Source organism: Chroicocephalus ridibundus, chromosome 2 (genome assembly GCF_963924245.1).
Source record: "Chroicocephalus ridibundus chromosome 2, bChrRid1.1, whole genome shotgun sequence".
NCBI classification, from domain to species: domain Eukaryota; kingdom Metazoa; phylum Chordata; class Aves; order Charadriiformes; family Laridae; genus Chroicocephalus; species Chroicocephalus ridibundus.
In genome coordinates, this window is record NC_086285.1 from 126,461,439 (window position 1) to 126,533,206 (window position 71,768).

The window sequence follows — 71,768 nt, forward strand, 5'->3', positions numbered from 1 at the left end:
ACGGTCTCAATTTCTGTAAGATATTAATGAAATATTAAGAACTGATTTAAGAAAGTTTAATAAACATTCCCATTAATTTTAATTTTTAAAATTCAATAGCTGTTAAGTATAGATGTATTTTAAAGACACAGTTTATTTAGAAACCTAATTTATGATTGAGATACCACATACCACACATACACATCATGCCATATGTGTGTTATAGTATGATGGGCCAGATTCTCAGCTTCATTTGAACTACATATGTGACTGGTAGAGTATGTTCCTGGTGGAATAGGGGAATATGCTCTATCAGTAGTAGGTAAAAAGCTTAACTTTTTATTTTACTTTGATTTCTGTGCAGTAACCAAATCTCATGGCAGAAAGAAGGAAATACCTTTCATGCTTACTAGTGCTTAGTCTTAAATATTCCCTTATGTAAGTAAGTAAGGGAATGTCCATTATGTTTAGTGAAGTGTAAAGCGAGGGAGTAATTCAGGTTTTAGGAAGTGCAAAATTTTTATTAAGATAGTAGCTGTAGTTTTAGTAAGGTCTATAATGCTTGTGCATCAGTGAGATGTTGAAAAAATATAAGCCACAAGTTTTAAAATGTTTGCCTTTTTTCAGAAAAAAGTCCGCTATAACCATCATTAGTACCAGTCAAGTCAGTGCAATCATCATAACGTGACATGGTTTTGTCTACATAGTTTGACTCAGATGGCATTATTTGAGGAGGGCAGTTTTGTGTTAACACGGGAATGTTCACCAGATGACACCAAGCATCTCAATTTCACATACCAAAGAAATAGAAAGAAATTTTTCATGTAGGTGTTTTTTTTTATATGCTGTTTATTGTCCATTAGATTTTTTTTTAAAAATCCTTTGCACTTTTCTTTGCATTTTTTATCTTAAAATGAATAAATGACTAACTTATATCTCAGAGACGTTTTAATAGAATTTCAGGTATAGAGTATTGAGTATTTGTCATATAGTTATAATTTGATCACTGTCTAAATCCATAGATCCCTTTACAGAAAGGAAGATTGCAGTGCTTTTCCCATGATCCATAGGTATGAGAGCCCATCCCAGTGCTGATGCTTGTAAATAAAAATATAGGATGCAGATGATGAAATCAGCTACATAGATGCATAGTAAAACCAGTGCACGTAGAGTTAAAGTAAGACCTAGAAAATTGAGGTCCCACTTGTTCTAAACTGATAGTGAAGATCCTCTGGTGTTTTATCAGAATTAGTTCAATGGGACCTACCATACATTCCTAGTTCATCACTTTCATGAATGGGGTTTTTACTAATTTGTCTACTGGTCCCACAGTAGTTTATCAGATTTCAATGATTTTTTTTTAGATTTTAAAGGTAATTTGCCTTTAATTTTCTGGAATCCTGTTGGCTGAATTTCTTAGAATGAATAAAGTACAGAAAAATAGTTACTTAGCTGGGTATATCCTAGTTTTGCAATTGCCTTCGTATAGAAATGAAGACCCTAATTTAATAACAGGTGTCTTCACATGCATTGCTGCTTTACTTAAAACTCTTTCCTGAGTTGGATCTGTACATGTAACCCTTCCATCTGTACAAATCTAACTGTACTATTAGAATCATGTACATGCCGATAAGATCAGATCATTCAGCTTGGTCCAAGTTAATTTTACTAATAAAAGGGAAAAAAACAACAACCCTCTATCTTTCTCACATGAAAACTTTATCAGGAAGTTCTTTCACGCATTATTACTGGTATCATTATTTCTCCATCAGATTACTCAGTTCCCCATTCTGAAGTGCCAATTTGAATGTTAATTTTTCTGAAGGTTTCGTTACAAAGTGGGAAGTGTTTATAACTAGTTGTATATTGGATATAAGAAAATATTTTCAGGAAATAATTTTTCCATACAAAAATTACATGTGTTTCTATTTGTTTTCTGGAAAGCTTCTAAATTTGAAAGTAGACTGGAAAACCATTCATAAAGTCACATCCGTGGCTGCTTCCAACTCACCAGGTAACACAAGACATTTGTACAATTTTTTCCCTAGTTATAATCTTTTAAAATGTGTAATATAAAAGGATCCTCAGACTACAGTGTTAATGTCACTTTGAAATGGAGAAGTAGTTCATGAACATAAGACCTCCTATGTTTTTGTTTCTGTACTTGTACTTTAAACATGTAAGTGATGCTAGTTAGTTTAATGACAGTATGTCTATCTGTCTGAAAAGATAATCTCAGAAATGGATGGATATTTAGTATGCTCATAGATTTATAGGTTTCCTGTCATAGGGACCTCACAAGTTGGTCTGTTGGCCAGCTTCATGCAGACGTGTCTGTAATGCTCACATGTGCAAGACTGGTGATAATGAAATAGCTTAGCTCTTTGATGAAGCATGATAACTGCCAAGTCTGCTCGGATGAGTGAGAAACTATGGCTATCACTTTCTATCTTCACTGTCAAAATGAAAGACAGAGCTTATCTCATGGGAAGCCATGAGCATTTCTCAGGAGACAAGTTAGACCTAGACTTTATGACATCAGTAAAGCAGTTTGGCTTCATTTTGTTTTGGTTTTTTTTTTCAGTCTGTAGACTTATAATGTTTCTTTTTTTAAATGAAGACTTAAAGAGAACTTTTTCACTGATCTGTGAAATTTTTCCCTCTTGAATTTCTGTCAGTGTTCTTTGCAGTGTTATGTATACATAAGCCCAAACTGTAGTTCTATAGATCTTTCTTGTCTTACTATTTGATCATACGCATGATATTCTGTAAGACCAAGTACATATATGACTGACATCCATACTACAATGTATGTCAAAATCAAAACCATATTTACAAGGTCTATAGAGGAATACTTGTGTAGCATAAAAGAGAAGTGGTACTTATCATCTGAATAATTAATCTACATTGATCAGAGTACAAAAACATGAAGTAATTAAGGGGGACAAGTTTCCTTTTGTTCCTTCTGTGGAGTCCCCATTTTAATATATGAATTGTATTTGTGACTACCTCCCTTTCTTCTGCTTATTTATGTCTTTAGTTCTTTCTGAAGGTGGTACGTTTGTTCATTTGAATGTACTGAAGCTTATATTCGTGTTACCAGTTTGGAAACTGGTAACACAGCATTTAGCCACTGCTTACCTGGAAGCTTAGTTAGACTTAGCAGCTGATGTTGAACTTTGTGTTATCGGGCTGTACTGATACCTGGCGTAGACTGTTTTAAAATGACTCTTGTCTGTCAACACAAGTTAGAGTTACATCTTGGATTGTGGCACAGATACATGTTGTGACTGCCTTTATCCCTGTATAACATTTACATACAATATTTTCTAAATATCAGTGCATTTTTAGCTATTGGTCTAAATATTTAGCTAGAAATAAAGGGGAATCAGATCCATTAGAGCTGAAATCTCCATATGGTATACTAGAGCCTTTCAGCAGGGTACACAAACTCAGTTTTTGCAGCACTGGATAAATAGATTTTGGGGGGAAAGGAAGGGGGAGAAAAGGATTAGGAGGAATAGGTGAAGGATCAGCTGATACTTCAGAGAATGAGGATGAAGCACTGTGTGGGAAAGTGGGTTTCAGAGGGCCATGGAAGCTCTGGGGAGACTACAGACAGGTGTAGGACTCTCCTGATCTCACCCTGCTGAGATACAGAATCTTTACCTTTTCCAGCACTTCCTGTCCTTGCCTTACAGCCTTGTATTGACCCTTACTTCCTAGGCTACTGGGAAGGAAGGAAGAGAATTAATTCCTACGGTGAGGAAAAAGGAGATTTGGTAACACCAGAGGCAGAAGGATGGGATAAGTGGAATGCCTGAGTATTACTCACCTCTAAAGTCAAGTCAGGAAGGGAAGTGTTCAGACTCATTACATTACTATTTTCAGTCAGTTATGAATTGAAAGATTTTAAGAGGAAATTTCAGTAATGATTTTTTTAAAGTTTTGGTTCATTTTTATTTTTTTTAGTATAATAATAAACAAAAGAATTGTTATACAGTTCTTGGAAGATTTCATAATTATATACAATTTAGGCTGGCAATTTCGTGGATGATGTGATGTTTGTTAGTGAGGTCTCCTGCTTTGGTGTTACCTCCCATACCCAGGTCAAGGACAAGTGCAAAAGACAATCTTCATGTGGCTGATGAAGTCACTTTCAGATGGTTCCTGCTGCTTAAGCAGTGTCTGTAGCACTAAGTTATTATTATAAACACATCACTATAAATTAAGATAAGAAAGAATGAGGGAATAAAAGGAAGAGGAAATGACTGAGACCTCGTATTTCTGAAGAGGCTCCAATAAAACAATTCTCTATGAATGACGATGGAATACTTGAAACCACTTTAAAATCCCTACTCCAAATTTATCTCTAGTGAAAATTTGAAGTCAGTATTGTCACGTTATATGTGAATTTGACCACTAGCTTTAAACAAAACCATTCCATACCTCCACCCTTTCCTCTTAAATGTCCCTTCTTAAAATAAATTTCTTGCAAAAGGCCCATAATGTCTATTTGCCATGAAGAGTTTGTTTGCCAGTTTAATAGTTGATCCCCTAAATGCAGTACATGATAAGTTTAAAAATAAACCAACATATCACTTAGACATTGACTATAATATTTAGTGATTTCTGATCAACTTCCCAGTAAACATAAGTTGATTTTATGCCTTTCTTCTTTGCCTGTGCATATAAATAAACTGTATTTTGCAAAATTATTCATAGATGAACACTTAGATGATAAATTTCTGGGGTCATTAGTCTTGTTTTCATACAGTACAGCTTTATGAAGCACTAAGTTGAAATTAATATTAATTGAAAATATTTGAAAGAATGGTAAAAAAACTGTTTAAAAACTGTACGATAATTTTGTCTACAAATACTGCGTTTTTTTCTCAGAAGTTCTGGAATTTTTATTTGTTAAAGCTTCCGAGCTTTTTGCATAACGTCCCAGGTGGAAGTGAAGGAGCAGCTTGAAATCATAGGCATCTCTAGAGATTCAGCTAAATGTGATACATTTGGTTATAACTGTCCTGTGCCCATGCAAAAGACAGAATAGAGGTCCTTTAGTGAAGGAACAGAGAATTGTTTTATCTGTCCAATGCCGTCCAGACAATATTAAAGCAAGGGTAGCTGGGTTATATGTATGGGGTTATATTACTGAAAATAACTGGGAATTATTCATGTTAAGGGTAGATATATAATTTGGGATATTTGAAGGTCTGTGAGAAGTTGTGGATGCCCCATCCCTGGAAGTGTTCAAGGTCAGGTTGGATGGGACTTTGAGCAACCTGGTCTAGTGAAAGCTGTCCCTGCCCATGGCAGGGGAGTTGGACTAGATGGCGTTTAAAGGTACCTTCCAACCCAAACCACTCTATGATTCTATGATATACATGGACTTCCTAGTATTTCCTAAATATGACTCCAAGCTGTTAGATCCATGGTCTAGGTGTTTGACAAACATGCTGTTTAGCCACATACTAAATGAAAATCAATCTCTTTTACTCTTTCTGAATGTATTCTGTCATTTTAAAAATAACCTTCCAATTGTAATTGTTAAGCGTCGATTTTTAATTATTAAAGCTAGATCTTGTCTATCTAGGTCTATAAACCTGTAGAAGCTCAAGATACTAGCAGTTATGATTACCAGTTGATAGAGTTGTCTACATATTATAGCGATTGCAATTTTTAAAGTGATTGTTTTAGATACTCTTTGTTTTGTGACTGAAAGCATGTAACAAACAATTGCAGAAAGTCAAAAGATAACTCAAAACATGACTGCATATTTGGATAGAAAAACATGTATTTGGGACTATGATGTACCTCAGTCAGAGGTGGAGAAGTGCTACATTGCAAATCTGTGTTTTCGTTGGATGATGAACATAGAATTTTGGTCCAAATTGATACAGAGATAATGCAATTACACTGGATATGCTCTTTGTATCTCCTGGCTCCCAGATATAATCAGAACTTGAAATGGAGAGCAGATGAGAGAGGAAGGGAAAGGGACTTCAGAGCTGAGGCTTCTAGGGCTCTCTTTGACATACGAAACAGAACATCTGAAATATTTTATTCCATTTCTGTGTGAAAATATCTAAAAAGAGGGATATGTGTTATATTAGAGAGATATAACATATATATTCTCCTAGATGCTACCACCTTCCACCTTTGTAAAATTTGTCAGAACTTGTATACCTATTTGGATACCTATTAAGTAATTGGTATCATAGACTTTGGTTTTTTTTAAATCAAGAAAATAATCAGACGTTCAAAAGAATGAGTGTAAAACAGAGCAATCTGGTAGAATTAAATGTATTAATTTTTTTAAAAAGATCTAGATGGAAATATAACATTTACATAGTAATGGGCAATGTCTCTTATTTCATACACAATACTATGGACACTTAAAATCTGGAGGGAGAACAATATTTTAATAAAGTTTTGCTATTAATAGTAAGTTTATCTCTTCTTACATTTCAGCTTTAAATAAGAATGTAGTAATAGGAAGTAATGAAAAATCTAACCAGCCTCTTTGAAGAACTTGTAGAATTGAGGTGATGATGAGGCTCAGACAGATAAGAGAATTCAGCACAAGAACGAGACAGAGGTGGACATATGCCAAGATAAAGAAACCAGTAGCATTATACAGAGATAATATATCTCTTTTTTTTTTTCATAGATCTACACGTTCACCTTGGGATACTCCCAGTTATTTTTAGGGACCTTACTCATTTCCTAGATGACAGATTAGAGACGTTACATTGTCAAATCCCTGTGATTAATGAAAGAAAGTTATGGGAAACCCCTGTGTCCTTCTGCTTTCTTTAATCTCCTAGAATGTAACTGTGATGTCTCCAGACTTCTAGTCTGAGGCCAGAAAATTGTCCAGCACCTTTACCTTTCATGTTGTCTTTTCAGCTAGATTAAAAAATGCAATTTCACTTTGTAATCAGATTACATAATCTGCACCTCAGTTTCTTCGCTGGAGCTAAATCAAGTTTAACAAAGGAGTTGAGATTTCTTTGTTTGTATTTGGAAAGTAGATTTCTGTAAAATATGAATAAGAATCCAAAATTAAGTATCTTATCTTTTTGAATAGAGATTCAGTTTGATTCTGGAAGGAGAGTAGTGCTAATTAAGGAACGTCTACTGAAAACATCAGTACATATTCAAAACAAAAGCTCAATCTGAATATGAAGTTTGCAGTGTAGGCCTTTTATATGGAAACTCAGATGTCTGCAGCATTGAACTGTCTGGCATATTTTCAGTAGCATTCATGCAAGCAACTCAATCAGCTTTTCAGTAGGATTTCTCTCAGTATCTCAAAGCAGCCTTCAGCACACCTATCCTGCACAGAACAGATGCTGTTATTCTACGTGGTTTGTAAAGTGACAGGCATTTTGAAGAAACATAGAGAGCTGTCAGTCTCACTCACTTTACATGTCACAAAAAAGAATGCAGGAAACAGAAGATGTTACAAGGAAGGAAAGACAGAGGATATGATTATGAAATGTAGTAATGCAGGAAAGCTTGTTCTTGGCACTGAAGTAATCAAAATGCAAATAACTCATATCTTCATGAAGATAAACTTATTTTTACATTAAAAATCATCTTAAGATTCAGATGATGTCACAGTGAGTCTTCTTTTTTTTAAAAAAAGAAAAATCCTCATTTTGACTTTTTAAGTGATTACTCGCCTGTATGCAAAATGCAGTTTAAAAAAAAATAAAAATCAAAAAGCTGCTTGACAAATGGAAGTTATGTGTGTTCTTTGTGAAATAAGAGTCTGTTAAGGGGTGTGAGGAACAGAAACATGTAATAGAAGCAAGGAAAAGGAGCTACCTCTAGTTCACTTTCCCAGTAGCCTGCTGTAATTTATCGCATACGAAGCAGATCTTACGGGCTCTTTCTGCTCAGGAGTCACATTGCCATTGTGAGGGTTATTTTCAATTCCTCGTGGAGTTTCTAGTAAAGGCTCTTCCCCAAGGAAGGCTTTGGTTTTCTCCCGTGAAGGGATAGTTGAAACAGAAGTTTGCCCACTCACCATTCAAACCCCCAAAAATTTTACCTCCATAAAAAATGATGCAGATATTAACATTTTATTTTCTTCATGTTTATAGGTGGCCTTTTTTTCATATAAGACAGTGAAAACTGCCAAATTAATTTGTATTCTTCTGTCCCACATTCCTTTCAAGATATTGCATACTGTCAGAATGCTGCAGACGCTTCAGGGGAATGAGGTTTTTCCACTTGTTCAGAAATAGTTTCTCTTGGGTTTGTGAAAAATCACTTTTACATGTGTGTTTTAGACTAGACTTATGGCCTGTAAAAGGTTAAGAAAAATACAGTTCCTAAAAGGATTATTTTTGCCTTTTATGGATGAGCACCAGGCTTTAAGACATCAGTGTAAATAGAGTTTCCTGTTCCAGGGAAGTTTGGCTACTGCAGGAGCCCAAAGGTCCTTTGGGAAAAGCTTGATAGGAACTATGAGTTGAATGTGACCTGAGGCTCCAGGAACCAAAGAGCCAGAACTGAGGGAAACACATTTCACAGCCCTTTTGTGCAATCTTAAGTCCCATAAGCACTTCTGGGAAAGTAAACCCTTCATCATACACACAGTATTTATTGCTAATGCTAATGGCTTTCAGAAATCATTTTGTTATCTCTAAATCTGTGACTTCTTTCCTTGAAGTTTGCTGTAACTTCAAAAAAATCTGCAGATTTGCAGAAGTGCTGAGCAGGAATAGGAATGCTAAACAATTCTCCATGACTGGTAGGCATCTTGCAGGATCCAGCCCAAAATGCAGTTCTGCGTTCAACATATTTAGGAGTTTTATGGAGAAAGTATACTTGAATAACTGCATGAATCTGTTCCATTACCAATGTTAATTTGTCAGAATTGTGTGTTTATTTTTTCAGAAATCAGTGATGATTCTTTTCTCCTCCTTTTCTCACCCTCTCCTATTCACAGCTGGGCAAAATTTGTTCATGTGAAGAAGGAGGAAAGCAAGCTGGGTGGTGAGATGACTTACTGTGATGCAGAGCAGCCACCACATATTTATGTTAATGAGGGAGCTTGTGTGAATATCACTTGACTGCTTTTTTTTCTTCATCTGACCAAGTTTTAATTGGACCTCTGCCACAGATTTTCCAATGTGACATGAAGTGAATCATCTAACCTCTTACTCTATTCTATACCATTTTAAAAGGAGTAATAATACTTCGTGTATCTTTTTTTTTTTTTTTACTGCATGTGTTTTGGTAAAGAAAGGTGTTATACTCTGTCTATGAAAGTACTGCTGTAATGCAAATAATTGAATAACAACAATCGTTTATTTAATGTTTTCATTTGCTTTCATTTTTCCATTTGCTTTTCACTTAGCACTATCAAAAATAACATTTTTAAAAAATTAATTAACAGAGTTGAAAAACTCAAAGGAAATATATTTTGAAAAAATAAAGCAGATAAATCACATTAATTGTAGGTATTGGAAAGAAATAATGCATTCCTTCATAACTATTCTTGCTTTGTGTTGCAAGAAGTTATCCTTTGGCAGTCTGGAGAATAGCTTTCATTACATCAATTTGATAATGCTGAAATTAAACAAGTATCCTTTTTAATGACTTAAACTTTAAAAAGTAACGTTCTCTCTCATTGTCCAAATTTCGGGTATGCTAGGCAGTTTTTCTATATGGGTTATTCATGTGAAGCAAAACATTGGGCGTGGGCTTTCTAAAGAACTCTGTAAATCAACAAAGCTATACATAGCACAGTCTGATGTAGTTACCAGCTGATATTTCTGCAAAGACACTCCAAATGAGAGAGGAAATTCCAAACTTCCTTATTATTCCAACATGCTGAGCTTGCTAGTCAATAAAAGTTTTCCAAGTTTTATTTAGTATATTGGTGGCATTTGGCTGGTTCCAGTGGCAGGTATCCTTTGTTTCCTACTTTTCGTTAGCTATGAACATTTCATTAGTGTTGCATTTCTGCAACACTCCATTTTTATTATGAGGAATAGCAATCAAGCTATTTCCATTTAAGCATCCCAAGCACATCCCCATTTGACTAGCCAGTAGTAAAAAGCAGTATTACAGTGAATATTTTCACAGAGAGTGTGCTGGTTTTGTGTATGGAATTTGGAGAGCTCTACTTTCAGGACCTTACTTTATAAAAGAATATTGCATGTAGAAGGGAGAATCGAGCCTAAATATTGCACAGCTTTGGATTTCTCTTTTCAAGCTTTGGCACCATTCATGTCATCATAAGGCAGTCAGCTTCTCCAAACCCAGGCAATCCAAGCTGAAGAATAATGAAAAAAAAATTTTTTTTAAAAAAGGGAAACAAACCAGGTTGATAGGAAAGAGATGTGGTTAGTGAATAAACATACTTTACACTATAGTGGAAAAACTGTGCTGTTGGAATAACAGTGAATAAAACAAAAGCAAAATCAGAATAGTCATGTTAGTGACTAGAATGGGAATATGTTTAAATATATACCCATTGGCTAGAATGAGCATATATTTAAACAAAATCAGAAATGTATCATCCTATTTTTAATATACAAGAAGAATAGAATTACGGGAAAATGCTGGATAGTCCACGTAGACCTGATTTGAATGTCATAGGAAAGCACCAGCCAAAGAGTGATTAATAGGTAGTGGAACACACACCCAAAGAGACACATCTAGTGAAAAGCTGTCTCTTATCTGAAGATGCTTGTCCTAATTTTGGTATTCAACTCCCATGTCTGTTCTCTGGGGTGCAATTTTCAGCTTTGTGCTGGAGCAGGTTATCAGACCGTTGCCAGCTATATAACTAACAGCCAAGCAGATGTAACTTTTTTTATTGTTTTTTTTTTTCTGCTTAGTAAATGTAGCTTCATTTTAAAAGGCACCTTCCTTTATTTAGTGCATAAAGGTGTTAACACCACTTTGAAGTCAAATTAAGAAATCGAGATGACAGGGTTACAATATATGAGAAGATGTCGAATGGTATTGACAGATTTTTCCTTTCAAAAGTGCAGAGACAGTTAATTTTCAGACATGAAAACATCCTAGAATTGTTGTGGTGGTAAAAATTAAAGGTTCTGTAAGTTAGCTGTTAGATTCTTTTTGTTAACTTATCATGAGGATCTACATATGACAGTTCATCTTCATTTCCTTTTATTTTATTCCTTCTCAGATTTACAAGCAAAACATTCCTTTTTCAGCTTTGTAAGGCAGATGAGCAGTTCATACCTTTGTGGTAGGTTTTGCTGTTATTGATATAGGTGCTCCAAAACAAACAGCTAATTTCTGGAGTTGGAAGTTTTTCAGGATTCTTTGTATGCATTGCAGTCCTGGATAGAGCCGTGTTTGGATAAATCTGCTTATCTTTTACACAGATAATCTGGTTGGAATTGCTATACAGCATTGTTGCCAGGTATTTCTCAAACAAGAATCTACATATATTGTTCATAAACTCTTTGGATTAAAATTCAGTGATCTCTTTCCTAAAGAGCCTTGGAAGAAATTTTTTTATCAGAAAATCATACCAAACAATAAATCTTGTTAGAGTTCAAGGAGGCAGCTTTTGAACATGGGGGTCCGATCTAAAAGCTGGTTTTTTATAACAATGTATGTCGTAGAGTATAATATTTATTGAAGTTGGACTGAAAGACTTTTGTAAAGGGTCTTGACTTGTCAGGTTTCATGCTACTTGCAGAAAATATATACTATTTGCATAACTGTACAATTTCTACTGCTTAAAAGGAATTTTCAAAGAACTTCTCTTTTATTAATACCCATAAGAAAATACATCCTGTGGATTTTTGCTGTTTCATTTTCACGCTGTTTTTTATAAGTCTGTTACCAAACGTTCTACATTGTCCTTGGTCATAGACACAGCTCCTCCAGGGAACGGGTATTTGAGCATGACAGGTTATAGAATAAAACTCTCTATCTGTACCCTACTCCAGGCCACCACAGTACTGCAAGTCCTACAACTTAAGAGAAATTAGCCATGCCCTTTAAGAACTGCCACTGTCTATTATTCTTCTATATTTCATCATCTGGGATACTGAGCTCCCTTCACTCCGTTAAAGATGTAGTATGTGTTTCCTTATTCCCATTCTGGTATAAAATAAACAAAATTCCAGAAATTGACTGTTTCAATGTCAATCCCATGTCTATCTGTTTCAATAATAACTGTTGTGTATTTTACATATTCTTCCCAGTTAAATTCATCACTACCTTGATTCCAAACACCTGAGGGCAGTAGGCTGAAATAGAATTACAAACATAAAGCCATAGGATTCTGCTGAATCCCACCTGGTTTTATGTGGGATTTGGCATTAGTCTCTTTAACAAGTGGAAAAAGCAGTGAATGTACATGTCTAAGTATAGCAGTGAGTTATTAAAACTGTGCCTGTTACCAGAACTTTTTTTAAAAATTACCGTATTCACTAGTTCTTGGCATAATTCTTGGTGTGCTCCCAGTGAAAAAAAAAAAAATCCGCAAGTAGCTTTTTTGTTTTAAGAGAACTGAAAATTCTCACTAGAAATTTCCTTACAGTAAATCAAGTTGGTACACTTTCTAAATATTCAACAACATCCTGAATGGCAATATATTCTAATATTGTATTATTTCTATGCATCCATCTTCTGAAAAATATATGACTTTTGCTAATTTACAGTTACATCTTCGTAGGCCACTTTTTTTCTTTGACTCTTCTAATTATGGTAAGCATGAGAAAGCCGACCTTCCCTTTCCTCACCCTCTTCATTGTACATCAGAAGCCAGTATTCTTGTCTGCTGGAGTTCAGACAATGTCAAAGTGGAGGGGAAAAAAAAAAATAAGAAAAACAATAACTGGGGCTGTCTGCCCATCCTTCCACTGTGTGAACAGGGAGGGTTTGAGACTTAGCATTTTTCATGGGATAGGATTGTACCAAGACTTAACAAATTAAAAAATAATGTTTAGAAACTTCAGTAAAGGGAGTGATTTTGGGGGGAGACTTTTAGAAACACATCTCAGTTATGGATTACTGTACACAGAGCTGGTACCAATTAGATAAATCATTTTGTTTAGCATACAGATATGAATGCACACCGGGCTTCAGCTACTAATACTTAGATTCACAAGCACAGTTTTAGATTTCAGCTTTAAAAGGTTGGCAGATAAATCTGGGCATATTCTTTAGTGCTGTGAATTTCTCATGAATAGAGTTTCTGCAATGTAATTTACTTTGTTAGATAAAGTTCTATATTTAATGTCTGTTGCCGTTCTTCTTGGAAAGAGGTATGCACTACTTGAGTAGAAAAGTGGTATTTATTTCCCAAAATTCTTAATAAAATAAAAAATAGTTTTACTGTTATTCTGACATTTGATGATAATTATTTTTTGGGGGGGACGTGTTTGCGACTCAGTGTGATTGCATCTTTTCATTACTTAGCAGGGAAATTTTTTAAAATGTTTTAAAATGAGTGTCTAAAATGGTAGTTATACATTAAGGTATAAGGTAACTTCAAAGATAGCGTTGAGAAAGAAATACAGGTTTAAATTTTCTTTATCTTTGTCACAGAGTTTATTTGTTGATTCTGAAGGAATTAAATTGATAAATGCAGTGCTCAGGTAGCACCCTGTGACATTTTAACCTGGGTTCAAAGCTTCTCTTGTAGTTCAGCTCCCTCAGAGAACCTTTGATGTTCTTACATTCATTCACCCCTCATTTGCTATTGTCTTAAGTATTTACCTTCTGGAGTTTATTTAGGAAAGGTATTCTAGGATGTAGCAGAATATCTTAAAACAGAACCATGGTAGGCTAAAGGTGCTTACAGAGATGTTAGTCACCTGTGATCTGTCATGTACTTAGATATAAGTTGCAAGGTCAATACTAAACGTATGTGATTCTAATTATGAAGAAGTGAGGAAGAAACTGTATGCTTCCTTGAAAGATATATCTGACATTTTCTTTTTGTGGTGGTTTTCGAACTTGAGTATTGATTTTAGTTTTTTTTTAACTCAAACATTTTAGTTGAGTTGGAACAAAAATTCCTTGAAACTCACTTCAAAAATAGGCTTTTCAACGTATAGTTATTTTTTGTATCCCTTATAATTTTCAATATTAGATTTTCACAGCTTTGTGTGAGCAATTAGTAATATGTATATGCAGAACATTTGTTCACTGGAAATATTAAATAGCTCATAAGGCATTTGATATCTAAAATGGCTGTAACGCCTTCTCTTCATCACAAGGTTGACAGTGGGACTAATGTACTTTATGCGTGAGGTTGAAAATTAAACTGTGAAGAATTATCATAATCTGAATGCACAATGTGAAATGAGAATTGCATAGTTATAACCTTTTCTTGAGGGGAACACTGCTGAGAGATTACTTGTTTGCATACCTCCTGGGCATAAGTTTTATTTATTAAATTTTATTTTAGAAATGCTTTTTTTTTTTTGATGCAAGAAACGTTAAGGTCAGGTCAATGAATTCACTATTTTGTTTTAGAGATCTACAGAGGGGGATTATTATATATTTTTGAGAGCTGAGTGTAACACAGGACATGATTTTTCTTCTCTGCAGTTTCTAAATAGCAATTCCTGAATGAACAAAGCTGTGCTATGAAACCGAAATGGTAAAACAAATATTTACGTATGGAATGATGAAAATTCAGCAAGTTAATTTTAACATCAAAGCTAAATATTAGCATAATTTTTCATTGAAGTTTAGAAAACTAAGGATAGAAGTAACTTTGGGGCTGACTAGTCTGCCCCCTCACAGATTGCCCAGGGAAGTTGTGGAGTCTCTGTCCATGGAGATATTCAAAAGCCATTTGGATATGGTCCTGGGCAACTGGCTCTAGGTGGTTCTGCTTGAGCAGGAGGGTTGCATCAGATGCCCTCCAGAGGTCTCATCTAGCCTCAACTGTTCTGTGATTCTGTGACCTGATGCAAGATCAGCTGTAGGTGTGCTATTCTTAACAGGTGTTTGTCAGTCTGTTTTTAAAACATATTTGTTCCTTAATTATAAATACTGGAGGGTTTTATGTTCTCTGTAGGCTACATATTCTAACACTTCACTGTTTTCGCCTTCTTTAGACTATTTTTCATATTGTTAAAGCTAAATTTTCCTTAATGCAGTTTAAGTATGTAATGATTTTCTGTCCTATCCTCTGTGGATACTAATCTATAGCGCATCAACTGTCTGGGAACGTGAAGACCGTTATTTTGTTTGCTCTTCCCTGAGGAGAAAGGAGACGTTGCTTCACAGGCCGCAGAGAACATATGTATCTACATAGTGCAATGTTATGGGTTTTTTCTCTTTTCCTCTCAGCAAGCATGATATTGTTGACTGTCATCTACAATTTCCTCCCCAAATCTTTTTCTTCAGTAGTGCTTCTTGCTTTTAAATTCCTCATCTTTAACGTAGATTATGCCTACCTCACTAAAATACCTTGCATTTGTTCATGTTGAATTTTATCCTATTATATTTAGGCCATTTGTGTAATTTTCAAGATAATTTTAATGACAGTCTTGCTCTTGAAACTCTTTGATGCCCCTCCTCACTTGCTGGAAGTTTGTGAGTTTAATAAATATATGCCCTCTTATATCAGTCAGCTTGGTTAAAATTTTGGTTTTCCTGTTGGTTGATGCACAAAAAAATCCAGTCTATTTTTCCTTCCATTTTGACAGTGAACCATTGATAAGCATTCTCTGATTTTCATTTTACAAAGAAAATACTTATGAAAAAACTACTGTGGAAATTATTCTCTGTGTAAGTTTTACTACAAGAAAAAAAAAGGTATCTGAGAAACCTAGTGCAAGCAACATATGTATCTCCAATGACTATACATATTTACAGAGAATTTTATCTTGAAGGATTCAAAATTTCTATGCAAATTATATATAAGGAAATCCTTTTCACAAAAATGTACTTATTGCTTGGAGAGGGTATAGCTGTAGTTTAATAATTCACAAGTGGCACTACCCAGTGTTTAAAAATGCAAAATGAAAAAAGACACCATTTTTTTCTGGGGGATTGTTCCTACTTATCTTTAATAAACTATCTCAAATCCCTAAGCTAAAAGTCTGAAATTAGGGAGTATGAAATCATTGTGTAAACAAAACTACAGAGAGTCAAAAAAAAAGATCCAAATTGGAATTTGACCTATACTTAATTAGTAATATCAATACCTTTATTTTTATAAAAAGGCAAAAATATTTTCTTATCAGATGGCAAATATTTTTGGTATTGTCAAAATTTGAGGGTTTAGATGTATAAATTAATTTTTCAATATTTTTTACTTTGTTTTTCCTAATAGTTTTGTATTTTGTATATTTTGGCATCAAATAGAATTTATAAAAGGAATAATTGTATCTGATTCATTCACTGATTTAATAGTAGAGTAATTATAAAAGTCACTTGACTATTCATTATTTACCAGTTTGCTTTTCTTGTAGTCAGAGATTTTGGTGCTCATTTAAAATCAAATTTAGCTTGCCGTTGCACTTTTTGTAGTGAAAATAATGAACAAAATCAACTACGCTAGTACTGGTTATGAAGTCATGTGTACTATAAAATACGTGCTGATTTATATACAAATATAGCCATTTTTGTTCTATCTGTATGACTTGACACTTTATAGTTTTTTAGGATTAATATGGAAAAAAAATAATTAAGCTTAGAAGAAATGAGAGTTATGCTGCAATTCCAGAATAGCTCATGGAATGCACAGTAGAAGTGAAGTTTTGAATTTGGTTTGGGTTCCTCACTACTAGTTTTCTTTCAGACCACTGATTTACCCATTTCCCAACTGACTGTAATCAGTCTGTTATTGCTAATCCCAGACTGGTCATCCTACCAAAGGCGAATCTGCCAAAGAGTCCTAATGGTGCTCTGATTTCACCAGAGTTTTATCAGGAACGTGGCAGAAAGGGAGTCTGAGAACAGTATCTGTATGTTCAGCATGGAACTGCACTTAAAACTGGAGGGGGGAAAGGAAGAGGCACATGATCCATGGCCTTTTTCTACTCTGCTACAACTTTAGACAGGTCAGTTAGAACATCTGTTTGTCCTGAGCTTCCAAAGGTCCAGAACAGTGTTAGTAATATTAACATATTTTTGTAAAGCATTTATTGGATGAAAAATAGCATATAAATGCCCTTTGTAGTGATATGGTATACAAAAACTGGGTTTGAAAAAAGTATGAATTCTTTTTTTCAGAATGTCCTCAATTACAAGGTAAGAGTAGTAGGGAGTGGCCTGATAAACACGTCTTTTAGTTGATCATCTGGTGTTGCAGTCACATAGAAACTCTCAAGGAGTGCCATATCCCCTTACTCTCTTGCTGTAGTTCTTGATACACAACAGCTATTCAAAATAATGTCCAGTTTAGCTCGTGACAAAGGGGTGAAGCTGCAGTTACTTCTGTGATCTTGATTGACTGTCTCAGTTTTCATCTTCAAAGTAGTTCTCTGCTTCTTCCTTCCTGGGCCGCTTTTCGGTTTAGACATGCAGTTATTCCATGGAACTTGGGTCTGGTCAGAGCTCCTCCTCTTAAACTTAGCGAAAAAGGTGGTTAAACACTTTGGATTGAGAACTTTGTTTTTTAATAATTTGTTGAACTTATACAATTGATTTTGAATTGTTTACTTTCTGGAAAATTGTCTTAGTACTATTACCCTTGCATCCAATCCTTCTTCTAAGGTTCAAGATGGTTAGCCATTTTTAAAATATTTTTAACAGAGCAGTGGATAATAATTGGTTCTTGAAAGAAAACTTTCCCTAGTGAATGTATCATGCTGTAAAGTAACTAGGATAGATTTATTGATTCTGGCTAGAAATTTGAAACATAACCTTGAACGCTTTGTGATCTTCCCACTGATACGTCCAAATTACTTCTGGTGCCAAGTATTGTATTTAATTCACATTTTTAAAATTTTTTTTCTGTAAAAATATATTCAACTGAGTTATTTACTAAGATATATCATTAAAATTTACAGAGATAAAAAAGGAATTTATTCACAGTATTTGCTATCAGATTCTGTCATACAGATGTGTTGTTCTACTCACCTCTTATTTCAGTATTGCAGGATAAATTTTGATATACACCTGTATAAATAATGACTACATGGTTATTCTTGCTGAATATTCTCTATTCATCTACATCTACATGTGGATGAAATCATATTAAATGTATGTGAACCTATAAACTCTTCTTATGTGGGTAAAGATGAATAATAATCCATGCTTTGTAAAAGCAGCCAATAATAAGCAGTGTGTGTCCATAATCTTTATAATTATGGGGGGGTCTAATCCTGATTAAGTATACACCTTAGGAAACTATATACTTCAGTATTACACATTATTTAAAGTTTTTGTAAGCAGTGCCATTGCAGCTGTCTAATCAGTCACTGCTGCGACACTATTAGTTTTTAATTGTAGTACTGCAAGAAGAAATAAGTGTGATATACCTCTTCTCATCACTATGGTTTTAATCCTATAAACTCAACATGTGCAAGTACACACGCAGCAAGCTGAGAAAGTATTTCTGCAAGGGCTGTTCAAGTAATCTGCTTCTTTTTGGGGCGGCATCTGAATGCATATCACAATCTACTAGTTTTCAAATACAAATCTCTATTTTATTGAAAATACCTAGCAAAGGAAAACATACCTTTACATATTTTTTTTCATCGAATAAGTCGATAATGCATGTTTACATATCATTTGTAGGTAACTATAAGCAGCAGTGGCTGCTTTTATTTAAGAAAACTTTGAAATGTGAAATTTGAAACTTCAGGCTGAGCCAATGACATAAATGTCTGTGGTTTATAAACACATGCATAAAAGAAGAAGCATTCTATCAAATGTTCTGCAACTTAAAGGTTTAGTGGAAATAATACCTATTGAATATTTCACCATTTTTGTGTGCTTAACAGTAAGAACTCTCTTGAGCCATAAGCATAAACCCTGTCTGCATCTGTCAAAGGGATTCCCCAGATTCCATACTCATGCCTGTATGTAATTTAGTAACTGAATAACTTTATCTTATCTTCTTGTTTCAATTTCAGATTAATTTGGTGCTCCTGTAAAGCAAAGTTCTTACAGGCTAGTGTGTAGCCAGTGCTGTGTTAAGAGTCAGTATCTACTTAGGGAAAGTTGATGGACCAGTGAGTCCCCATTAATATGGAGCCCTTCCAAAGACAGGTGATATATCCAACCTTACTTCTGTAATCACATATTTGAATAAAAGTTAGTTGACTGTATTTCAGAATGTTTCTGAAGCTACAGGCTGCAAAAAATATCCTAATAATTAGTTTAAAATCATTTGTGTAACTGCTAATTATCAACTTATACACAACGATTTCTTACCCAGATCAGATCTTTGTTGCTTGCGTTTTACTATTGAATTAGTCTGACAAGTGGCAAAAAACATGTGGCTGCACTGTTGCAAACCTGAAAGGGAGATTTAAAAATCCCCATCCAAGAAAAAAAAAATGATTGCACCAATAGATTTGCTTTTTATGGAAAGGAAATAATCAGTGCGGCCTGATTTTTACTTATCAGTAGCTCGGGTCTGTGCTGTGGCATCTACTGGCTGCTGGCTAGGAGCATCTGCAAAAAGAGAAACGCTGAGGAAAGGTATTAATCAGTAATTAATAAACAAGCTTGTGAAGAATTAAGAAGACACTAAAAGCAAAAGTAGTAACAATAGTATTTCTTGATATTGAAGGAAGAAAAGGACAGATACCAGGAGGTATGCAACTGTACGTGATCTTTTAGTGCCAGAAACTCATGCTTGCTAATGTAACTACATCTCCATTAGCAAGGTTTTCCTGTTTAGATAGGCAGCAGCGTAGTTTTACTGCTAAATGGATCTTGTGTTTAGCTGGCATAAGATTAAAAAAAAAAGTAAAAAAAAACAAACCAAAAAACAACTTTTGCAGCTTTGTCAGGTTCTGAAAGCTGCCAAGAAACCTCTACATTATGCCCTGCTCCAAACATTGAGTGTGCATACACAGTCTGGCCCTGGAAGGAGCTGGAAGTGTTTCCTGACCAGGACATGTTCTAGTGTTAGCTATGAGCTCAGACTTTTCCATTCTTAGTTGCAATGCAAGTTAGATTACTAAAGTTTTTCTGTTGGACTTTAAAGAATATACAAGAATTACTAATACTTTAGAAGGCTGGTTCTTCCCTTTGAGGAAAAATAAAGTGAGAAATGTCTTTGGAAAGTTTTAATTTTCTATTGAAAAAGTAATACTTTTCTTGGAAGAACTTAGCTTAAAATATTCAATGGCAATATATCACAAATATAGCCTAACAAACAGAAATGAGAAGGCTACCTAGGACAATATAAAATGTTTCTATCTGTCAGTGACATGCTGCAGATATATGGCTGATTTCTTTCAGAAACGTTCCATTTGAAAGGCAGATGTAGCATCGTCTTCACTGAAGCACCTTTTGTGCTGCAGAAACTATGAATCAAGCAGGTACAGAATCCTTTACAGCTCTGTACTTTCCAGTTCTCGATATGTCTGTATGGCCCCCTTAACTGGCAACTGCTCCTCCCAGAAGCTGTAGTTTTTAGAGGGGTAGTTCTGAGGCCCCAGCAGGTAGTAGGTTTGCTGCACTACAGAGGTTGGCGTTTGGGGAAAATGGGCTCCCTCTGGTGAGTGGTTGAGTGGTTGTCAAACGAACTACCTAGGGGTTTTGGCCAGTCTTAGTTCAGATTTTATTTTAAAATGGACTATCACGGTACTCGAGCACCCACATCCACTGGCATATAAAGTGTTGATGGCAACTGTCAACACTCGTTGTCTTTATTTCCTGAAGTGGCATAGGTCTTGCAGTAGTAAATCGTGCAATTTTTCACTAACTGGGAGGGGAAGGTAGGAGACTGACTGCTGGAAACAGATCCCTACGGCAAGTCAGGTATTACAGCTGTGTAGGATAATTTTGTCGTGCTTCAGTTCTAACTCTGGCCTTAGTAAATCACCAGTGTAGTTGGTTAATATTTCTTAGGCATTTTTCAGTTCATCCTGTGCTGAGAAACTTATTACCTTTACTTTTTGCAGGATGCTGGTCTGAACCAAAAAAAGCATGAATATGCTTTCTTTTGTAGCAAATTTATTTATACGCATGTAAACCCAGAAACTAAAGCTCTGTAGTCACCCACCTTGCTTCATTAATTCAAGCACCTCCAGGCTTTAATGGTAGAGGGCTGTCAACACAGTACATCTAGGTACTACATAAACTGTCTCCTAAAGAAGATTTGACTGAATTTTTAAAAGCTGAAAAGGTCGTTAAATTTATCATTGAAGCAAGGTTTCTAAATTAAATGTTTCTGCAACATTTACATCTAGAGCCCAGTTAAACAGGCATCCTATCTTAATGGAACTGGTAAACTGGAGATACCTAGGTAGAAATCATCTTAGATCTTGCAGGTTGTTTGCAGTAGGAGTGAGGATCTCTACTTCTTGATCTAGCTACAGAGTAGGTTTATTGAAATTCCTGGGTCTTTTTTTTTTTAAAAAAAAGGTTTTCAGTTCTTTGTGATAACTGCTGTCTCATCCTTTCAGTAAATACCCTTCAAAGGGTGCTGTGAAGATAAAAAGGTGATGTTAAGGGGACAAAAGGAGGAGGAAAGGGGACTTTCAGTTCCAAGGTTTTATTCAAATAGAAATAGGCCACGCAAGTAAAATAGGTGTGACTGCTGAATCGCAGGGTAGATAATTCTAAACATATCTCAAGCCCAAGTAATAATAACTGGATTAAAAAAAAGAAAAGCTGTATTTCTTAACTTAGCTTGGAGGTTTCTACAGCTTAGTTGCTTTTTTATTTAATTGCTAGCTGTGTCAGGCATGATCCCATGAGGAGTTGTTCCCTTCTCTCTCACTGCTCAGTGGTAGTTAAAGGTGTTCAGAACATTGAATACTAATGGATTCTAAGCAGAGAAATTGTAGACTTCATTGTGCCCTGTAAAGCACGCAGATGTCTGGCACTGAAATTGCTGCAGGTTTGGTGAATAGTGTTAGAAACGCGATCAGATTGACTGCTTTGGATTTGGAAGATGTGCCGGTATCTTTTTCTTATAATCTACAACTTTATATGATGTGTCAATGGAACATCATTGGGATATTAATTAATCTTAAAATAATAAATTAATATTAAAAGAATAAATATTAAAATTAAAATTCACTTTATATATTAAGAGTACTCAACGAACATAAATATCAGAAAACTGAACACTTGCCGAACGCATCAAGAAATGAAAGCAAATTCATTTCCTGAACATTCCAGCTGCCTGATTTTTTTCCTTTTGTAATTAAATTATCTAGATAAATAAAAAAAAAAGTTGTAATGCACTTAATCACTGAATGTAATTGCAAAGATACAATGAAAATCCAGAGCATTTTCACTGGGCAAATTTTAAAATTACAGCCTTAAACAATTTGATATTTTGATTTGAAAAAACAGCATCAGGTTTTGTATTCATATGTCTTGGTTATAAAGAACGCCCTTTTTGGTGATGTAAGAAGAGATATTTTTTAACAACGTTACTACTGCCTCTAATATTAGGGAAGGAAAGGACAGCAGTGATTTTTTTTCTGAAAAATAAATTTATCATATTGTTCATCTTGGAAAAAGGTTTTATTCAGCTTTGGTGTTGTTGAGAGTTTAAATCCATTCTTAAATTTGTCTCTGATCTTACTTATTCATCAGAACTGCAGATGGCAAGCCATTGCAAGACGTTTGGATTTAGTCATTATCATTTAATAATTTTGTTAGCCTCACTAACATCCTTCTGCTAAACTGCTAGCATAGGATAATTTCCATATGCTAATATCCCAGATCATCTCTTCCGTGACTGTAAGCAATTGGCACGATGAAACAGTAACTGCCCAGCTCTGGGCCCAGGTAATTTCTCGTTTGTATAATGTAACAATTTTATTCTGGCTAAAGACAAAGAACTTTACACTTTTAATTTACTGTGAAATATTGCTACCTCTTAAAGAAAGCAATATATAAATACATGCTACAAGACTACAGTAGCATTATATATAGTAGCAAAGCCCACCTTCTAGAGAATATCTTATGATATTTGTTCTTCTGGCCTTGTTAAGGGTACTCTGGGAGCTAAGTGATGCCAACAGAGAAATTTATTTTGCTCCAGTGTAATTGTGATCAGCTTTTTAATTGTACAGTTACATGACTTGTCCTTTACTAGGCCATTACTTTAGCATCTAGCATGTCAGAATAAATATTATATTACTACAAGTTTGCAGTAACTCCGCTGACATAAAACCAGCATAAATACAAACAGAGGCTAGGCCAAATTGTTTAGTTCAGTTCAGATCCCTGATCTTTTGGAGTGGCTCCAGCATTGTATAAAGCATTCTTTTTTTTTCTTTTTTTCTTTTTTTTTTTTAATGACTTGTATGTACTTCAGTATGACAACTAACAAGATTTCTGTTCTTGGAAATTCAAGTGTAGGGGGGTTCTGCCTGACCCCAGCTATCATACTGCTTCGTGGTCCCATGCAGCTCATTCTTAAACCGAAGGGCACCTACACTGTAATGAAGTTGGGAACTCCTTATGGCAACAGGAGTATGATCTTAGTCTCATTAATTACTCTTTATATTAAAGCAGTAGATAAATTTGTGAATATAATGGGTGATGAGCCTTGGATCTAGATTACGTTGTTAGCAATTGGAGGAAAGTGCCTTTTCTAATCTTCGTTTCAGTGTCATTTAAACTGAGAAGCATTTGCCACTGACTTTATTGGCATTTGTTTGGTTCCACGTATTATCTATCTGGAATAGATGCTACAGGGAGTACCCAGCAGTCGTGTCAGTTAAACATGTCATTTCCCGTTGATTCCCATACATTTGATTTATGTCTTCAGACGGGGTTAGGGCGTTACAGCCGCGTTAAAGCCAAGCCCAAGCAGTCCCGTCGGCGGCAGAGTTAACTCCTTCCTGGGAGAAGGCACGGTGGAGCCTCTCCCCCGAACCTCAGGTCCTCCAGAGAGGGCTGCGGGGAAGCGGGATGACAGCGGGAGCGGAGGGAAGGGAAGCGGGATGACAGCGGGAGCGGCGGGGAAGGCGCCGAGCGAGGGGCAGGGCGCGGGAGACGGCGGGCGGCGGGGGCGGGAGCCGCGCTGCCTCCCGCCCGGGGGTGTCCCCCCGCGCCCTGCCCGGCACCGAGCCCGCCGGCCGCCGTGCTGGGGGGGACACTTCACCCCCAGCCTGCTGGCCGGGGCTGGTGGCTCGGCGCGGGGAGCCCACTCGTGTCCTCCGGGAAGCGAAAGCGCTCTTACCTCGGAGTGGGAGTCGCGCACATCCCTTCTCCCCACGCCGGGCGCCTTTCAGTCCTAAAATGCGGGGACACCGTTGCCTAACACACCGCAAAGCCGCCACGCACGGATGGTGCAGCTGACCGTGCGGGACCGTGGTGTTCCCGCAGCCTGTTGTCTGTGGCCCGCAGTGGCCGAGCCCAGGGCAGCGTACGGGACGGTACGTGCTCCCACTGAGGCGGCTCCGCTCTGGGTGCTGCGGGCTGTTACGAGCAGCAAGTTTTTGCGGGTTTGGGTGTTTGTGCGCCTCTGTTAGAAAGCAATTTGCAGATTTGCGAACCGGTAACTTTTTAAATGTTAGGGACTATTACTTTGTTGTAAAGTATTTAACGTTCCTTCGACAGAGTTTCTGAAAGGGGCATTTTTCATTTTCTGATTTTTTTTCCTTTCAATAGTGGGTAATTCCTGACCAGGGCCTCTCTGATCCACGCACTTTCCTAATGCAAAGTCCCGAAAAGTCTTCATTCGGGGAGATTTCTTGCACTATGCAGCGTTGTCGAGCTGGGCTGCTTTCATTAGCGGTTTTGAATTGCTTTAAAGAGGCAAAGCGTGTTGCCTTTAAATACACGTTAAAAAAAGGCTCTTGTCTTGAGAAACTGCTCGATTTGCAGGAAACCCTCCGGATGTTTGCTGCTTTTCATGTGGCATTTGTGGTCGGCTCTGATAACGCTGGGAGCACCACTTCCAACACCGCATTCTGTAATGGAACTTGAAATAGAAACACATCTCTCGCCGGAGGATCCCCGCTCCGCGCCCCCGCGCTGTGTACCGGCGGGTTTAAAAGGTCAATAAATCAGAAGGATGAACTCTCGGCGGCATTGTTAGGTTGGGAAAGTTAACGAATGACCCCAGGAGTCGTGCGACCACGAAGGTTTCGGGAGAGTCAGAAGAAGCTCTTTACTAAGCGCTTCAGGGAAGTGAGGTGTAAGCGGAGCGCGCAACTGGAGTCAGCGCTGTGCGGTGCGTTTTAAAGTTACAGTTCAAAAAATACCCTAAACAGTCAAAACAGAAATCGGGAAAAGAGGTGAGATAAACTATTTATGACATCAAGGCCACTGAAAGGGTCACAAACTGCCAACTTTTTCTGTACAAACCCGGGAGCTTTTACTTTCTCGGCTTAGGTTCAAAACACACCTTTCTTTCTTTGATCCCAGATCAATGAGCTGTAGAAACAGTTTGCACAAATCTCCCAAACAAAGTCAGCGGCAGTTTGCTTAGTTTATTACCTCATGTTCATTATATAGAAAAACATTTTCTTTTCTGCTGAAAGTGACAGCCCCAGAATTGCCATAAAGTGTATTTGCAAGCAGTCCCTCTACTCGCTGAACTTTTTCAGCGCAAGCTCTTGCGGGATTTGTTCCCTTGTCTCACGAAAAAGTTTCTCCTAAATAGAGTAAAAGGGACGGTTTGGCGTTTTAACAAGACCGGCTCGTGAAAAAGGTAATACTCTCTTCTGCTCGTTAAACTCCAGGGCGGTCAGTTTTGTCCGAGTCAGTAACACGGCGTGAGCTGGGAACTGGTCTGGGAGTCACTGGAAATGCACCGACTTCGTTAGGGCAGCGCATTGTTGCCTTCTTGGTTTTTGTTTTGCTTGGAAGTTATCTTGCTTTCTCCCTTTAGCTGAGAATTCTGTTCTCTGCGGGGAAAAATATGCACACTTTCCTCCTGCATGAGTTTAACTCAGACAGGACTTGGATTCTGTTGAATTCAGAGTTTTCTGTGGGTATCAACCATGCTTCGGTGCGTGTCCTGTCCCCGGGCAGCTGGCCTAGGATTAAGGGCTCTGACTCCCAGCACGTCGGGTCGGGAAATGTCACAACATCAGCCATAAAACTAAAGTCACTGGCAGAGCAGCATCAAAAGGGTATGCCCTAAGGTAGTGTCCCAAAGGCGTTGGACTAAAAACGGTTGAAAAAGCACTTAATTCCTAACGAGCGTTCCTGGTTATAATGGCCAGTTCTGTGATGGCCGTCGGCTTTGCGAGCGGAGTATGTCCCCATGAACTTATTTTACAACCAATTTTAAGTACGTTATACTTTTGCAAGAATGGTGTTACTATATACTAGTATGAGACCAATTTACACATGCATATGTAGGAACATTGCTTTCGTATCCGCTGCTTTTTACAGCATCTGTTGAGGAAGAAAAGCAGAACCGTTTGAATCGCTGCCGCTTGTTGTTTTGGACTAGCGCCTTTGTTTGAACGGGGAGGAAAAAAAAACCAACAAAACTAAAACCTTCTCTTTGCTTGGTTTTAGGCAGATACTAGTCCTTTAGCAATAGTTTCCACTGCTTACAACAGGGATAAATACAGGATAGCATCAGTCTGGAAATATATCTCTTGTGTGTGTATATATATATATATAAAATCGCTTATACACACACACACACACACATATATATATATAAAATCTCTAACAAACAGAGGGGAGCAGAAAGTACAAATGCAGAAGTGCCTCAAGGATTACCCTCCTCAATGTTAGTCCAGGGCAGCTGCCACTCGCCACTGCCGCCTTCTTTTTCAAATATCTACTGTCTGTCCGGTGTAAAAGAGCAGGTTTTTCGTTGCACGGAACAGGAAATTCAATGATAGAATAAGTTAATGGTGATGCTGGCTCCATTCATTTAATTTCAGCGAGAATTCTTACGATATTTGTTTATTTGATCGAAGTGGCTACCCAAACAAAGGTGTCCTTAACCAAATAAACCTCTTTGATCTTCAGTTTAAAGCCAGCGGTTTCTCAAATAAGCATTGATGCATTTAATAGCACCACATAACAATGCAAATATTAATCAGAGCGGCCGTGAAAACGCCGTATTTTAAATTAGTTTGTATGGCAAATAAGAACGAAAATGGTAGCGAGGTGGAATTTGTGTTTGTTATGAAGTGAGGGACTTTTTACAAACATCTGTTTGTATTCACAGCTTATTTATTCAGGCAAATCAGAGAAATCCCGAAGGAGGCAATGCAACAAGCGGTATGTACTGCAAAGCTCAAATTAAATAATAACTAAGTCAACTTGGGCTACAGACAATAAATATTAGCGCTTTTGTCAAGTACTGAATAACTTTATCACGACGTATGAAAAAGTGGGATGGGATTCATTTCCTAGGCTTTACTGTGGATTCAGCATGCTACTGTCCCACGCAGTTTACATCTTTCGTGGGTTTAGGGGCTCAAATTTGCTAAGGCAGCACTGGAAGGTAGGAAGCAGATGATGACTTGGCTTATTCTTCCCAAGTTACATTCCAAGTCTGCCTACCAAAGAAGCTCCTTGTGTCCCTCCGGGCGTCACGGGGTGTCTAAGTACGGTGGGAAATAATCTGTCCCTTCCACATCTTTCGTGTCTCCTCCGGTCAGGGTTGTCCCTTTCTGGCCAGGCCGGTGACGGGTGGGTATTTGCCGGCGACAGGACGCTGGCGCACTGTGGGCTGGTCCCTGCTGCAACTGCGGGGAGCAGGGATGGAGTCCCTGCTTACGAATGCGCTGTAGGTTCCCCCAATGGACCCCCCCATTTCGTTGGGGCGGGGGCAACGCTGCCCGCGCCGGGCCCCGCAACCTGCTCAGGTGCCGGGTCGGGCCGGGCCGGGCGGAGCCCCGGGGCCGCCCCGCGCCCCAGCGGGAGCCGCCGCCGCCGCCGTCCGGCGCCGCGCCCGCCCCCGCGGCCCTATTGGCCGCGCCGCAGCTCAAATAGGGCCGGGCGGCGGCGGCGGGCGGCAGCAGCGAGCGCGGTCCGAGCGTCGAGCCCGTCCCGCCGGAGCGTCCCGAGATGAGCAGCCCCGATGCGGGCTATGCCAGCAGCGACGACCAGGCGCAGGGGCGGTGCTCGCTGCCCATCATGATGCCGGCCGTGGGTCCCTGCCCCTGGGCAGAGTCGCTGAGCCCGCTGGGCGAGGCGAAGGCGAAGGGCGAGGCGGCGCCGTCGGGGGCGGCGGGCGGCCGGAGCAAGAGCGAGGCGCGGATCCGGAGGCCCATGAACGCCTTCATGGTGTGGGCGAAGGACGAGCGCAAGCGGCTGGCGCAGCAGAACCCGGACCTGCACAACGCCGAGCTCAGCAAGATGCTGGGTGAGCGCGGGCGGGGGGGGTCCCGGCGGGCGGAGTGTCCCCGTGTCTCGGCCGGCGGGTCCGGGCTGCGGGCGGGGGTCGGGGGCACCCGGGGGTGGGCGGGACGGGGATGCCGTCGGGCGGGTGCAGGGGCGAGGAGCCGGCGGCCGGCCGGGTGTCGGGATCCGGCGTGCGGGAGGAGGCAGCGGCGCCGTCGGGGCCGGGCGCTGTCGATGGGCGTGCGGTGTGACGGTGCCGTTGTGCGCAGGTAAATCGTGGAAGGCGCTGTCGCTGTCGGAGAAGCGTCCGTTCGTGGAGGAGGCGGAGCGGCTGCGGGTGCAGCACATGCAGGACCACCCCAACTACAAGTACCGGCCGCGGCGGCGGAAGCAGGTGAAGCGCCTGAAGCGGGTGGAGAGCGGCTTCCTGCAGCACGGCCTGGCGGAGGCGGCGGGGCCCGGGCTGGGCAGCGAGGCCGGCGGCGGCGGCGGCGGCAGGATGTGCGTGGAGGGCCTGGGCCTGCCCTACGCGGAGCAGGGCTACGCGGCGGCGGGCGCGGGCCACTACCGGGACTGTCCGCCGCTGGGCGCCGGGTTCGACGGCTACAGCCTGCCGACGCCGGACCCGTCGCCGCTGGACGCGGCGGAGAGCGAGGCGCCGTTCTTCGCGGCGGGGCTGCAGGAGGAGTGCTCGCTGGTGCCCTACGGCTACGCCCCGCACCCGGCGGCCGAGTACCCGCCGGCGGCGGCGGCGGCGTCCGAGAGCCCGGCGGGCGCGGCGCTGCGGAGGCACCTGCCGCCCGGCGAGGCGCTGGTCCCGGGCGGGTCGCTGCAGGGTCTGCTGGGCTGCCCGGCGCCGCTGCACGCCTACTACGGTCAGGCGTGCCAGCCGCCGGGCCCGGGGCGCGGGCCGCCGCCGCTGCCGCCGGGGGCGGTGGGGCAGCCGTCGCCGCCGCCCGAGGCGGCGCCGTGCCGGGAGCAGCTGGAGCACTTGCCGCAGGAGGAGCTGCTGGGCGAGGTGGACCGCACCGAGTTCGAGCAGTACCTGCGCTTCGCCTGCAAGCCCGAGCTGGGGCTGCCCTTCGCGGGCCACGAGGCGTCCGGGCTGGCGGCGCCCGAGGGCGCGGGGCCCATCTCCTCGGCCGTGTCGGACGCCAGCACGGCCGTCTACTACTGCGGCTACCCCGACGTGTGAGGGACTGGCTCGGGGCCACGCCACGGACTGGCGGGGGGGCGCCCGGCCCCGCTCCTATTTATGTAATTTATTTGAATCTTGAGAACTGACAGGGTATCCGGGACCTGCTCGAGGTTTAAAAAGCGACGCGCCTCTCGCTGTCCAGGTGGTGCGGGTCTTACCATCGCTGTCCGACAGTGACGTGTAAAACTGTTCCTGCTGTGGAATCATCATACTAGTTACACACGTGGGATACAATTTCTGAGATCTTGTTAGAGATCCATATGCTTTTGTAATGTTGTACAGAGTGCTGGTTTTTATATGTTGGATTTGTACAGGATAATTTTGCACTTTTACAAATAAAGGGAAAATAATAAAAATGGTCACTGATATCTCGTCAAAGAGATATTATCGTCCTTTGTAATCGATTATTACTGCTTTTAAAACTACTTTAACTAATGTCGATTGCACTAAGCATTAGGTCGTGTCGCCCTTCCTATAGATACAGTCTTCTTCCGTCTCTCTTGCTCAAATTATAAACAAGACTTTAAGCATTCAAAAACCGTCTACTCCACGCTTTTATTTAATTATTTGAAAACAAGTCTATTGGAGGTTTCTTAGACGGTTAATTACTATGACTGAATAAAAAAAAAGATGCAACGTATTTTATGTTTGAGGTGTAAAACGACTATAAGAAAGCTCTTACTGAAGTAGGTTAGGGTTTGGGTCTGTTTTTAACGTAATCGTGGGCACACTGGATGTCATTACGAATAGCACCTTGCTGAAATGTCCGGATCAGCGCTGGTTAAAGCACCTCCACGTAGAGAATGTCTTTCGTGTCCCAGTAGCTGCCCTTGCTGCGCCGGGGAAGGCGGTGGCCGCGGGGGGTACCAGATCTGCGCTGCGGAGAACGGGAGCAGTAAATCAGGGTTCAAAGTAGGTGAAAAATTTCGACACGAGCCTCTGAAGGGGGAATGGGGGGGGGGGGGCGGAGCGGCCAGGAGCAGCCCGCTCGAGCACCCAACCACGGCGGCACCTTCAACCATACGTCAAAGAATCTTCCCTTTTCTTTCCTAAAGAGACTCCTTGTGCCACGTAATCGCGGCTATAGACAGAAATATCTTTGTGATTGACAAATATGCGCCCTGCAGTTAAGCTTCCGTGGAAAAAAAGGCGTTTTCGTTTAGATGGTAGGACTGAGTCCAGCTGTGGGGTGGGACTGATAAATTCATTATGTTTATTACTTAAATCGCGGGGAGGGGGGAATAGTCATCTGGGTCGTTTGCTTCCTAAGATAAAGCTGTGGAACTGAGCCCTGAGGAGGAGGGAACCCGGGCCGAAGTGTCAGACGTGCCCACTGATTAACCTGTCTTCCACGAAGACGGGAAATTAAATTGGGTGCATTTTCAAATTACATTTAAAGAGGCTTATGTTTGTACCGGTGAAAGATAAAATAGTGTACACAGACCCAGATGTAAGCTGGGTCACTGAGCTTCGACCGTAGCCTCATTGGCAAAAATTGAATATGTAATTGCATACTATTAGTGAGTCTTGCATTAAAATGCGTTCAAACCCTTAGTATTCTCTAAAATAGTCTACCCTGCAGTTTCTTAATCTTCCCATTTTACTTTTCAAGCAGTCTTCAAATCTCTAAGGTATGTCTAAAATACTCACCCTGACACTCTCTCCACTCCTCTTCCACATGTACATGAGAAAAGCTATGTATTCCTGAATGAGGTGGTACCTCAGGACAAGGACATCGGATGTCTTCTTGATACTTTAATTTGGAAAAAAAGTTATAACGTGTTCCTTAGCATAGACATGTAAACCCAGTAAAGAAATATGCATGTGAAATTATGGTTTTGTATTGGTTGAGTTTTCCTTTTATTATACAGCTTCAACCTACAGGATTAAATTGAATTAATTTGCCCTTCTCGCACAGGTTCACAGCTTTCTGGAGGAAAACCCTTTTCGTTGTTTTTGGAAATAAATCATTATTATACTTTTGATAAGTTTGGCCACCATTTCTTGTGATTTTTCAATTAGGTGCAGGTTTTGGTCTCCTCATCTCTCCTTCACCCCAACTTGTCAAACAGTTGAAAGCTGAAGTGAACTTGAAACTGTAAGCGGATTCATGATGGAGGTTGAAAACCTACTTAATTTCTGTAATAATACTGGAAGTGATTTACAATAAATAAATGTATAGATTTTGGAATAAGGGTTGGCCAGCATAATGGTCTTGGGTGACAAATGGTGGGTGATGATGGTGTATAAGCAGATCTTACAACAACTCTTTGCATAGAGCTTTTGCAGACTCAAATCTAAGGAGCATTATTTCCTGTGTGTATCCAGATATGTAGTTTCTTTCCCCTCCTCCCTTCCTGGGAGAAGATCTGAACCTTCTTTAACATGTCTAAAATGTGGCAGGTTTATGCACTGCCAATATAGTTGGAGGAAAATTTTCTGAAGCTCCATCCAAGCCCTATTTTCCATAAAGCATGTCTTGACTTTCCAATTATAAATGATCTACAACTAAATCTGTCCTGTAGGCCTTTTGAAAACGGTAAACCTTTCTCATGTTCCGTGAATGCCCATGACAATTGGGTATTAAAAGAAGGACTGATTAATAATCTTTGGCAAGTATTTTCCATGGCACGGTTCTGGCAGTCAGGCGGTCGCTACCTGCCTCAGGAGGCTGCGTGTGCCACAGCCCAAGGTGATCCATGGCCTTGTCACTTTGCCACTCTCTTCACGCAGAGCTGAGGTCTGCCACTGCTACCCTCTTCCCAGCACTGAAGCCAGGGCAATTCAGTCCCTGGAAACTGCAAATGCTCTTCCCTTAGGTTTGCTCCTCGTTTCACCAAGAAGACAGGGTGACATCTTTACATGCCTCTGACCTTGCCAGAACAGCTGCTCCCCAGTTAAAAAATGGCTGTAGCAGGGCAGTGCCTTCAGGCCCCTTCCCACAGGGGCGTTGAGTGCTCTCTGCAGCTCACTTAGTCCACTTGGGCCCAAAAGGTATTCAGCTCTTCTTTTTTTGTCCCTCTCTTAGCAATTCATTGTGTTTCAACAGGTCCCTAGTCGGATCTTGATTTTTCCTAACACAGCCAAGCTCCTTATGCGGGTGTCACACTGCAATCAGAAGACATGTGGTCTGGTTTTCGGTTGGTTTGTTTTAATTTTTTTTTTTTCCGGACTGTGTGTGTGCTCTCTGTTCCTTACCAATTACGTAAATCGGTAGAAAAGTAAGTAGGCCTAGTCTGAGAGAAAGAGATTTCAGACAAAGGTGCTAAATGAAAACCAGCTTGAGGTTCATCTACACAGGGCAGGTGGTGGGGAAAATTCAGGAGGCAAGAATAAAACTACACTTGCTAGTGGAAGGTAACTGGGACCGGAAATGTCAGGAGCAGTGGTCTTGTGCTCTGAAAAAACAAACTTAACTTAGCAGGTTTCTGTCCGTTTCTGGTAGCTGTACACTTTTCAAATCAGAGAGTAATCCATAGAAGACATTCGCAGCAATACTGCTGCAGGGTTTCTCCTCATAGAGAAGTTTTATCTATTTATGTGGCAACCCTACTCTTGTTTTGAAATAAATGCCTTCCCTGTCTCCCCAACTCGTTACGTTGCCTGTGAAAGACATACAAAAATCCTGCCTTTAGCATGCCCACGCGGGGAGGGCGTGCTGAAAACCACAGCCAGCCACACAGGAGCGGGTAACGGCACCGGTGCAAACAGCACCGGGACACCTAGCGTGGGCGACAGCGACAGGTCGTTTGCAACCTGTGACAAGCCTAAATGAAACCAGCACGGTGCCGAAGCGGCCGGGGGGGGGCGGGGGGAGCGGAAGGGGACGGAGGAGGCTTGTGTAGGGTCCCCGGCGTTACAACAACCGTCGAGTTACCGTCCTCCCCCTCCCGGGACCCCCCGCCCGTGTCCCGCCGCGGCTCCGCCTGCAGCTCGGCGTGGCCCGCTCTTCGCAGCCCGTGGTGAGAGCCGGCTGCGGGGCCGGGGCCGCACCGCTGCGAGCCCCCCGCGGTCCTCCGGGCTCTGCTTGCCCTTGAGACCCGCTGCCAAATTCGGTGGCAATTGCCTAACGATTCAAATACGACAGACAAGCAGTACAAATATAGAATCACAGGATGGTTTAGGTTGGAAGGGTCCTTAAAGATCACCTAGTTCCAACACCCCTGCCATGGGGGGGTTGGAACCAGACCCTAGTCCCACTAGACCTCCTCACATCTCCTCTGATCCTTTACTTAGATGTCAGCGTTGCATCAGGGCCTGGCAGTGGCTAATTATGTCTGTCTTGCTGCACCGAGTAGCTTGTGTTATAGACGGGTCTGTAAATTCCGGTACTTACATACCCACGCATGCTTAAGGTTAAACAGACAATTATTGTGTTGACTAATTAAAAGCCTGCAAGATCAGAGCGCAATTGCCCTGCTTCGGTTCACAGTCTACAAAAAGGGGACAGTTTCTTTCACCTTCAGTGTGTTGGAACAGAGGCTCTTAAATACGGGAACCACCTCTGCATCTGACTTGGTGCACTGGCCAGTCAAGGCTTCTCGCAGACTGCTACTTTTTGATACTGTAACTGTATGTATTTGCACCCTGAGTGATTTACTCAGGAGATCATAGGAGGTCTGTGGCATAAAGAGGTTTCAACTAAGATGTGGATCCTGGCCCGGAGCAAGAGCAGCTATGTCATTCTCCTTGCACCTCTCATGGCAGCTGAATGACTTCTCTCCAGTTTGGATGCTGCTGAATCTGTCTTCCGTTTCATTCATTGGGCTGGAAAAACACCCCAAAGCCCGCACTTTATAAAGAAAAAAAGAAAAAAATAAGAAATGGACGTCAGCGGGAATAAGCAGTTTCTACCCTGTAAAACAAGAGGTTATGAAGGCGTTGGCACTCGTGTAGGAAAAGGGTAAATTACTTGTTTCCTCCCCCTGCTCAAAGAGCGGTGCGGAGCCATCCGGACCCCGCTGCTGTCGACACGGATGATCTGTTCTCACTCCGGATAGCCGTGTCCCACAGGCGCTTGTGGAGCCCCAAGGCTGAAAACCGGGTGGGATTACACGTTTACAACATATTACTCCTGAACCTCGTTTCAAAGCCACATTTATTTTGAGGAGTATGTGATTTATTTGCCGCCTCTCCTAATGTCCTTTCTTTACGTTGCCGAATCTTTATTTTCGGCGCTCGGAAATCATTCGTACTCGGGGGAGCTGCTGCTGGCGATGATGATCTGTAAAGCCGCTTTATGGGACAGGCCTTATAACCTCATGCTGTCAAGTTTTACGTGTCGTGAATAAATTGCGTGACGTGACCCCAGCTGGCCGGACGGTGCTGTGACCCGCAGAGCTACGATTTGACCCGTCCGATCCATTTCGTGTCTGCCGAAGAAAACCTGCAGCGTGTTCCCGAGAGGCTGCGTGTCTCCTGCCTAAATACTCGGCATCCATCGCCCCATCGCGCTCCAGACAGGGAGAGCGGGCGCCAGTTCCTGAGCTACCCGGGCTGGTAGAGAAGGATCCATGGGGCGACCCGCCGCCGCCAGCGCTCGCCCGGCGGCCTCCTGGCGGCAAAGCCCGCGGTGGCCGCTCTGTCCCGCTGCCAAACGGCGCGAACGGCAGGTGCCGGGGCGGGCACGAAGGGGTGAAATCAGAGGACGGGCAGCGGTGCGGCTCCGGGCTCGAAAGCAGCCCACTAAAAGCGAGGCGGAGTTACAAGGCAGATCCTGTGTCCCCTGCCGCTGTCCTTGAGGATGTCAAATTGAGGATGTCAAAGCCTAAAATTCGACTCCAAACTATAGCAGGGGACGCGGAGACTGCATGCTTCTATACTAGGGGAATTTTAAGTACGTATCTAAAGAATACAAGTGATAATTTTTATGTGTGTGTTTGTTAAAAACTGGAGCGGAGAAACTATTCTTTCCTGTAATTTAAGGGGGTTTAATATAAACATATTCAGCTAATTTCTGTCCGAAGGGATTTCTGTCAGACTTAAGTTGACAACATTATCATTATTAACATTAAGTGGCCGCTTGATCGTTTCTCGAGTATGTATTCCGCCCCCCGGCCCCTTCCCAGCCTGCGGGCATTTATATTCGCTTCTCCCGGTTCCCAGTTCCATACTTCATGTGGAAGACGAAGGGCTAAATAACTCACGTCAGCGCCGTTCTTTGTTAAGAGCTAACATAAAATTATTTAGTCTCGACTTCAAGCGAAGCACTAACACAGAGGTACCGGGTAGAAATTGCAAGAAGCCTTAAATAATTCCTGTGTCGGTCGGTGGAGAGAGGACAGGGGATTCCCCGAGGGCAGGGAGCTGCCGGGGGTGCTCCCGCCGCCCCTCCCTTCCCAGGGGTCACCGCACCTCCAGAGAGGCTGGAACACGGGAAAACGCGGCTTATTGGAAGGGAAAAAAAAAAAAAAAAAGGCGTTATCCTTAACGGCCGGCAAACTTAATTAATGAGGCCTCGATTTAGTCAGGTTCCCCCCCTCCACCCCGCCTCCGATAACTGCACAGCCCTTTATTTAAATAAGAAGCTGTAATTTCAGGGATGTTTTCAGCTTGTAGAGTTACGCTGGGTAACAAAATGGTCCAACAAATACATCCCAGGTCATGCCAAGGTTGCAGATCGCTCGGCTGCTCGTTTACGGGCAAACTTGTTATGCATCCACCCTGCATGAAATATGGCACTGACAAAATACCTTCCGCGGTACGCAATGGAAAATAGGATCATTGGTACGATTGAAAATACGATTAAATACCAGAAAGCTTAAAATGGAAAGATTCTTACAGCTGATGAGCATATGCCATTTATCAGGACCACTCTTGCAATGATGGCAGTCGGAGAGTAATAAAAGTAATTCGCAAAATAACCCAAAAAGACCTTTTTAGGAAAAAAACCCCAGTATTTTCTTCACAGCCTTTCTAAATACTCTGATGAGCTTCCGAGGGTCGGCTTAATTTTGAACGCGACGTGGTTTAATGAAACCAATTTGCCAAAGAGGCAAAGCCCAGGGAGAAAGGCAGGAGAGGGCCCCACGGAGCAGCCACGGTGACAGCCGCGACAGCCGGGAGCGCGGATGCACCGCAGCATCTCCGCGTCGCCACCGCAGGACAGCCGGTTGTGGCTGGGCCGCGGGAGCTGCACCGGGCCCCGCAACCTGCTCAGGTGCCGGGTCGGGCCGGGCCGGGCGGAGCCCCGGGGCCGCCCCGCGCCCCAGCGGGAGCCGCCGCCGCCGCCGTCCGGCGCCGCGCCCGCCCCCGCGGCCCTATTGGCCGCGCCGCAGCTCAAATAGGGCCGGGCGGCGGCGGCGGGCGGCAGCAGCGAGCGCGGTCCGAGCGTCGTGCGCGTCCCGCCGGAGCGTCCCGAGATGAGCAGCCCCGATGCGGGCTATGCCAGCAGCGACGACCAGGCGCAGGGGCGGTGCTCGCTGCCCATCATGATGCCGGCCGTGGGTCCCTGCCCCTGGGCAGAGTCGCTGAGCCCGCTGGGCGAGGCGAAGGCGAAGGGCGAGGCGGCGCCGTCGGGGGCGGCGGGCGGCCGGAGCAAGAGCGAGGCGCGGATCCGGAGGCCCATGAACGCCTTCATGGTGTGGGCGAAGGACGAGCGCAAGCGGCTGGCGCAGCAGAACCCGGACCTGCACAACGCCGAGCTCAGCAAGATGCTGGGTGAGCGCGGGCGGGGGGGGTCCCGGCGGGCGGAGTGTCCCCGTGTCTCGGCGGGCGGGTCCGGGCTGCGGGCGGGGGTCGGGGGCACCCGGGGGTGGGCGGGACGGGGATGCCGTCGGGCGGGTGCAGGGGCGAGGAGCCGGCGGCCGGCCGGGTGTCGGGATCCGGTGTGCGGGAGGAGGCAGCGGCGCCGTCGGGGCCGGGCGCTGTCGATGGGCGTGCGGTGTGACGGTGCCGTTGTGCGCAGGTAAATCGTGGAAGGCGCTGTCGCTGTCGGAGAAGCGTCCGTTCGTGGAGGAGGCGGAGCGGCTGCGGGTGCAGCACATGCAGGACCACCCCAACTACAAGTACCGGCCGCGGCGGCGGAAGCAGGTGAAGCGCCTGAAGCGGGTGGAGAGCGGCTTCCTGCAGCACGGCCTGGCGGAGGCGGCGGGGCCCGGGCTGGGCAGCGAGGCCGGCGGCGGCGGCGGCGGCGGCGGCAGGATGTGCGTGGAGGGCCTGGGCCTGCCCTACGCGGAGCAGGGCTACGCGGCGGCGGGCGCGGGCCACTACCGGGACTGTCCGCCGCTGGGCGCCGGGTTCGACGGCTACAGCCTGCCGACGCCGGACCCGTCGCCGCTGGACGCGGCGGAGAGCGAGGCGCCGTTCTTCGCGGCGGGGCTGCAGGAGGAGTGCTCGCTGGTGCCCTACGGCTACGCCCCGCACCCGGCGGCCGAGTACCCGCCGGCGGCGGCGGCGGCGTCCGAGAGCCCGGCGGGCGCGGCGCTGCGGAGGCACCTGCCGCCCGGCGAGGCGCTGGTCCCGGGCGGGTCGCTGCAGGGTCTGCTGGGCTGCCCGGCGCCGCTGCACGCCTACTACGGTCAGGCGTGCCAGCCGCCGGGCCCGGGGCGCGGGCCGCCGCCGCTGCCGCCGGGGGCGGTGGGGCAGCCGTCGCCGCCGCCCGAGGCGGCGCCGTGCCGGGAGCAGCTGGAGCACTTGCCGCAGGAGGAGCTGCTGGGCGAGGTGGACCGCACCGAGTTCGAGCAGTACCTGCGCTTCGCCTGCAAGCCCGAGCTGGGGCTGCCCTTCGCGGGCCACGAGGCGTCCGGGCTGGCGGCGCCCGAGGGCGCGGGGCCCATCTCCTCGGCCGTGTCGGACGCCAGCACGGCCGTCTACTACTGCGGCTACCCCGACGTGTGAGGGACTGGCTCGGGGCCACGCCACGGACTGGCGGGGGGGCGCCCGGCCCCGCTCCTATTTATGTAATTTATTTGAATCTTGAGAACTGACAGGGTATCCGGGACCTGCTCGAGGTTTAAAAAGCGACGCGCCTCTCGCTGTCCAGGTGGTGCGGGTCTTACCATCGCTGTCCGACAGTGACGTGTAAAACTGTTCCTGCTGTGGAATCATCATACTAGTTACACACGTGGGATACAATTTCTGAGATCTTGTTAGAGATCCATATGCTTTTGTAATGTTGTACAGAGTGCTGGTTTTTATATGTTGGATTTGTACAGGATAATTTTGCACTTTTACAAATAAAGGGAAAATAATAAAAATGGTCACTGATATCTCGTCAAAGAGATATTATCGTCCTTTGTAATCGATTATTACTGCTTTTAAAACTACTTTAACTAATGTCGATTGCACTAAGCATTAGGTCGTGTCGCCCTTCCTATAGATACAGTCTTCTTCCGTCTCTGTTGCTCAAATTATAAACAAGACTTTAAGCATTCAAAAACCGTCTACTCCACGCTTTTATTTAATTATTTGAAAACAAACAAGTCTATTGGAGGTTTCTTAGACGGTTAATTACTATGACTGAATAAAAAAAAAGATGCGACGTATTTTATGTTTGAGGTGTAAAACGACTATAAGAAAGCTCTTACTGAAGTAGGTTAGGGTTTGGGTCTGTTTTTAACGTAATCGTGGGCACACTGGATGTCATTACGAATAGCACCTTGCTGAAATGTCCGGATCAGCGCTGGTTAAAGCACCTCCACGTAGAGAATGTCTTTCGTGTCCCAGTAGCTGCCCTTGCTGCGCCGGGGAAGGCGGTGGCCGCGGGGGGTACCAGATCTGCGCTGCGGAGAACGGGAGCAGTAAATCAGGGTTCAAAGTAGGTGAAAAATTTCGACACGAGCCTCTGAAGGGGGAATGGGGGGGGGGGCGGAGCGGCCAGGAGCAGCCCGCTCGAGCACCCAACCACGGCGGCACCTTCAACCATACGTCAAAGAATCTTCCCTTTTCTTTCCTAAAGAGACTCCTTGTGCCACGTAATCGCGGCTATAGACAGAAATATCTTTGTGATTGACAAATATGCGCCCTGCAGTTAAGCTTCCGTGGAAAAAAAGGCGTTTTCGTTTAGATGGTAGGACTGAGTCCAGCTGTGGGGTGGGACTGATAAATTCATTATGTTTATTACTTAAATCGCGGGGAGGGGGGAATAGTCATCTGGGTCGTTTGCTTCCTAAGATAAAGCTGTGGAACTGAGCCCTGAGGAGGAGGGAACCCGGGCCGAAGTGTCAGACGTGCCCACTGATTAACCTGTCTTCCACGAAGACGGGAAATTAAATTGGGTGCATTTTCAAATTACATTTAAAGAGGCTTATGTTTGTACCGGTGAAAGATAAAATAGTGTACACAGACCCAGATGTAAGCTGGGTCACTGAGCTTCGACCGTAGCCTCATTGGCAAAAATTGAATATGTAATTGCATACTATTAGTGAGTCTTGCATTAAAATGCGTTCAAACCCTTAGTATTCTCTAAAATAGTCTACCCTGCAGTTTCTTAATCTTCCCATTTTACTTTTCAAGCAGTCTTCAAATCTCTAAGGTATGTCTAAAATACTCACCCTGACACTCTCTCCACTCCTCTTCCACATGTACATGAGAAAAGCTATGTATTCCTGAATGAGGTGGTACCTCAGGACAAGGACATCGGATGTCTTCTTGATACTTTAATTTGGAAAAAAAGTTATAACGTGTTCCTTAGCATAGACATGTAAACCCAGTAAAGAAATATGCATGTGAAATTATGGTTTTGTATTGGTTGAGTTTTCCTTTTATTATACAGCTTCAACCTACAGGGTTAAATTGAATTAATTTGCCCTTCTCGCACAGGTTCACAGCTTTCTGGAGGAAAACCCTTTTCGTTGTTTTTGGAAATAAATCATTATTATACTTTTGATAAGTTTGGCCACCATTTCTTGTGATTTTTCAATTAGGTGCAGGTTTTGGTCTCCTCATCTCTCCTTCACCCCGACTTGTCAAACAGTTGAAAGCTGAAGTGAACTTGAAACTGTAAGTGGATTCATGATGGAGGTTGAAAACCTACTTAATTTCTGTAATAATACTGGAAGTGATTTACAATAAATAAATGTATAGATTTTGGAATAAGGGTTGGCCAGCATAATGGTCTTGGGTGACAAATAGTGGGTGATGATGGTGTATAAGCAGATCTTACAACAACTCTTTGCATAGAGCTTTTGCAGACTCAAATCTAAGGAGCATTATTTCCTGTGTGTATCCAGATATGTAGTTTCTTTCCCCTCCTCCCTTCCTGGGAGAAGATCTGAACCTTCTTTGACATGTCTAAAATGTGGCAGGTTTATGCACTGCCAATATAGTTGGAGGAAAATTTTCTGAAGCTCCATCCAAGCCCTATTTTCCATAAAGCATGTCTTGACTTTCCAATTATAAATGATCTACAACTAAATCTGTCCTGTAGGCCTTTTGAAAACGGTAAACCTTTCTCATGTTCCATGAATGCCCATGACAATTGGGTATTAAAAGAAGGACTGATTAATAATCTTTGGCAAGTATTTTCCATGGCACGGTTCTGGCAGTCAGGCGGTCGCTACCTGCCTCAGGAGGCTGCGTGTGCCACAGCCCAAGGTGATCCATGGCCTTGTCACTTTGCCACTCTCTTCACGCAGAGCTGAGGTCTGCCACTGCTACCCTCTTCCCAGCACTGAAGCCAGGGCAATTCAGTCCCTGGAAACTGCGAATGCTCTTCCCTTAGGTTTGCTCCTCGTTTCACCAAGAAGACAGGGTGACATCTTTACATGCCTCTGACCTTGCCAGAACAGCTGCTCCCCAGTTAAAAAATGGCTTTAGCAGGGCAGTGCCTTCAGGCCCCTTCCCACAGGGGCGTTGAGTGCTCTCTGCAGCTCACTTAGGCCACTTGGGCCCAAAAGGTATTCAGCTCTTCTTTTTTTGTCCCTCTCTTAGCAATTCATTGTGTTTCAACAGGTCCCTAGTCGGATCTTGATTTTTCCTGACACAGCCAAGCTCCTTATGCGGGTGTCACACTGCAATCAGAAGACATGTGGTCTGGTTTTCAGTTGGTTTGTTTTAATTTTTTTTTTTTCCGGACAGTGTGTGTGCTCTCTGTTCCTTACCAATTACGTAAATCGGTAGAAAAGTAAGTAGGCCTAGTCTGAGAGAAAGAGATTTCAGACAAAGGTGCTAAATGAAAACCAGCTTGAGGTTCATCTACACAGGGCAGGTGGTGGGGAAAATTCAGGAGGCAAGAATAAAACTACACTTGCTAGTGGAAGGTAACTGGGACCGGAAATATCAGGAGCAGTGGTCTTGTGCTCTGAAAAAACAAACTTAACTTAGCAGGTTTCTGTCCGTTTCTGGTAGCTGTACACTTTTCAAATCAGAGAGTAATCCATAGAAGACATTCGCAGCAATACTGCTGCAGGGTTTCTCCTCATAGAGAAGTTTTATCTATTTATGTGGCGACCCAACTCTTGTTTTGAAATAAATGCCTTCCCTGCCTCCCCAACTCGTTACGTTGCCTGTGAAAGACATACAAAAATCCTGCCTTTAGCATGCCCACGCGGGGAGGGCGTGCTGAAAATCACAGCCAGCCACACAGGAGCGGGTAACGGCACCGGTGCAAACAGCACCGGGACACCTAGCGTGGGCGACAGCGACAGGTCGTTTGCAACCTGTGACAAGCCTAAATGAAACCAGCACGGTGCCGAAGCGGCCGGGGGGGGGGCGGGGGGAGCGGAAGGGGACGGAGGAGGCTTGTGTAGGGTCCCCGGCGTTACAACAACCGTCGAGTTACCGTCCTCCTCCTCCCGGGACCCCCCGCCCGTGTCCCGCCGCGGCTCCGCCTGCAGCTCGGCGTGGCCCGCTCTTCGCAGCCCGTGGTGAGAGCCGGCTGCGGGGCCGGGGCCGCACCGCTGCGAGCCCCCCGCGGTCCTCCGGGCTCTGCTTGCCCTTGAGACCCGCTGCCAAATTCGGTGGCAATTGCCTAACGATTCAAATACGACAGACAAGCAGTACAAATATAGAATCACAGGATGGTTTAGGTTGGAAGGGTCCTTAAAGATCACCTAGTTCCAACACCCCTGCCATGGGGGGGTTGGAACCAGACCCTAGTCCCACTAGACCTCCTCAAATCTCCTCTGATCCTTTACTTAGATGTCAGCGTTGCATCAGGGCCTGGCAGTGGCTAATTATGTCTGTCTTGCTGCACCGAGTAGCTTGTGTTATAGACGGGTCTGTAAATTCCGGTACTTACATACCCACGCATGCTTAAGGTTAAACAGACAATTATTGTGTTGACTAATTAAAAGCCTGCAAGATCAGAGCGCAATTGCCCTGCTTCGGTTCACAGTCTACAAAAAGGGGACAGTTTCTTTCACCTTCAGTGTGTTGGAACAGAGGCTCTTAAATACGGGAACCATCTCTGCATCTGACTTGGTGCACTGGCCAGTCAAGGCTTCTCGCAGACTGCTACTTTTTGATACTGTAACTGTATGTATTTGCACCCTGAGTGATTTACTCAGGAGATCATAGGAGGTCTGTGGCATAAAGAGGTTTCAACTAAGATGTGGATCCTGGCCCAGAGCAAGAGCAGCTATGTCATTCTCCTTGCACCTCTCATGGCAGCTGAATGACTTCTCTCCAGTTTGGATGCTGCTGAATCTGTCTTCCGTTTCATTCATTGGGCTGGAAAAACACCCCAAAGCCCGCACTTTATAAAGAAAAAAAAAAAAAAAGAAGAAATGGACGTCAGCGGGAATAAGCAGTTTCTACCCTGTAAAACGAGAGGTTATGAAGGCCTTGGCACTCGTGTAGGAAAAGGGTAAATTACTTGTTTCCTCCCCCTGCTCAAAGAGCGGTGCGGAGCCATCCGGACCCCGCTGCTGTCGACACGGATGATCTGTTCTCACTCCGGATAGCCGTGTCCCACAGGCGCTTGTGGAGCCCCAAAGCTGAAAACCGGGTGGGATTACACGTTTACAACATATTACTCCTGAACCTCGTTTCAAAGCCACATTTATTTTGAGGAGTATGTGATTTATTTGCCGCCTCTCCTAATGTCCTTTCTTTACGTTGCCGAATCTTTATTTTCGGCGCTCGGAAATCATTCGTACTCGGGGGAGCTGCTGCTGGCGATGATGATCTGTAAAGCCGCTTTATGGGACAGGCCTTATAACCTCATGCTGTCAAGTTTTTACGTGTCGTGAATAAATTGCGTGACGTGACCCCAGCTGGCCGGACGGTGCTGTGACCCGCAGAGCTACGATTTGACCCGTCCGATCCATTTCGTGTCTGCCGAAGAAAACCTGCAGCGTGTTCCCGAGAGGCTGCGTGTCTCCTGCCTAAATACTCGGCATCCATCGCCCCATCACGCTCCAGACAGGGAGAGCGGGCGCCAGTTCCTGAGCTACCCGGGCTGGTAGAGAAGGATCCATGGGGCGACCCGCCGCCGCCAGCGCTCGCCCGGCGGCCTCCTGGCGGCAAAGCCCGCGGTGGCCGCTCTGTCCCGCTGCCAAACGGCGCGAACGGCAGGTGCCGGGGCGGGCACGAAGGGGTGAAATCAGAGGACGGGCAGCGGTGCGGCTCCGGGCTCGAAAGCAGCCCACTAAAAGCGAGGCGGAGTTACAAGGCAGATCCTGTGTCCCCTGCCGCTGTCCTTGAGGATGTCAAATTGAGGATGTCAAAGCCTAAAATTCGACTCCAAACTATAGCAGGGGACGCGGAGACTGCATGCTTCTATACTAGGGGAATTTTAAGTACGTATCTAAAGAATACAAGTGATAATTTTTATGTGTGTGTTTGTTAAAAACTGGAGCGGAGAAACTATTCTTTCCTGTAATTTAAGGGGGTTTAATATAAACATATTCAGCTAATTTCTGTCCGAAGGGATTTCTGTCAGACTTAAGTTGACAACATTATCATTATTAACATTAAGTGGCCGCTTGATCGTTTCTCGAGTATGTATTCCGCCCCCCGGCCCCTTCCCAGCCTGCGGGCATTTATATTCGCTTCTCCCGGTTCCCAGTTCCATACTTCATGTGGAAGACGAAGGGCTAAATAACTCACGTCAGCGCCGTTCTTTGTTAAGAGCTAACATAAAATTATTTAGTCTCGACTTCAAGCGAAGCACTAACACAGAGGTACCGGGTAGAAATTGCAAGAAGCCTTAAATAATTCCTGTGTCGGTCGGTGGAGAGAGGACAGGGGATTCCCCGAGGGCAGGGAGCTGCCGGGGGTGCTCCCGCCGCCCCTCCCTTCCCAGGGGTCACCGCACCTCCAGAGAGGCTGGAACACGGGAAAACGCGGCTTATTGGAAGGGAAAAAAAAAAAAAAAAAGGCGTTATCCTTAACGGCCGGCAAACTTAATTAATGAGGCCTCGATTTAGTCAGGTTCCCCCCCTCCACCCCGCCTCCGATAACTGCACAGCCCTTTATTTAAATAAGAAGCTGTAATTTCAGGGATGTTTTCAGCTTGTAGAGTTACGCTGGGTAACAAAATGGTCCAACAAATACATCCCAGGTCATGCCAAGGTTGCAGATCGCTCGGCTGCTCGTTTACGGGCAAACTTGTTATGCATCCACCCTGCATGAAATATGGCACTGACAAAATACCTTCCGCGGTACGCAATGGAAAATAGGATCATTGGTACGATTGAAAATACGATTAAATACCAGAAAGCTTAAAATGGAAAGATTCTTACAGCTGATGAGCATATGCCATTTATCAGGACCACTCTTGCAATGATGGCAGTCGGAGAGTAATAAAAGTAATTCGCAAAATAACCCAAAAAGACCTTTTTAGGAAAAAAACCCCAGTATTTTCTTCACAGCCTTTCTAAATACTCTGATGAGCTTCCGAGGGTCGGCTTAATTTTGAACGCGACGTGGTTTAATGAAACCAATTTGCCAAAGAGGCAAAGCCCAGGGAGAAAGGCAGGAGAGGGCCCCACGGAGCAGCCACGGTGACAGCCGCGACAGCCGGGAGCGCGGATGCACCGCAGCATCTCCGCGTCGCCACCGCAGGACAGCCGGTTGTGGCTGGGCCGCGGGAGCTGCACCGGGCCCCGCAACCTGCTCAGGTGCCGGGTCGGGCCGGGCCGGGCGGAGCCCCGGGGCCGCCCCGCGCCCCAGCGGGAGCCGCCGCCGCCGCCGTCCGGCGCCGCGCCCGCCCCCGCGGCCCTATTGGCCGCGCCGCAGCTCAAATAGGGCCGGGCGGCGGCGGCGGGCGGCAGCAGCGAGCGCGGTCCGAGCGTCGTGCGCGTCCCGCCGGAGCGTCCCGAGATGAGCAGCCCCGATGCGGGCTATGCCAGCAGCGACGACCAGGCGCAGGGGCGGTGCTCGCTGCCCATCATGATGCCGGCCGTGGGTCCCTGCCCCTGGGCAGAGTCGCTGAGCCCGCTGGGCGAGGCGAAGGCGAAGGGCGAGGCGGCGCCGTCGGGGGCGGCGGGCGGCCGGAGCAAGAGCGAGGCGCGGATCCGGAGGCCCATGAACGCCTTCATGGTGTGGGCGAAGGACGAGCGCAAGCGGCTGGCGCAGCAGAACCCGGACCTGCACAACGCCGAGCTCAGCAAGATGCTGGGTGAGCGCGGGCGGGGGGGGTCCCGGCGGGCGGAGTGTCCCCGTGTCTCGGCGGGCGGGTCCGGGCTGCGGGCGGGGGTCGGGGGCACCCGGGGGTGGGCGGGACGGGGATGCCGTCGGGCGGGTGCAGGGGCGAGGAGCCGGCGGCCGGCCGGGTGTCGGGATCCGGTGTGCGGGAGGAGGCAGCGGCGCCGTCGGGGCCGGGCGCTGTCGATGGGCGTGCGGTGTGACGGTGCCGTTGTGCGCAGGTAAATCGTGGAAGGCGCTGTCGCTGTCGGAGAAGCGTCCGTTCGTGGAGGAGGCGGAGCGGCTGCGGGTGCAGCACATGCAGGACCACCCCAACTACAAGTACCGGCCGCGGCGGCGGAAGCAGGTGAAGCGCCTGAAGCGGGTGGAGAGCGGCTTCCTGCAGCACGGCCTGGCGGAGGCGGCGGGGCCCGGGCTGGGCAGCGAGGCCGGCGGCGGCGGCGGCGGCGGCGGCAGGATGTGCGTGGAGGGCCTGGGCCTGCCCTACGCGGAGCAGGGCTACGCGGCGGCGGGCGCGGGCCACTACCGGGACTGTCCGCCGCTGGGCGCCGGGTTCGACGGCTACAGCCTGCCGACGCCGGACCCGTCGCCGCTGGACGCGGCGGAGAGCGAGGCGCCGTTCTTCGCGGCGGGGCTGCAGGAGGAGTGCTCGCTGGTGCCCTACGGCTACGCCCCGCACCCGGCGGCCGAGTACCCGCCGGCGGCGGCGGCGGCGTCCGAGAGCCCGGCGGGCGCGGCGCTGCGGAGGCACCTGCCGCCCGGCGAGGCGCTGGTCCCGGGCGGGTCGCTGCAGGGTCTGCTGGGCTGCCCGGCGCCGCTGCACGCCTACTACGGTCAGGCGTGCCAGCCGCCGGGCCCGGGGCGCGGGCCGCCGCCGCTGCCGCCGGGGGCGGTGGGGCAGCCGTCGCCGCCGCCCGAGGCGGCGCCGTGCCGGGAGCAGCTGGAGCACTTGCCGCAGGAGGAGCTGCTGGGCGAGGTGGACCGCACCGAGTTCGAGCAGTACCTGCGCTTCGCCTGCAAGCCCGAGCTGGGGCTGCCCTTCGCGGGCCACGAGGCGTCCGGGCTGGCGGCGCCCGAGGGCGCGGGGCCCATCTCCTCGGCCGTGTCGGACGCCAGCACGGCCGTCTACTACTGCGGCTACCCCGACGTGTGAGGGACTGGCTCGGGGCCACGCCACGGACTGGCGGGGGGGCGCCCGGCCCCGCTCCTATTTATGTAATTTATTTGAATCTTCTCGTGTGAGAGTTTTACAGACCCCGTCTGGGCGGAAATATTCTACTATCGTGCAGATTAAAAGCATGGTTCAAACTGTTTTTCGAGTGGTGTGCCAGCGTGTTAACATGTCTTTTTATGTCCATGCCCAAAATTGACATTATTTCTGCAACATCAGCACTGTTACTTGTTTGCCCAGAAGACTTTTTTATTAACTGTTTTAACTATACTTTATTTATCCTCTTTTTTTGTATTTCAGGCAAATAAATTTATGTACATCTGTTTCTGTCATCCTTCTTGGCCATATGGCCCTTTAGGGCGACTAATCTGAAGTTAAATCAGTCATGCCCTAAGGTGCAGTCAGTAAAGGGGAATGCAGATACTGTGTGACACTCTCTTTCACCATGACAATGGCTCCAAAATGGTCTTCAGGACCAAAGAAGTTTGTTCCCACATGTGGCTGTGTTCTTGTTACATAGCTGAATGGCTGTACCTGTGCTGCTGTTGTCTCTTGGGGTACAGAACGTGTGGTTGTACTTAACTGGGTTTTTTTTGTAGGTTTCCTTCTGGTTTGTAAGTGCCAACAGGAATTTGCAATTGTCATTAATGCACTGGGAAAAACCTTCTCCCAGAAACTATAGCTTCAATAACGAAAGAACCTAGGTAGGTTTAAGACACTACTTTTAAAGTGTGCCTGGAAGCCCATTGGTTTTGGGTACTTGTGAAGATGATTTTGCTTTACATACTGATTTCTGTTTGAATCAAATGATTCACAAATAGCATCAGTACAAATTCTTTTCCTTTCTGCCACCTACCTTCACGTAGGTTAACACCATTTTGTGGCATGAAGTTCAGGTTTATGTTAGTAAGGAGATAAAACAATGCAGCTGAAATGCTCATCTCAGTTGTTCTCAACTGCCAGTATCAATTAGCTATTAAAATGGGAGGGGTTTTTATCATGTTCAGCTGTACTGCTCTGACATTTCTGCCAATGTAAGAGTACAACTACATCTTATCCTCATTGTTAACACTGTCAGGTAAGCATAAAGCTAACAACTGTTCTGATGTCTCTCTCCTGTTTGGAAGATGCTGGTTGGGGTCAACCTGTAATAACTGTAGTAGAGATTTTAAAATATTTTAATTTGCAAATGTCAGTTCAGAAGTGATATAAATTTTGTTTGTATTGCTTTTTTTTCCTTATATTGATTCATTGCAGGTGTCCTGAGACCTATTTTTCTCTATAATACGGTAGTATTATAGCCACAGTACCTAGATAAAAGACGTTATAAAACTTAAAAAAAATTGTCCAGTGAAAGAAAAGTAAGGAAGGAAAGTAAACTTAATTTAGGAAATCTCAAAGTAAGGTTAAACAAAGAACTTTCAGAATTAAGGCTACCAGTGCAGCTCTAACTTTAAGTAATGCTATGATATAGGTACTAATTGTAAATGATATACACATTTTCTATGGAACTCCCAGTTAATCCGTATCTTACACAGAAATGCTACATGAGGACTGAAGCCAAAACGCTCTGTAATTCTAGCACAGCACTTTTTCCTTCACAAGTTGAATTCCCCTTGCCTTCAGTTGCAGTTAGTAGAGCTCAATGCTTCTGCACATCGTCCCTAAGTTGATTACTTGGTGAAATGTGAGAGACTGGTGTGATACAATCAGTCTCAAAGGAAATCTGTTATTACGTAGAACTTTGACTGTAGTATTTATGGGATGCAGTGCTCTATCACTAAATTGCTTTAACCTTGAGGTGACCATTTTCCTGCCTCATTTGATCTCTCCTCTTGCTGATCCCTTCTTCATTTGCTGTCTGTCTTCTAATACTGATTTCTTCCTAGAATGTTGTCCATCATCTGCATGAAACGAAGCAGCAACTGAGGAGTGCCTCATCAAATAACAGTATTTATCTTCTGCTATATGAGCCTGTATTTTGAACTGCTACAAGGTGAAGACTGAGGAACAAATATTGTCAGTGGGTTTTTGAGGTAATAGTGCAGGACAACAAAATGATGCTGGTGCTATGGAATAATTGGTTCAATGCCCATTTCTGGCATGACAACTGTTAATTTGCTTCTGTCTTTTTTTTGTGCCTTTCGTTTTGCTACAGTCTTCTGCTGTACTCTTTGCCTAGTTTATGTTCCTTTTGTTGCTCACATTAGCATTTTTCCTTTTCCATAACAGCCTAAACACTCCTACCTGGTTTGTATATCCTCTTTCCGTTGTCAAAATACCAAACTTTTTCCCTTTGTCTGAAATCTACCCATATTCGGACCCTTGCCTTAGTTGCTTGGCTTTTTTTAAACCCCTTTTTCTTTCCTATTCATAGTTTCCTCACTCTCTTTATCCTTACCCCTGCTCCTCGGTATCTCCTGGTTCTGTTCCTGTCCCAACCATGTCCTCTTTCCTATGTTGTTGCAACCCCTCATCTTTCCTCTTCTTTTCTCTCTCCTCCCACTTTTGGTGCCTGCTGTTAGCCCATGAGGTAGCTCCATCTTTATGGGCTGTTTCTCCTGCCTTCCTGCTTCACATTTCATGGTCCAGTGCCCCTCTTCATGCTTTTTAGAGTTCATAGTTTCTATTTTAGAGTTTTGACTGTAGAACTTGGGCAGCTTTTCACAGAGGACAATGGTAGTCACACCTCTGAGGCAATGCCTATCCCAGGCTAAATATTACAACTGTACTGCAAAAGGATCCTAAGATTGATCCAATATAGTTGAAAGAACGTTTTTTTTCTAGTCTTATTTTGAGAAATATTTGACTGGTTTCAGCTGAAACTTCTGTACTCTGCTAGAGCCAGCTGCCTGGGATGAAAAATTTGTTGTCCAAATGTGTCGCTAAAGCTATAGAAAACTGACTTCATGTTCCTGAAATGGAAAGTCTGAGAACTTTAGTTGCAGACATCTGTACCGCATTCAACACTATCTGAATAGAATACTCAGGCATTTGGGCCATTTACCAGAGGTGGGCACTGATTCAGGAACATAATTTAACTTCTGTATTGGTTCAAGCATAAGATGTTCAAGAAGGTCTGTGTAGGGATAATCTAATTTGACCTATATTCACAGGCTACACCGAGCACTTTCTCAGTTCTGTGTATGTGGGTAACCGCTTCCCTTGTGCGGCTGCCTGGCTCTTTGTTGGGTGGTTGGGGTTTGCCTGTGCAGCGCCTACTCTGATGCTAATGTCAAAGTCTGGGTGGTGCGGACTGAAGTATGATTCCTCACCCTGATTCACTGTTGGTTTTCTGGAGCTGCGGCATGAGCAGTTTTTGGGCTGGTAAGTGTTACACATGTCCATCTCTGGTGGTTCTGGCTGTCCCAATGAACTTGGGTTATCAGAGCACATTTCTGGAACTCTTAGAGGGACCATGTTTTCTTCTGTCGTGAGTCAAGGGTTATCATACATCCAAGGCCACTAGGATGGTAAGCAGGGAATTGGGGGTGTGGATGCTCTTAAATATTTAAATTATATATATAAAATAATTGATTTTATTACTTATTTTATTTTATTCCTTAGAACAGTTGTACAGAGGCCACATTGTTTTGATTATTTTCCATATTAATATAGGGACAGTGATATTGTTCCCTTTGCAGATATTCTTAAAGCTATTGATTTACTTATTGAAAATCTTAGTCTTTCTTAAATGAATATGGATTTTCAGGCAAGGGAAATGTATTAAGTGTTTTAGCAACCAATACATTTATGGCTGTATGTGTAATGATTAATACATTAATTTAAATTGATATACCTATTTTAAATTCTGCATTACAGATTGCAGTATAAAGTGGAGAAGCCTAGGATAGTTAGTGGAGCAAAACCAATTTAAGTATGGCAGCATAGTCTTAAATAATGGCTAATTTATACTTCTTGTCAGGAAAATTATGAATAAGCACTGACTTACATCATTGGGGTAAAAACATATTTAATTAAATGGGTACATGATTGTGTGGAGACAGGGGGTTTCTCACTGGGTGTCTTGCTGTCCATGGAAGACCCTGCAACTGAAAAACAATACATTGTAGCGTACTCTCATTATTTCTTTTGGGTTTTTTGAGACTGAAGGTTGTTCTAAGGTGTCTGACCTAAATTTAATTAAAGCATTAATATAACTTTTATGTGCCTCTACAATTTGAAAGTGCCACAGCTTTTAGAATATTAATGACATAATTTTCAAACTTTTTAAGAAAAAGAAACTGAAACACCCAGAGGTTATGGTATATGTCACCCAACACAGATAAAACTGAAACAGTCATGGTCTCATGAGTCCTTTAGTAAAAAAGAATCTCAAAATGAAGAAGAGCATCAGGAACAATGCATAACATTTTAATGCACGTGTAGAAATGCTATTTGAGATATTAAATGCATTTTAAGTTTCTGTTTCCAGTTGTTTTCAGATTATTTCAGAACACTTGTTGGAATGTATTTCACCTGCAGTGAAAGAGTAACAAGCGAAGTAAAAATATTTGAGCTGCTGAAGCTCTTTTGTTACAGATATCTCCTGTCATTATTAAATAATTCATTTCTATATCATAGCTGTACTGTGATACAAAATAACTCCATGTACCTGACATTGAAAAATGTTGCAGTAAGGTTTTAGGAAAAAAAGTTCATCATTAGAATCTATTTTTACCATGTAGCTGTTTAAAGTAGGATTCTAACATCTTCTGAATTTTTAATACGCAGCAGTTCAGAGAAAATCAATTTCCATCCTTTTCCTTATCAAACAGAAAACTCATTTCATGAAGTATTCTGTGGAGTTATCAGGGGAATATAGTTATTGTTCACGTTGAGGGTGGCCACTCCATTTACCCATAGAGAATATATTTAGGTACCAGTGACTCTTGGGTTCTTTCCAAGGCATTGTGGAATTACTTTACGGTGTCTGATTTACTTTAAAGCTTCTTGTTATTGCCATTTAGAAACAAAATTTATCCTGCACACATCCTGTTTGAAACAAAAAATTGTCCCCTGCTGAACAAAGATAAAGAGTATTAGAATATGTTTTTGTGGCTAAAGGTTGTGTTCAAATTAACTGGAAAGGTAACCAGTATTTGTGAATTCATGGACTTGGATTGATTGATACAATACAAATTCTGCTTTCAAATGCACAGGTTAGTATTACTTACTGGAGAACAGTCTAAGGTATAGTCAGGTTATGTAGTCTTAATTTTGTTTCATGCTTTAATTATTTTAATGAAAAGTATCGCTTCTGTGAGTTACTGTGAACTAGACTACATATATTGCCTTGATTGCAAGCGTATTCTTTCACAGTGTCAATATATGATCATTTTGCTCATTTAAAATCAACAGTAAAAACAGCGAGTATTTTCCATGAGCAAAAGGAAGCAGATTTGGCATCAGATGAATACAATATGTATGAATTTCTCATACATTTGAGTTGGCTATGATGTCTGAAAGTTGTAATATCACAAAAATACTCACTAATATTGATGTAAGAACCTGGATTCACAATGTCCTGGCCTTGTTTTAGAACGAATGGGCTTAATTCACCATTGATCTGGAATTACAGGTTAAACCTGTAGAGAGCTATTTAATGCACGGAAAACTTGCTAGAATTTGTCAGGATACAAGCACTATTGCTTCTATTCTCAGTTGAAATTTCCTCTGTTATTTCACTACAAATATTCTTGGAAAGTAGAATGAGAAACATGCATGCAAAGCTGAGGCAAAAAAAGAGAAGATCTATTCTGCTGTTCCTGAATATGCCAGGGCAATGTCTCAGGGAATAACCTGCTGTTTTATACCTACCCATATATAGTCTGGAAATTCCCGCAGGAGATGTGAAATATAACAAGGCTGTTATTTTGTTGCCATAAATTGAAGTGCCTGAAAAGGATTATCTAGTCCTTCAGCCTTTTCTTAGCATCCTGCAAGGAGTCTCAGAGAGACAGGTGCAATTCGTCTATGTGAGAAGAGTCTGATTTCCAATTACAGCACCTAAAGCATTCCTTACTTGCCAGGAAGCGTAGCATCACCTATATTCTGTGTCATTAGTGTGAGGGATAGCTACCTCAATCCAGATGGGTTTGTTGTACCGAGTGGGTTTGCATATTTCTGTAAGTAAGCCTATATAGTCATGTATAGTCTGTTCTGTAGTCATTTACAGTCTGTTCCGGTTGGAAAATACAGGGAAATAGGCTTTGTCTTTCAAAACTCACAAAAATTTTGTCCAGATGAATTTAATCTCAGGACAGACAACTTTCCAAACAGCCTGTCACTCAGTGAGACGCATCCTTTAGAAACTTGAGAGCCTTGACAAGATGGAAAGTAAAAGATGTAAACAAAAGTTTGCATTGAGATCAAGCTCAGAGCACCACTGCTAAAAAGTGCAAAACAGTCAGTTTGAAAATCCTGTGTCAGTGTTTTACCTTGAATGAGAAACCTGAGGTTGTAGTTCCACATTTTCCATGGTGACAAAACCAGTAACACTGATCGAGGGAAAATTATTAGGTTTTGGGTTTAGTCCAGTTTTGCTCTGAGAGTGGTGTTCATGGAACCGTAACTGGAGCAGCTTGTCTGCTTTGAGTGCATATCAGCACAGGGAGTTTGGTGGTGGCTTGCGCAAGTGCCTGATGCTTCAAGTGGTATCTGAGTGGGAGCTTTCAGCATGTCAGTGTTGACTAAACAGTCAGAGAAGCAGCTAATGCTGTTGAGGGTTTGGGTCTATGCAGCACTTCCCTCTGTTTATAATCCCAGTATAGCAAAACTGCAGCACCTTATAACTTCTTCTAGGGCAACAATTGCTGTTACTAATTTGGCTTCAAAGTTTGCTCCTCTTAGAATCATAGAATGTGTTGGGTTGGAAGGGACCTTTAAAGGTCATCTAGTCCAAGTCCCCTGCAGTAAGCAGGGACACCTTTAACTAGATCAGGTTGCTCAGAGCTGGCCTTGAATATCTCCAGGGATGGGGCCTCCATGACCTCTCTGGGCAACCTGTTCCAGTGTCTCACCACCCTCATTGTAAAGAACTTTTTCCTGATGCCTACTCTAAACGTACCTTGCTCTAGTTTGAAACCATTGCCCCTCATCCTGTCACTGCATGCCCTTGCAAACAGCCCCTCCCCAGCTTTCCTGTAGGCCCCCTTCAGGTACTGGAAGGCTGCTCTAAGGTCTCCCTGGAGCCTTCTCTTCTCCAGGCTGAACAACCCCAACTCTCTCAGCCTGTCCTTGTAGGAGAGGTGCTCCAGCCCTCTGATCATTTTTGTGTCCCTCCTCTGGACCCGCTCCAGCAGGTCCATGTCCTCTTTGTGCTGAGGGCTCCAGAGCTGGACACAGTACTCCAGGTGGGGTCTCACCAGAGCAGAATAGAGGGGGAGAATCACCTCTCTCAATCTGCTGGCCACGCTGCTTTTGATGCAGCCTAGGATGCAATTGGCCTTCTGGGCTGTGAGTGCACATTGTTGACTCCTGTCCAGCTTTTCATCCACCAGTACTCCCAAGTCCTTTTCCGCAGGGCTGCTCTCTATCTCTTAAAAATGTAGAGCAGAGTTCACAACTTATCTATTGTATCTTTTTCGTAACAAGAGAAAAACAAATATGCACAATGGAGCCTGAATAACTGCTTTTCCTCAATAAGCTTCATGCTGAGAATGTAGTTATGTTGATGCGAATAGCCATGCTGCCTGCCTTCAGGGGAAGTCTCGCCAGGGAACATGACCACTAGATGGCTGAGAAAGGATCAATAACACTTGATAACAATTTGTAGTAGCACAATCTTCATTTCTGTACTTTATGAAAAAAAAATGCAATGTGTTATATGTAATCTATGTTTAGAAGCAGAGAGCAAATCACTTGCTTGTATTCATAGATAAACCTCTAGTTTTAGCAGAACTTGAAAAATCCGATGTGACAGACAACTGAAACTTTTTAGAGATAAATTGGACAAGAACATTCTCACATTCCTAACAACCCTAATGCTTCTGCCGGTCAGGATGAGCTATTTGGTATATATAAAGTAATTCAGAACTACTACTTATTGCTATTAAAATATACATCCTGTTAATAGTTCAGTCAATATGGGCTTACTGCTGTAGAGAAGCCGCCTAGGGCAGTAACACAGCGCAGCATGTTCAGGCTTGTTCTGTTGCCTGACAACCTTGACATAATTGTGCTATTTCCTCTATTTGTGTAACAGTCCCTGGCTACAACACACATCCTTGGGCAAGAATTTTCATTTTGCTGTTCCCAAATGGCCTTCATATAATTTGCCATGCTTGTGTGACTTGGGTGTTGCAGAAATAACTACCCAAATCCTAAACTTTAGCACGGCAGCTAGCTGCCCTTCATAATCCAGAATCAATTTGTTTATTATACTTCAGTTTGGATTTACGTAATACCATAGCTTCTCACTTTACACAACACTATAATACTACTGCTAAGAATTTATTTTACGTAGGAAAAGTATTGGCTGCTTTTAGTCTCCTTCAATTGGGATCTGCTGAAGGCAAGTGTGGCTGGCAGTGCATCTAAGATTAGAATTTTCCATGAAGTGAAATATTAGATATTCCCATGATTCCTTCTGCAGTATAACCTACACTGTTCCCTACCTCTGCAGCCTGGCAACTAAGCCATCTCCTCTTCCTCGGGGAAAGATTTGATTCCTTCCCTGCTCTGTTTCCTGCATTACTCACTTTTCTGTTCAATACCTTCAGAAAATGTGGCCAGTTGCTCTTGGTAGTAAGAAGAAATCTGCGTTTAATTTTGTTTTTCAACTATCAGAACAAGATTATTGCTCATCTCTGTAACAGTAGTGCTGCCATTAATGACACTCCTTCTTGCGTTAGAGTCTGAAACATGATATTGATGATCTGGAACCACAATAAATACATTTTCATGAAGTTATTGGAGAACCTTTTTAACTTCCCAGATCTTTTTCTGTCAATGTGACCATTTTTGTATTTTATTGAAGTTAGAGATCTGAAAGAAAAGCCAACGGACTTCATTATAATCTTGTACCACAAGTAAAATTGTATTCCTGTTTCATAGAGAGAAGCTTAACAAACTGACTTTATAGATAAATACATATTGTGGTATGTACTAATCTTTTCAAATACTTTTTCAGATTTTTGGCATAATCACTTTCTATTCGTGGTTTAGAGAATCTTTACCTCTGATAAGGACAAAATAACTGAACATGTCAAAAAAGGAAGAGAGTTTTTAAGCATTTTGTAGCTAGGTGATAGTAAGATTGCCTTTAACTTTGTCTTTGAATTTACATCAGCAATAAGGCCATAACATATCACTGAGTTTTGGAAAAGTTTGTAATCGCTCTTGTGTGCTGTGTTCTCAACTGAAGCCTGAGAAATATTCTCTCAAGGTTTTGAATGTATTTTTCATCAATGAATTTTGTGACCCAAATACCTTCCAAATAATCCTGTGCTTGCCTAAACTTCAGAATGTGATGCCGTTTGAGATGTCCCAGGGGTGTTCAAGACAATAACACAAGACTGGCAGATATGACAAAGGACCTGTTGAAGACCTGTATCCTTGTGGAGCAGCACCTTAGTTGAGAGCAGGGTCTTGGTTGGAATATGCAATTGCTGATGCAGTATAAGTAGCTCCTTTTGGAGATGAATTTACCACAGACCTGACGTGTGCTTAAGTTGACACCTGGGAGTGAATCCTGGTGTCTGTGCTAGATAAAAACCCATTTCTGATGCTACCTCTTCATCTGTCTCAAGTGTTATGTGAAATTACTCCAGTTTGTAGATTGTCTGGAGATACTCCAAGCTTCTGTTTGTGCCAAGTGATGAATAACAATAACAGTGTTACGACATTCCATATAAACAAACCAGGTTAACTTGACTCTTCATACTTCCTAAATTAGAACTACAGTAATATCCAGGAATTACAGATATTTTCCAATATCTGTAACCTCTATGAGTTCTCATGATTTACTTTAAAGCAAGAGAAACTAACTCATTTCCAAAGTTTACCTCCATTATCCTTGATAACAGGAAGGTAAACAGTGTCAGTTTTAACTGTGACTGTCACAACTTGGAAAGCTCATTTGTCAAACAAGTTTTCCCTCCTCTTACAGCATAAGCAAGGAGACCATCCTTTGAAATGCTGAGCAGTATTTATAGCATCTTAAATACAAAGCACTGAGGAAGGACAACTAATGGAAAAAATAACAGTAGTCAACAACTGAGGGGAAAAATGATTCAAGTGGGAAGGTGACTGGATTATTTGGAAGGTAAAGGCCTCTGTACTAGGCCTTTAAATTGATAGTTTTATATTGCTAGGTGTAGTAACATTTTCAAAAACGATAGTTATACAATCTCCAATTTTCTAAAAATAACTGCTGGAAACTGACAGTGGAAAATCTAAAAATAGGAGGTAACTTAGTGAGAGTAATCGTGACACTCTGTTTCACAATCCTGAGGAAGATGTCCTGGAATGAAAAAGGACAAACAGTATTTTTCTTAAGGAAAGCCTAACCTGGAGGGTTGTAAATCATTTGGCCTATCTTTGATAACCGAAAGATATTAAACCAAACAATTAACACTACATTGCAAGTAGTGAGAGAATAAAGAAACTCAAAGAAAGCAAACGGATTTTTCAAGAACAAATTTTGTCAATTCAGTGTGATTTTCTGCATTAGCAAAGTGGGTGAGTGTTTTAGGGAGAACTTTTGATGTTGTCATATGTTACTTTCTCTTAAATTGAGGAGATCTGGTCCAGATTAAATCACAGTTAAGAATAGTTATCAGTGCCTTCAGTTAGAAATTGAAAAGTTATTTTAGATGGAATCCTTATACAGGCCCATTTCTTTATTTTGTACTTCTAATAATGAGTCAGATGAATGTAGACTATGCTTAACAAAATTTCTGGATTTTATCAACCTGGAAAGGGCTGTCAGCATTATAAAGGATAAAACTAGAAGTTAAAATTATCCTGGTAATTTGGAGAAATAGCCTGAGATCAACAAGAAGAAATTCAATTAAGAAAAGCACAATTAATAAATGTGCAAATATAAAGAAAAGAATAACTGACTTTATGAATGCTGTTAAAAAAGAGAAGGAGGGGGATCGTAAGGCAACAGTGTCATGTAAACCAAGCCACTTACCTAACAGGATACTGGGGGTTATGAATGATTCAGTCAGAACAGTCTGAGCAGTTGCTGTTCCTGAGTGGGGAGCTACTGCACCTCAGCTGAGACATAATAACTGACTGCAGTTACATTCCTGGTCCCCTGCAGTGTAAAATAAAGTACGTTAGCTTAATCTCCTTCTTTTCTCATCACACTCCTAATGATCTAGGTCAACAAAGGTGCTGTGAAAAAAAGCAGAGGTCATCTTGGCAAGCATGAAGAGGAACATGTGTGACACCCAGGAGTTAACTATTTCACTATACAAAGTAGCTATAGGACCTCAGGTGAGTACTGCATCTACGTTTGCACACCACACTTAAAGAAAGATAGAGGCAAGCTAGGCATGGGGGCAGAGATTGGAAAACATGATTTGTGAGTAGAGATCAAAGGCTCAATGTTTACTCACAAATGAAAGGATGGTCATCAGCTAGTTTCCTTGGCCACAAGGCAAAATGATTTATCTCAATTTATTTCCCCCCAACATAAATAAAATACCATTAAAAAGCACTTTAGTAGTGTTTTCAATGCAAATGTAATTGTACTAGATGTAAGCAATTGCTTTCACAATATAAAATATTGTAAGTGTGAATAAACAGTATTTCAGAGATTGTCATGCCATGCATTTTGATATTTTCCTTTATCAACAAAACAGCATGAAGTTCTCAAAATGCGCTAACAGGGTATGACAGTAGAGCTGCTCTCTCGTTTCTTGAGTTGGATCCCAGCAGGGAGGGAACGGTTAGCAACAGACTGTGCAGGAAAAGAACAGAACTTGGTGCAGCACCTAAACACCACAGGGAGTTCCTATCAGTTGGCTCCTCGCAGGCATTCCCCTCATCCTGCTGTACAGCAAATGACTCTACCACCTCCCTTTTTACCTCCTCCTCTGAATTAATCCCAAGTACTCAGCCCCCTCAAACACCTTCCTCATTTCACCCATTGGTAACCTTCAGTAATCTCACACACTCTTCTCCATGCTGAGAACATCTGTACAGGAGCAGACGCCTGCCCTTGGCTGTGGTAGAGAAGGTACTGTGCCATTCATGAGGTGATGTGTAATTTTATGGCAATTAGTTTCTTAAATAGTTCACATCATAGCATTTCACAGGGAGCGCCATGGGCTGCTGAATCACCATCGTCTGTTCCTGCAACGTACGCTCTGTATGGCTCTATTTTATAACAGTATTTTTATTAATAGTTTATATTAATATTTTCATTAATGTGAAGACTCACACATTCAAGGCTGCACCTTATCCTTAGAAAATAACCAAACTCACCAATCTCTGTAACGTGTGGTCAGAAAGCTAGGGTCATCTACTGCATGGTTATTTCTGCAAATTTAAAGTGAAAATGTTTCTAAAGCAAAGATCAGACTCTGAAATGACATTTGATCTAGTACAGCAAGTGGGAAATTGTCTGAACAAAACTGGCTTGTATTCTATATTTTACTCATATAACGTGACTAATTGTTTTAAGATTATCGTCTGCAGCCCCACACTAATCAAACACAATACAAAGGTCCCCCTACCTCGTAAAAATTGCAATTAAGAGACCATCCATAACAGGTGGCTGGAATAAGCCTGTAGATAAAAGTCAGAGGTTTAAGTGAAGGGAGAATAATACTCAATTCATACCTAGTAAGAGGAGTTATGATGTTTGGAAACATTTAGGGAGCAAAACTAAATATCACAAGAGTGCAGTTTCCTGCGTGCATTACAGTGGAAAGGAGTGTGTATCTATGTGTAAAAAAGATTAAAAAAATCACCTTTCATAATTTTTTCCATTGCAGCCTACCTGGAAAATTAATTGGATAATTATTTTGCATGATTTAGTGCCTACAGAATTAAGTACTTGATACTTCTGTTAGCTGTCAGTCTCTCGTAGAGAGTTCCTTAACAGCAAAGTGGTAGCTGTTGAACAGAGAAAGTGCATGTGCTTAGAATCATAGAATCATTTAAGTTGGGAAAGTCTGTTAAGATCACCGAGTCCAACAGTAAACCTAACACTGCCAAGTCCACCACTAAACCATGTCCCCAGGTGCCACATCTACAAGTCCTTTAAGTACCTCCAGGGATGAGGACCCTACCACTTCCCTGGGGAGCCTCTTCCAATGCTTGACAGCCCTTTTGGTGAAGAAATTTTTCGCATTATTTAGTCTAAACCTCCCCTGGCACAACTTGAGGCCATGTCCTCTTGTCCGATTGCCTGTTACTTGGGAGAAGAGACCGACCCCCACCTCGCAACAACCTCCTTTCAGGTAGTCGTAGAGAGCCATAAGGTCTCCCCTCAGCCTCCTTTTCTCCAGGCTATACAACCCCAGCTCCCTCAGACACTCCTCATGAGACTTTGCTCCAGACCCCTCACCAGCTTCGTTGCCCTTCTCTGGATCCGCTCCAGCACCTCAATGTCTTTTTTGTGGTGAGTGGCCCATAACTGGACACGGTACTCGAGGTGTGGCCTCACCAGTGCCGAGTACAGGGGGACAATCACTTTCCTAGTCCTGATGGCCCAACCATTTCTTGTGGTTATAGGACCACTGCAGTAATAATTCTTTATAAAGAAAAATAATTAGTGAATTGCAGGGAAAAATACTATGGTCCTAGAACTGTTTTCCACTCCTGATAAAGCCTACCCATTCATAGAGTCAGATCTTCATGGTTGGAAAGGACCTTTGAGATCATGGACTCCAACCATACGCACACAAAAAAACCCCTACAATCTCTGCCACTAGAGCATGCCCTGAAGTGCCAAATCTAGACGTTTCTTTAATACCTCTACGGATGGTGACTCAACCACCTCCCTGGGCAGGCTGTTCCAGTGCCTGACTGCTCTTTCAGTAAAGTAATTCTTCCTAATATCCTAAACCTCCCCTGCCGCAACTTCAGACCATTTCCTCTGGTCCTACATTGTCGATGTTTTTCTTGACTCTACCTCCAAGTGTCTGTGAATTTTTCCATAGTCATGCCTAGTGAATAGATTGAGAAATGGAGATGACTTATGATAAATCATTCGATTTAGTATATATTAGAGCCAGAGACACTGGCCTTATCTGATACACTCTAGCCATGAATCATAATTATTGCTGTAGGTGAATGTTCAGGCAACAGTCAGTGGAAATCAAATGGCTGTGGAGTACTTTGTGACATGAGAAATGGAATATGGAAAAGCTGGACTTGGGCTGTGCAAACTCTTCCCAGTTCCTCCAGGTAATTGTATTGCCACGAACACGGCTAATCCTAAAAGCACACGCACACCTGATAACATACACGCACCTCAGACTAGGAAAGAGGATCTCACTTAATTGGTGAGAAAATAGAAGAAAATATTACTGTCTTGCCTCAAGATTTACTGGTTGTTTTCACGACTAAAAGCTTTGTAATTGTTGATTTTGGCCTTTCACAAGAACAGGTTATCATGTTATGTTCTTAGTTGCCAACTTTACTTAAATACATTGCAGTAGGGAGCAAATCTCTAAATCAAACATGGTAGTTGATTTATATTAGAAAAAACAACAATATAATCAAGTATCTGACATAGCCAGTGGCAATGGAATATTTAAATCTGGAGGCAGTGTAGGTCAGGATTACATTCTCTTGAGAGTAATCCAAACATTTTAGATTGGATTAATTTAGTTGTTTTCATCATAAATACATTAGCAGAAAAGTTGATGATATCATGGAAAGTTTTACTTAATGCAGATTTCTTTGGTTGGAAGCCTGGCTTTATAATGCTTGACTCCTTCTTTCATTTACAAAACAAAGCTATATTCTGATATTTTTTTTCTTGGTCTTTTTTTTCTTTTTTCCAAAACAGATTAGGATATTTTCTGGATGTTACATTTTAATATTTTTTTTTTTGTAATTCATGAATAACAGACTTCTTGATTCTTCCTACTGGAAAGATTCCCTGAAAACTAACCTTCAAGTTAAAGCTTATTAATAAGAAAATGAAGTTCCTATCAGTTTTAAAATATTCTTAACTGCATTTATGCCATATATGTGTGGAAATGATTTTGTCTGATTAATTTTTCTCAAAAATGAACACTCGGTCTCCTGAAAGTAAGGCATTAAATTGATACAAATAGGCTAACAACTGCTAGTCTGTTTTGAAAGCTTTGGTCTATGGATAACTGTTCTCACACAGACACACACACACCATTACTTTATTTTTAAAGAGCTCTATAATGCTTATGGGAGTGTAACTCTGAATTTAACAAAATTTTGTGTTGTTTGACAGACAGTAAATGCAAATGCTTGTCTTGTAGTATGCCTTCATTTATTTTTTTTTAATCTGTACAGCCAACTTTCTGTAATGTGTTTCATTTGGAGAGCGGCCACCTATGGTGGCTGTTTATCCCGATGCGCACGCCCATGGGTAGGCAGCTTCAGTCTGTAATCCAAACAGAAATTTTCATTTAAACAAACCCAAGTCTGCTGATCCTATCTCAGCAGGTGTAAATTAAGAAACTTGTGGAGTTGATGATAGCTTAGGGGCTCACAAGCTCCAGAGCTAAAATACTTGGCAAGATTGTATTAGGAGACTATTATAATTAACAAAGGACATGCCAATCCAAAATAAGGGTGTAATTGCTGACAAATTATATTTAACAGGTTTAAAAAGATGTTTCAAGATAACATACGTAACATATAAAATAGGAGCCTCCCCCATACAGCAAATAGAAAATCTAGAATCACTGCAGAACCTTTTAATTAATAGAACTCTTACTTTTACCTTAAAGAAGAGATGAGGAAGTTTGTGCAGAAAATGAGTATAGGGCCACTGGGAGGAGGGACAGCCAAAAAGCCTATTAGTTCAGCATTTATAGATCAAGTATCATGATTCCGACCTCCATAAAGTTTGTCTTCCGTCTCTGCCAGACATCCTATTCATGTATTCAGAAACCTCCCAAGTTAAAAGCAGAGGTTAACTCAGTGTTGAAAAACCATTGACTAAGAAGATGCATTTTCAGAATGTTGCAGCATTTTTTAGATAAAAAAGATATTTCATTTGGTGTTATTACCAGAACTCCAAAATGAAAAATTAAATAATGTAATCTTTCTAAGAATAAAAGATATTCCCATGAGAAACTGATAACAGGTGGGATAGTGTAGAAAAATGCAGTATGGAAAACAGATTTTTGTTTGTTTCATTCTTGATGTCTTTTCTCTGTACATGCAGATTTTGGCAGGTTTTGGAACTGAGGGCTATAAATAATAAAAAAGCTGAAGTCAGTCTAGCTATGTTTATTTTACATGTCTGAGAAGACAGAAATTACTAGGAACAGAAAGGCAGGAATTTTTTCTGTGCTTTTTCTGCAGCGTGTGTCCTTTACAGTAAAATAGCTTATATACTGTAGATAATAAATGGAAACACTGTAATGCAGCTGAACAGTTATTTTGTGTAGTGGCAATTATTTTTCCTGACATGCTTCCATCCCATTTGCAGACACACACGTAAACACAGACATTTATATTTTCTTTCTATGTTTTGCAAGCCCCTTCACCAAATACTAGATTGGTGTCTACCTTTAATATGATAACAGTAGAAAGCAGTACTGCTGTGTTCAAAATGGGAAATTTTTCACTAAGTTAACTACTCTGGGTTTTATCTTTAGCAGCATTTCTTCCTTTAGGTTTGAGTTCAGCACAGTTGTTAAGCAAGTTAAAGCCTACTGCTTGTCTGTAAAGCACTGCCTTCAGGAGGAATTTTTCTGTGAAGACTTGCTAACTGATGCCTTCAAAGTCAAATTGGGTGCCCAAAGACAGACCTTCAATATAATGGAAGGCTGATGTGAAGGAGAAGGAGCAAATGTGCTGTTGGAGTATATTTAGGTGTTCCATACTGTTCTGATGGGTTGGGGTGAAACTTTATCCTCCTTGTCGAACTGGTGTTTGAGGCAGTGGATGCATCAGATTTGCAAGCGTTGAGCTGAGTAGCTCATGCGTCATTCTAAGTCCAAAGTAGGACTTGCTGCTGCTCCACATCTTTTCATTAAAGTTGGGAGCAAGAGGAGGCTTCCATTGCATAATTTAGGTGACCTAAATTGCACATTGTGGGGCTCAGTAGAAATCCTGTTCCTAATTATTGCCCAAATGAACTAGCTCAGGGACTTCAGTACAATCTTGGCACCGTAGCTCCATATGGACTACTGTAACCCATTTCTCTCTGCTGCTGCTCTCCCGCTCGAGATGCTCCTACAGACTTAGGTCCCATATCTCCATGCTATCTTATCTGCATGAGGACAACCTATACTTTGTTTTCAGAATCACTGTTTTATCAGGATATAAGGAGTGTGGTACTACACATGGTGTGTCTCCTGGGGAGCGCCGGTGTGCTGTGGAAAGGGAGGACACAAAAACCTGCTGTTTATGGCGGCTTTGGTGACATGCACTGCGTTTACGTTGAGTCTGATGGCAATGTACAAAACTAATAGTTAACAAGTTCTTAATGATTAAAAAGTGACATTTAATAGAATAATAATTTCATTCAATTATGTTATTAGTAATAATAGAATAAGGGGGGATTGGCATCGCTTGCTGACTTCATGTAAATACGTTTTTTAAAAGCATGTTGAAAACAGAAGTACAAAGGGGTGTTTGTAGGGGAGGGAAGAGACTGAACAAACTCGGATTCTTTGTTTCCTGGCATAACTTCTTGGGAAAAGATCTGTTTCCCCCTGGGAAACAGGGAATTTGCTGCCCATCTTTATCTGGGGGGAAGAACTGTTCAACAAGAAGTGTTTCTGATCAGCGTTTTCCTATTTGGTTATAGAGCTTGTTTTTTCTAGTGTAAATAAAACAAGGTATAGTGAGAAAATACTCAGATTCCCTGCAATTTAATTTAGCACAAAATGCCAAAAAAGTTTAGGTTTCAGGCCTCTGCTAGGCCACCTGTCTTGGTTTCCTAGCCTTCTGGCCTCTGTCTGCCCCGTAGATGACAGATTAGCTGTGAACATCCTCTATAAAAGGAAATAGTGTTCTATAAAATTCACACCAGGGTTTCCAATTTAGTATCAGAGTCAGGACATCCTAAAATAAAATTTGTTTCAAAAATAGGTCGGGAGGGTGTCAGGGTTAAAAGCAAACAATCTACTGATGTCAGTTTCTTCTGTGAGAAAACATGCATGGAAAAGGGGTTTAGTGTCTTGTTCAGGTGCAGTAGTTTTTTGCTGATGGGGAGTAAAGCAAAGCAAAACAATAATAGCATGTTCCGTGAATCGAGTGTGATAAAGAAGAGTTCCTATATAGCAAAACAGGAAGTTTAAAAAAGGCCAGACAATTGATCTTTGAGGACAGGAATGATATTTTAATTTTAACCTTTTTGTTTTGGCTTTAATTTAGAATTTACAAAGTGATGCAAATAATTGCCAGTTAATAGCTTTTTAATGCATTCAGTGCACACATGTTGATACATTAAGAGATATGAAAATATTTTAGATATTTAATTTTCTTCCTGCAAATGAAATACTGAGAGTTTTAGCTACCTGAGGTTTATAAATTAGGATGTTTATGTGCTTACACCGTTTGTTATCTTCTTGCTGTGTTTTTCCTATGAGTCGTACAGCAAAACCTTTAAGCTTTCCCAAGAATTTTATTATAAGGACTTTTTCCCTTCCTTTGTTAAAATGTATCTTTTGGAAGTAGCATTCTTCAGATCTCGTCCATGGTCGAAGATGGTTTGTTTTGGAAGTCTAAGCAAAAACAATCAACCGTCTGACATTGTTAGTAGTCTTTGGTCAAAAACTGAACTGTACCTTGACAGAGACCTTATCTAGGCATTTGCATCTTGAATTCATTTATTTTTACAAATATTATTACCATTTGTCTATTTTAATAAAATGGGCCAACTTTATGTAATTTATAATTAGGTATGATACAATAGGATATTGTTAATCTAATCATAATTTTAAAACTGTCCTGAAGTGAAAATCATACTAACACAGAATTGAATACAATGTATTTTTTATATAAGTGCACCGATTTTTTGTTTATATTACTTCAATATTCAGAATAAGCTTACAGTCTTAGATATTTACTATTCAATACCAGAAAAAAATGTTTTGACTAATAGGTAAGTACTGTCATTTTTAATATTTATGTTCTATTTTTTCCGAATTTTTGGCTTTGACTTCCCACCATTGGGTCTTGCTGTATCTTCACTGCTAGCCTGAAAAATGTTGTAGTGCCAGTGTTTTCCATCTGGGTACTTAAAGAATGTGATCAAATCATCGCTTCAGCTTTTCTCTGTTAAGCTGAAAAGATTGAGTCTCTGGAGTCCTGCACCATCAAACCTCTGCATCATTCATGTACTTATCTTTGATGTCATTGTAGCTGATCAATGCTCTTTTCAACATATTAACTTGAAAACAGGTTATGCTTTTCTAAAAGCAGATGCTGCACTGCCAAACACAGAGATAATACAACTTCTGTGCTCATATTTTCTGCTCCTGCTTCATATTCCTCTTTTTAAACATCCCAGAATCACAGTAACCCCTTTGGGCACAGAATTCTCTAAAAATCCATGTCCATTTGATGATCCTTTTCAGTGTTTCTGATTACCAGAGCAGAAGTCATTGTTTTTGTTCCTATGCATGACTTTACATTTGCTTATCTTAAAATGCATCGGGATTGCTTGTGTCCACGTTACCATGTGATCTTGATTGCTCTGTATCAGTGAACACTACCCTTGGTGTTATTTGCCTTTTCCCCAGCCTTCACATCTTCTGTAGTGAGTTTGTTTCTTTCCAGAAGTGTTAAGTTGGAGGAGATAAGAACTGATCCTGTGGAATCCCATTAAAAACACAGCTTATGTCCTGATACCGTGGGGCTATGTTAGTTCAGTGCTGAGCAGTATCCTGCTTATAAACACGTGCCACCTCTTTTGGAAGGGAATTACACTGCCAGCCTGGCCTTTGGCTGGCCAGCATGGAGTATGAGTGGAGCAGGTATGAAAGTGCCTTCATTTGATGATCTGAACATGTTACACTGACGCTATTTGTTATTATCAAACAGACTTGTAATGCCATCAAAAAATCTATCAAACCAGTTGCCATGATCTAATGTAAACACATATAAATTAGCATGTAATTAGCATTCTTAGCATTTTTATTGACTGAATCCTGCTGCAAGCACAGTTCTATTTTATCCAGGATGTTTGAGAGGTTGGCAGGCCCTACAGTGTTGAAGTTATCCCAATTATATTTATTAATAGTGACACAGACTGGCTTGCTTTCAGTGTCCTGAATCTTTCGTGTCATTTTCTGACCTGAAAATTGTGAAACATTCTTCAGAGTTCCTCTGCCAGTTGTTTTCTCACTCATGGTCCCAACCTGTTGATCAAAATATACCTAACTTAGTAAGCTTTTTATAGAAGCTTTTTTTGTTACCACTGAAATAAAATAAAATTTCATCAACCTTATGGTATGACTGCATCTGATTATCCATGCATAAAACAGGCTAGTGAACTATTCATTGTACATTTCTGCTGTGTCCACGTTATCAATGAGGATTTATAGTAATACTATTATATTGCCTTTATTCTTAGTTTACTTAGAAATAATTCTTAATCATTTTTTATCACAGTTATTTTATAAAACACAGTTTTTATGATTGTCCTTAGTTTTCTTCTATGTAATTTTATTTACTTTTAAAATTATTTGTCTCTCAGATTGTGGCTTCTTGAGCAACTGGCTCATTTCCAAATTATCACGCTTTTAAAAAAATATTTTCTTGCAACTAGTTTCACTAAACTATGTTTACCTTTGTGAAACTGATCCTTTAAAGTAGCTGATACATATATGCATCTCTATATGCATGTGCATTTACATGTGTACATATGTATGCAGATGACTGTTCTGTGGTGCCTTTGGCAACATAAAATATGAGGTCTCCAACCAGCTTCATCCGTACCTTTTGTTTGGTCTTTAATTCCTGAACATCAATTTCATAACACTGAACCTTACCTATATTTGTTATTGCTAAGGACAGTGTAATCAGTATAATTTTTCTATGCCAAAAGCTCTTAAACTTTTGCCATCAAGATCTAGAAACTATGAAGCCCATATTACGGCTCAGCTCTCATTATTGGTAATGCCTGCTAATCCCATTTAAGGTCTCTGAACACTCCCACAAGATTTTGTAACCCATCTTTTCCTAACTTTAGTTGCAATTTCACAACCTTCCCCCTTCTTGATGATGGGTAGGTTTTAGAGGAGGGTGGATAACACCAAAGGAGGCCTACTGCCTCTCCGTTTGCATCCGTGATTTGCTCAAGGTTTAGGCAATACCTCAGGGAAGAACGTTGCTGCGAGTCTCAAAGGAAGCTACATAATAAAAAAAGCACTAGTTGAGCTTTGAAAGAACTAAGTGAACTTTAGTAAAGATCATATTCCTGTTTCTTTGAGCCAGCAGACAACACCCTGCAGTTTGGTACAGAGCTGTACACTGCTGAAAGGCTTTTTTCATGTCTTCTTGAGATACAGGTTCAGCGACAGGCAGCATCACCCCCCCTCGCCCCAGTCACAGCAGGATCACTCGCCTCCCCGGGAGCGGTGGGGGAACCGTCCTCCCTCGGGGGGGAAAAGCCCCTGGTGCTTAGCCTGGCATCCAGTCTGAGTCTGCTCGAGGACATGGGTGTCTGGCCATCGCTCAGATGGCTTAGGGTCACAGAATACACGATATTCTGATTTAGCCAACCACCCGAGCTAGACACAGAAGACAAAGAGGGAAATCTCCCTACTTGCTTTATTAGGGCAGTTGTCAATCCAGGACAGCCCAAAAGGCAGAAGAGCTGCAGTATTTCCATTTCAAATAATGCAAGGCCTTTGTAAATGCACAAATCAAGAGGCCTTGTAAGGAACAGTTTATTAAAAGAGGAATATTGGGAAAGTAGAACAGGTCCTCCTCGGCAACAAATGCTTGACCTCTTTGTGTCCTTTGTACCCTTTTATCAGATGGCTGCATTTTCACCTTTATTTATTTACTTAATGCACTTCGACAAGAACAAGGGAACCTTGATGTTACCCTTTTTTTTTTTTTTTTTGGTCATTGTGCAGCTCACAGATATTTGTTGCATCTGTTTCCTGTTACGGAAGCTTAGTGCTGCCTTTTGTCCAGCAGGTGGAAGACTTGCTGCAGTACGTATGTACAGCTCAGCAGCTAGTCTATATATAAACATTTTAATAAGAAGCCAGGGTTTGTAAGCCATCGTGGCAACAGATGTTATTAAATAGGCAGTTTTTAATTAATATGTTGTTTGCAATGACTTTATTAGTCAAGGAAATATAACGGTAGAGTAAAAAGAAAGGTAATCTGCACTAAAAAATTTAAAACCTGAATTCAGTAATTGAATCTGGGAGATGCCACTAGGGTAAATCCCAGCACTATAAATAGCTGCACAAGCCCTGCTGGGTTTTGCTCTGTATTCCTACCAGCATCACAGCTGTAGAAAGTACAAGTTCCCTTGAGTTCAAGGAATGCACTTCCCCAAAGTGCTGCATTTGGAAGGTTTAGAAAGACTTTCTTAAGGTTTAGTGGGATAGTAGTATTAACATTTATCTTTTTTGATTGCAGAAAGTAGATTTGAAAACCTTAGAGATATCTCTGTCCAGGGCAAGTAGAGAAGGCTGTAGGACTTACTGTGTCTTACATGCAACGGAGCAGCCAAGATACTGCTTCTGAGCCTGTGACTAAACCCAACCTGTTGTGACCTGTTGCTCATCTTGGAAATGCTCTAGAATGCCTCTAGAGGTGTCTGATACAGGCAGAAAGAGGTGTTAATAAATCATATTTAATATGATTTTTTAATATCATATTAAAAATGATTTTAATAAATCATTGATCTGTGTGAAGAAATTTGTTTGTATGAAGCGGCTAAGGGTTACTTTAAATAACTTGTAATATATACTGTGCATATTAAGGTGAAGGAATATATGAAGAGGTGAAATAAGATCTGAAATGATTTTATTTTTTTTTTGCTATCCACCTGTTAAACATCTTTATGTGGTTGGTGTGAACTAAAGGAAAAGATTTTAGAGGGATAATTTATGGTTATAGCGATGTTAAAACTCTGTGTTTTAGACATACGGCTATTTTGATGAATTAAGCCTTAGCAGTTATACAAACAGGTTAGTCTTCACCTTATGTAACCAGTGAAAACATGAAATTGAGTACATTTCTGTACTAAGGGAAAGAAACACTTGTCAGTATTATTGTCTTGTGTCTTCGAAGAGCGTGAACGCGTTGATGAGCGTAATCCTCAGACAGCCACACCATCTTCTTTTCAAACTTCACACTGCCTCTGTAGGACTTAAGAGTTCTTTGTCCTCCTGCCTCCACCACTCTGCTATTCCTAAGCAGTTGATAATACCGGCTCACTTCATGCTTCTGCCTTTTGAAAAGTACATCTTCCTTGCTATCTTTCACTTGCCATTGGAGTGGTCAAGCATCAGGCTTGGTCATCTCTGGGAAGCCCTTGGTGTTGTGCAGACTACAGGAATAAGTCAACAGAGTTCATAATGTACATACACTTTGGAGTACCAGGAATATGCTAAAAGTTGTGATCTTTGGTTTCAGAGCTCAACGCCTTTCAGTATTTCAATGACTCTGTGACTTAGAACTAATCATTAGAAAGAGCCACATGTTTTTCATATGACATTTAGGCTATAGTTATTTGGGAGATGAGGATGGTTGGGCTGATTTAAAGTGGACTACCAAATACTAAAGAAGAATGGGATTTGGAGTAACAAAGACATGGTGAGTGTTTTGAAAGGCCCTTTTTGAGAAAGGGGAGATAAAGACGATGTATTTCTGAGACTGATGAGCTTGGCTGAAATTGTAGGAGTAAGTCTGGCAAAGGGTAGGGTGTGAAATTCTGTCATGACTCAAGCAAATACACTTGTTTGCCAGGCCTGACTGTTTTTATCAAAGGTCTGCAGACATTACTCCTGAGGAAATTCAGAAGTAAGATTAATGGGTTTCCCTACTGAATGTCACGGCTGCAAGCTAGATGTTTTTCAGCTTACTCTAATTGTACAGAAGTCTGATTTAAATCTTCAGTGGTTGTGTGCCTAAAACTATTATCACTGTTAAGCTACTTTTTGCTTGACAAAAAATTCAGATTTTGGTCCTTCAGATTTAGCTGTCCTGGGGTAGCAAAAAAGGTAAAACTGTATGCGTAATAGGAAAAGAAGCATGTTAAGAGTAGACTACTAAAGAAATGCTCCTAGCACATACTAAAATTCATGATGTAAATGTTGGGTCTGTGGGAAATCCATAATGTTCTTCATTCAGGTGAATTACTGCTGATTTTTAAACACAATCTCTGTTTGGCTTGAA

General features: G+C 42.5%; 3 protein-coding genes across 3 annotated transcripts; all 3 read left to right on the plus strand.

Moving 5' to 3' along the window:
* The first annotated feature begins 28,051 nt into the window (after window positions 1-28,051).
* Window positions 28,052-29,936, plus strand: LOC134510767 (transcription factor SOX-17-like). Its single transcript, XM_063324002.1, has 2 exons — window positions 28,052-28,393; window positions 28,641-29,936. Exons 1-2 carry the CDS (start codon window positions 28,096-28,098, stop codon window positions 29,564-29,566), a joined length of 1,224 nt encoding a protein of 407 aa, XP_063180072.1. The 5' UTR covers window positions 28,052-28,095; the 3' UTR covers window positions 29,567-29,936.
* Window positions 29,937-36,894: 6,958 nt separating this feature from the next.
* Window positions 36,895-38,955, plus strand: LOC134510768 (transcription factor SOX-17-like). The gene is made up of 2 exons (XM_063324004.1): window positions 36,895-37,228; window positions 37,476-38,955. Exons 1-2 carry the CDS (start codon window positions 36,931-36,933, stop codon window positions 38,405-38,407), a joined length of 1,230 nt encoding a protein of 409 aa, XP_063180074.1. The 5' UTR covers window positions 36,895-36,930; the 3' UTR covers window positions 38,408-38,955.
* A 6,784-nt stretch (window positions 38,956-45,739) lies between these two features.
* Window positions 45,740-47,410, plus strand: LOC134510769 (transcription factor SOX-17-like). The gene is made up of 2 exons (XM_063324005.1): window positions 45,740-46,073; window positions 46,321-47,410. Exons 1-2 carry the CDS (start codon window positions 45,776-45,778, stop codon window positions 47,250-47,252), a joined length of 1,230 nt encoding a protein of 409 aa, XP_063180075.1. The 5' UTR covers window positions 45,740-45,775; the 3' UTR covers window positions 47,253-47,410.
* Window positions 47,411-71,768: the final 24,358 nt, after the last annotated feature.

Bases quoted from the DNA above. Each gene is read 5' to 3' on its own strand.
- LOC134510769 (XM_063324005.1), top strand. From the start codon at position 45,776: ATGAGCAGCCCCGATGCGGGCTATGCCAGCAGCGACGACCAGGCGCAG. The intron at 46,074-46,320 runs GTGAGCGCGGGC...CGTTGTGCGCAG, and splicing joins CGAGCTCAGCAAGATGCTGG to GTAAATCGTGGAAGGCGCTG.
- LOC134510768 (XM_063324004.1), top strand. From the start codon at position 36,931: ATGAGCAGCCCCGATGCGGGCTATGCCAGCAGCGACGACCAGGCGCAG. The intron at 37,229-37,475 runs GTGAGCGCGGGC...CGTTGTGCGCAG, and splicing joins CGAGCTCAGCAAGATGCTGG to GTAAATCGTGGAAGGCGCTG.
- LOC134510767 (XM_063324002.1), top strand. From the start codon at position 28,096: ATGAGCAGCCCCGATGCGGGCTATGCCAGCAGCGACGACCAGGCGCAG. The intron at 28,394-28,640 runs GTGAGCGCGGGC...CGTTGTGCGCAG, and splicing joins CGAGCTCAGCAAGATGCTGG to GTAAATCGTGGAAGGCGCTG.